At 51.3% G+C, this 53,138-nt stretch overlaps 1 protein-coding gene across 2 annotated transcripts; it reads left to right on the top strand.

The window, feature by feature from the left end:
• Positions 1–7,276: 7,276 nt before the first annotated feature.
• MPZL1 (myelin protein zero like 1) lies at positions 7,277–52,749 on the top strand. 2 transcript variants are annotated; one of them, XR_014022494.1, is made up of 7 exons: positions 7,277–7,486; positions 34,873–35,039; positions 40,135–40,348; positions 41,008–41,140; positions 42,283–42,371; positions 43,634–43,736; positions 50,252–50,287. XR_014022494.1 is itself a non-coding variant. In XM_081297871.1 (6 exons), the coding sequence occupies exons 1-6, from the start codon at positions 7,402–7,404 to the stop codon at positions 50,351–50,353; spliced, it is 804 nt and encodes a 267-aa protein (XP_081153997.1). In that variant the 5' UTR covers positions 7,278–7,401; the 3' UTR covers positions 50,354–52,749. The 2 variants fall into 2 exon arrangements, 1 of the variants encoding a protein (XP_081153997.1); XM_081297871.1 differs by lacking the exon at positions 42,283–42,371 and having other exon boundaries at positions 7,278–7,486; positions 50,252–52,749.
• The last annotated feature ends 389 nt before the right edge of the window (positions 52,750–53,138 follow it).

Genomic DNA, 53,138 nt, shown 5'->3' with positions numbered 1-53,138 from the left:
AGTTATAAAGTTCACTAATTCCCCCAAACAAATGATTTAACATTCTGAGTTTCAGTACACCATCCAGAGTCATTCTTATCACCCTCCCCTCCTGCCTGTACTGGGGGTTAAACTGGCGTCCACCACTGGGCTCTATCCCCATCCATTCTCTCTGTTGGTTTTTGAGAGTCTTGCTAAATTTCAAAGGCTGGCTTCTACCTTGTCACCCTCCTGCCGCGACTCTTTCCTAACTTCATCTGCTCCCTCTCATACATTTGACCCCAAGTCAGCATTATCTTCAATAATTCTTTTTACAATATCACCATTCTCGAAAACTTGTTTGCCACCCAAACCCTTAAGTGGAATTAGAAGACTGGATCATGGGTCTCAATGAATGGCGGAGTTACTTATCGGGCAAGGGCCTCTGCTTCTCTTCTTCCTGTTTTTGCCTTACTTGCTAAGCAGCCAAGTCAAGCTCCTTGGTGATGAGTTGCATCAAGAGCCAGGACAAAAACAAAAGCTCACAAAAGCAGTCAAGGTGTAAAATGTTCATCCCTCTGACCCTGCCAACTTGGAGAGTATACCCTTTGGAAATAATCCAGAAAATGGGAAAAGTTTACACCCAAATAGGCTAATTGGGCAAAATTTATCTCAGTGCAACTTTGGACACCAGTTTTTTACCATACAATAGAAGAATAAAGAAAAGGGCGCTCATTGTCTTGCTGGAAGAGTTGGAAGCCATTACAAATGGCCGTAAAGGGATGGGAAAGCCACCACCACCAAAAAACATGGAGAGTGCCGCTCTGCAAAGGTGGGAAAGGCCTCAGCTTTGCCGACTCCGTGCACCCTGGTGAGTGGAAGGGGAGGATCAGGCAGGGCGGAGGCACCACCTCCCGGGGAAGGCGAAACGTGGCTTGCCCTGACGACATCTCCTCCTCTCCCACACTCACGCATCCCTGAATCAGTGGGGACAATACCCAGCTCTCACACCTTAGTCCAGCAGGAGGAGGAAAAGTGGTGTCAAAAAGGAGAGCGGTCAGAGTTGACAGCGTCCAGAGCCTAAGGAGGGCATAGACGACGCTGCCCTCCAAACAGACGAGTCCCTGCACCAGGACCGTCAGGTCTCTGCCTCACCTTTTGGTCTTTATTTCCAGTGTCCCCACTTGTATTTCTCCTTTCACACCGCCCAAGGGCTTGAGCCCTGGTTCTGACCTCCTGATTAAGTGGCGCCCCAAGAGCCCTCGGCATCAAGAGAGGGAGGGAGAAGGAGGAAAGGAAGAGGAAGGGAGCTCCCGGTCAAAAGGTGAGAGGGCAGCGATTCCGGAGGCTGAAGCAGGAGGATGGCAAATTGGAGGCCAGCCAGCCAGCAGCTAAGTAAGGCCTAAGCCACTTACAAGACCCTGCCTCAAAATAAAATAGGGCTGGGGTTGTGGCTCAGTGATAAAGTGGCCCTGGGTTCAATCCCAAGTACCCCACCCCCACAGAAGTGACAGGGCAAACACACCATCTGGACCCTCAGGCGACAGGGCAATGGATCCCATACCTGAATGAAAGGTAGTCCACGGTGGAAGAGGGCTTCAGAAATGAGGGGCCTCTGCCACGCGGCCGCGGAGCGCAGGAGCAGAAAGCCGGGAGCAGGACGCAGCCAAAGGCTCAGATTTGTGCGCAGGGGGAGAAAAGACCCGGCCCCTGTGCTCCCCTCCTTCAAGCCACCAGTCCCTCTCCCCAGCCGCCTGTCCCCTTAACCGCCACCCTGCCCACGTTCGCGCACCTCCCCGGGTCTCAGGAGCTCACCGCTGCCGCTGCTGCTTCTTAGCTCTGTGTCCTAAGTGACCGACTGAACACCCCGGGCCTCGATTTCTTGATCTGCAAAATGGGGCAATCACAGCAGAGCCGACGGGGTTGACCGAGCTGGCCGAGTGCGGGAGCGCGCAGGAACCCGAGTGGCCCTCGGGAGGCCGGGCTGTGCGGTTCTTCCCCGACGCTTCCTTCGTCTCCGTCCCTTCCGAGCCAGGCACGGTGCTCTCCCACCCTCCCCGACACGCGCCCTGCGGCACTGGCTCACGCCCGGGTCACCTGGCTGCAGCGGCAGTGGAGCCCCTCGGCGAGTCGCCGCCAGGGCTGCACAGCTCCGCTCGGGAGCCCGGCTCCTCCCCGTGGTGCAGTGCGCAGCGCGGAGCCCCGCTCCAGAGGTCCCGGCTCCTCCCGGGGTGCAGCCCGCAGCCCGGCTCGGGAGCCCGGCTCCTCCCCGGGGTGCAGCGCGCAGCGCAGAGCCCGGCTCCAGAGGTCCCGGCTCCTCCCCGGGTTGCTGCGCGGTGCCCCGCTCGAGAGCCCCGGCTCCTCCCCGGGGTGCAGCGCGCAGTGCAGAGTCCGGCTCCAGAGGTCCTGGCCCCTTTCCGGGGTGCAGCGCAGAGCCCCGCTCGGGAGCCCCGGCTCCTCCCCGGGTTGCAGCTCAGAGCCCCGCTCGGGAGCCCCAGCTCCTCCCCGGGTTGCAGCGCGGTGCCCCGCTCGAGAGCCCCGGCTCTTCCCCAGTGCGGCGCGGAGCCCGGGGCAGTTCAGGCCCCTGGGCTGCAACCCCGCGCGGTGCGAAGGCTCCAGGCCCAGAGCCGAGAGCCTCCGCGAGCCGCGTATCGCGGACCAAGAAGCGCGGCGAGGCGGTAAGGCTGAAGGGCGGCGCCGGGAGCGCTGCTGCGGAGAGCGGCTCGTTGGTCTAGGGGTATGATTCTCGCTTCGGGTGCGAGAGGTCCCGGGTTCAAATCCCGGACGAGCCCAGGCTTTTTCTCGAGCCACACCTGCATCGGAGGAGGATTTTTTTTCCTGGCACAGCCCATTCCGGCGACTGTTCCTGTCCCCCGAGCTCCGGTGTCCGTCCCCGGTCTTCGAAGTCAGATCGAGCGAGCTCAGTTCCTACGGTAGCCCGAACCGTGCGGCCGAGCGCAGGGCCCTAGAGCCCCGGGGCCTCGCTCGTCTCCGCTGCCCGCGGCCCTCCTGCGGACCTGGAAGGCCTCGGGGCCGCGGCAGCTCCGGAGCCCGCGAGCCAGGGGCGGCCCCTCAGGGAGCACGAACCCCGCGGGCCGAGGACCCCCGGGGGGCGCCGCGCACCCGCGGGCCGGGGCCAGGTTTGTGTCCCTCACACACTGTGTAGGTCTTCGCGCCACTCCTCGTAGAGTGTTGGAGAGTGAAGCGTGCTGTAAGTTCCAGTGCGTCCCTCTAGAGTTTCCTAGTCACCGCGTTGATTTACCCGTGTCCCCAAAAGTCAATTAAACTGCGGCGTGCAAAAAGGGGGCTCGTCCGGGATTTGAACCCGGGACCTCTCGCACCCTAAGCGAGAATCATACCCCTAGACCAACGAGCCGCTGGGGTTGTGCGCTTTCAGTCATCATAAAGGAAGGTGGAGCCGTTTAGTTAATGCGCCCCCAAGCGGTTGTTCGTGTTTATATTCTCTGGTTTTTTTTTCTTGCTTTAAACAGCCCTCTGGTTTTTTAATTTTCCTTTTACTCTTTGAAAATAAGCGACACAGAAGAAAGCAACGATGTCATCACCAACGTAATACTGACCTCTTATTTCAAAACTATAATTCTATTTATATCCATGGCTAATAAATTGCACGGAGCAGGTAGCAATGTCCCGGTGGCAAATTCCAGACTCTCCCCTTTACTGAGTTTCGCAGGTCGCACTCGTTCTCTGTCCCTTTATGGTAAGATTGTTGGTTTCTTGCGGATACTTTTTAATGCCAGAGTTCTAAGTCCCACCCTGCCGTCCCTGTGTTTTTACTGGGACTGTTCTCTTCAGCTGGAGAACCTATCTGCTTGTGTCTCAGACTCTGACCTTGCCACAAAAATATCTTTCAGCATATCAAATACAATTTATGTGGCATATGATTGGGTTGAATCTTGTCTGCTTTGATTTATCAGAGGGCGGGATAGGCACCATCACTGAATTCTACTGTATAATTGCCAACCAATTGTATAATTGCTGCCTATTGTCCCAATATCTTTCATTAAATGTATAAGGAATGGCTTCTTATCTATATTTTAAATTTTTAAATACTTTGCATTGAGGTAGAACATCTTTAGCAAAGCTGGGACTCAGTGAATAATTCTGAATGACTGCAATTTGTCTCAAAATCCTTATCAATACAAATTTTGGAACTTGACAAACTGTAACTGAATTCTCAATCTAGCAAATCACTAACCAGATAGGAAACAACAAGTAGGTGACTATCCAAGAAGTACACTCGTTTGATTGTTTCACAATTCATTCATTCACTCATTGTCAGTTTGTTCATTGTTAATTCATTCAACAAGCATTTGGTATATTTTGTGCTGGACAGTGAATTGTTAACTTTCTTCCAAAGGTTTGACATCAGAAAATTGCAGGCCTGGAGTTCTAACTTTCAGTCTCCACCCTTCTTTGTTTTATTTGAAACTGCCCTGGCTTCAATTCTTAGGGCTCAAGGCAAGAAGGATAAAAATATCCTTTAAAATGTTAATGAGTTCTAGATGCCAGGACAGTTTATTCACCAAAATCTAACTGGGGGGAAAAATGTGCTCTGGTAACCTAAAGGAGCTTATCCTTCTCCCTGAATCGAGGAAGCCACGGTTTGCAACTCTTTAGGCAAAGTAACCAGTGATCACAAGCAAGGAGGGCTCGATGCTCTCCTTCCCCACGGGAATCTAGAACAGTTATTATCCTTGTAGGTTTTTTTCCCCCTTTGTTCTTCTCTCTTGTGATTGAAAGGAGTTTGTCTTTTACTCCACAGGCTAATACTAGTGTGTTCCATTTGTCCCCCCAAAGATGCAGGAAGCTGACTAACAAAACTCAGAATGTCCACTGCCCATTTACAGTGGGAAGTGTCCATCTCTGGGTGGGCAGAATGTCTGTAATGTCTGTAGGTGACTACAGAGTGTGTTCTTCCTGAGTCAGGTCTTGTGGCACAGGAAAGGGCATGTTGAGGAATGCTCTACCGGCTGCACTGAGGGAAAAGAAGTCTGGTGACACATAACAGTGGACAACCTCCTGTCTCTCGCCCTGTTCTCTGAGTTTGCTTTCCCTGTTTCCCTGGTGAACCTCTATCTATTAGCACAAAAAGACCAGGATGAACGCAAACTTCACAAATCTGCTCAGCACTTCATTCAGAAAGGAAATTTCACACAGAAGCAGGGGATGCAGGAATGAAATGAGCTGTGGTGGGACCCACTTTCCTGGTGGAAAATGAGCCCCCAAACAAAGAAGGGGCCTGGGCCTATACAGGTTATTCTGAGAGGTGGTCTGGTGAGCATATCAATTTTCTCTGGGCACCCAGAAATTTGGAGCTTGCTCTATCAATCAGTGAAGGAGTCAGTTTTAGTGCTTAGGAATTTAGGGTTTGTTTGAAATGGGAGGGAGTCTAGGGTCAGTAGTCAGTTTCTGGAATTTATTGTACTGGACCTGAAGGAGGGCCTGGGGTCAGTGATTATTATCTGGAAAGGATTTATTTTTAGAAGGGTTAATGCTTCCGCCTCTTCCCAGACGCTGCTTTCTAGGGTTGATGGGCACCTCTTCCTCAGGGTTTGTTCTATCCCTGGGAAAGGATCAGTGCTCTCAAAGTTCAGCTTTCCTTCTCACTCTCTCATCCCAGGGCCCCCTACTTTTGGGGGTTGTCATTTTCCATGTCTAATACTCTCATTAAATGTCACCTCAAATGTGACACTGCTGTGAGTCTTCCCCAGACTCCTCTTGGGCCAGCTTCCCAAGCAGAGGGAGGTCTGGGCATGTTAGAGTTCACCACAGCCTGCGCACAGCTCCCACAGCACTGGGTCCTGGAGGACCGTGTGGGTCCTTGGAGGGCCTTTGGCCTTGCTTTCCCCCTTTATTTCTCCTTCTCTTTGAGCATTTTAAGGAAACCAAGGGCACTGGTAGACTGCACACTGGTCAGAGCCATGACCAGGCGTTCCACGTCCTCTGTTGAATTCATGCGTTTGTGTTCTTTCTGCTTCACTCCAGACACACTTCAGAAGGACCTTGCTGAGAAACTGGACAGAATGGTTGGGTTGAGGTCTTAGTTTTCTCTCATTAATGATAAGAAATTATGAGTTTGCTGGAGTAGGAAAACCAGCAGAGACTGACTCTAGACAAAACTCCCAAGTGAGAGGTCGCATTTGGGGTCTTTCGCCACTCCTCCCCTGCTCTTTCCTAGCCCCCTGAGGCCTCCCAGAGGGTCCATTCTCCACCTTCAAGGGCGGTTCAGACAGAGCCCCCTCTGAAGCCAGGCAGATAGGCAAGGGTGGGGATCGGAGAATGGGGAGGACTGAGATGTTAATTCCCTCAGAGCCCTTCTTGCCACCTTAACAAGAAAACCTGCCTCGGGTCCGACCAGCGGCTAAGATGACCTGTCCTGGGGATTGTCCCCTCCTACAGGAAGTTGTTAATTACCCGCCTTCCGGCCCAGATCACTCCACCAGGCCCCTCCAGCCCCTCTCTTCTCACCTTGGGGCCCTCCCTGCGAGCATCTCCTGGCCCAGTCACTAGCAGGAAGGAGAGAGACAGGGAAGAACAGGGGAACAAAGGAAGCCTGTGGCACCTAGAGGCGCACGCTCTCACTTCCTGGGAGACAGGGATAGCTACGGCCCCCTGCTCCCTCCCCCCTTTTTAAATAGGCCCTGCACACCCCAGCGAGTGGGGGACAGGCTCGGTGTCACTGGGAGTAGACGTGCACAAGTACAGCAAACACAAGGCACGGCCCGCGTGGTCCGGGAGGTGGGAGAGTCCCAGTTCCCACCCTGCCCGGCCACCAAAGGGCCGAGGACAGGCTCCAGGGAGGTGGGACAAGATGGGGACTTCTTTCCAAGCTGGCAGATCTCTCAAGTGCAGCACATAAATCATCCAGTCCAGGCAAAGGACAGCCTGGGGACAGGGCTGGGGAGGGCAGATCAGGAGCGCCCGGTCCAGGCCTGGACCTGGAGTCTCTCCCCACCGCGCTCTCAGCTCATCCTTTCTCTCTTTCCCTTTTTTTTAGCTAGATGAACTCCTTCCTTCTCCCGAGCGAGGCCAGGAAAAGCCGAGCAGGGCTGAAACGGCGCGGTCGGCCCGGGCGAAGCTCCACGGCGCCGGGGACAATGGGGCGCTGGGCCGGCCACGCAGGCAGGGGAACGCTCGGCGGCGGCGCTGCACCCGGGCCTGGCTCCGGGCCCAGGCGCCTGGGTGGGACGGGGGCGGGGCCTCCCGGCGGGAGGGGATGACGGGCGGGCGGGTTGCCCAATCGCGAGCCGCGAGGGGCGCCGGCGGGCCAGTGAGCGGGCGGCGGGGCGGGGCCTGCGCGGGGAGGCTGGCAGCCGCCCGGGCCGCGGCGGGAGCGGCGGCGTGGAGGCACCGTGCGGCGGCTGCGAGTCAGCCGCAGTGGGAGTGGGTCCAGCGCGCGGCGACGGCTGCAGCAGCAGGACCATGGCAGCGCCCGCCGGGGCAGGGAAGGCAGCCGCAGGCCACAGGCTCTGGCCGTGGCCGGTGCTGGCCGCGGCGCTCGTGCTGTGTGAGTGGTGCCGCGGACCGGGGTGCGGGCCGGCACGCGCGGGTCACGGGGGTTACGGGGGTCGCCGGCCCTGTGCGCGCTCCGGGCGCCGAGGCCGGAGGGGGCGCAGCCGGAGGGCTGCGGGGCGGCGCGGAGCCCCTCTCCGCAGGGCCTGGGGGCGCAGGAGGGTCGCTGCCCACCTTGCAGCCTCCGGGGTCGAGGGTCCTGGTGCCCGCGCCACAGGGCCTCCACCTAAGTCCGGACTCTCCATACCAGGCCCTCCCGGGAGCGCGCTCGGGAACCCGGCTCCTGGCCGGCTCCACCTTTGGGAGGTGGCGGAAGGTGGCAGGTTTTCCATCTGTGGGGCCTTTTGTTGGTTCGCTTCCTTGTTTTGAGCCAGTGTTTTGTTTTACCTCGTAAGGTCTATTTCCAGGGCACTCAGATCCACTCTTAAGACTCAGTGGTAGAAGAGCCCTCTATGCGCATTGTCTCATCTGCAAAGCAGAAGAAGAAATTTACATTACTTCTGGACTTGAATGCAAAGGGCCCTAAATACCAGTGAGATGACCTGGCTTAAAACAATTTGGTCAAATCCACAATAATTCCAGAAATAGTCACCATAATTTGAGCAGTTAAAAATGCGTACTTTTTTTTTTAAGCTCTTTTTAATGGCGAGGTGCTAAGCAACTCAGTGAAACCCTGTCTCTAAATAAAATACAAAACAGGGCTAGGGATGTGGCTCAGTGGGCGAGTTCCCCTAAGTTCAATCCCCAGTACCAAAACAAAACAAAAAACTTTTTTGTGTCACTAAATATCCTGACTCAGGTTTAGGGTTAGCCTCAGTCTCAATTTAAGTGAACTGGATGAGTTGTTTTATGGATATCTTAAGTAGTGTCTGCCACAGGACTTTTCCTGTGTTGTTGTTCAAAGCAAAGTACTTGTTGCTGTCTCATAATTTGGTGAAGTAATGTTTATGAAGACGGCCAACTGCTAAGAAACCACAGATCTTTTCGTTTCTTCTGTTTTGTAAAATATCAGTTGCATCACAAAATCTGAATATCAGAGCTTACCAGTGATGTGTCTCATGAAAGAGTCCTTAGTGGAATCTTTGGAACCTGGGAAAATAGATGGAATTCTTCTGGATTGCCAAATGTTCCTTTTAACCACTGTCTCCAGGGGCTGTAAAGTGTAAATGTGAAAGCCTCTACCCAGCAGGGATTGACAGGTGAAGATGCCTGTTGTATATAGAAGACATGAGTCTTCTGTGTTATCTCTTCTGATGAAAAAGGAAAGATTAAAGTTTGGTGTGTGAGAGATGTATGTGATGGTGGTGGTTAATCAAGTAGACTAGTAGAAAGTAGCTTAAGACTGAGGCCTATCAGAAATCTGTGTGTTTCAGACAGAATCATTTTGCATGAGAAATCAGACAACATGGAAGCACTTACCGCAATCTCTGTTAAATGCAGGGTAATGAAAATAGCAGAACTGGAGAACACCTGGAATGAAGTGTTGCCCAATTCTAGAGTAAGACATAAAGCCAATTAAGAGTTTTTTTGTTTTTTTTTTTTTTTTAAGGCACAACTGGAAAACAGAGTGTTGAAAAGATCACCAGAATAATAGCCATCTATACACTGGACATACCTCTTAAGTTATGAGAGATGAATGCCAGTATGTGGAAAGCAGCTACTGTTGCTGGTTAATTTTAGAAAATGTTGAATGTTTCTTCTTGCCAAATCATTTATTTTATTTTATTTTACTTATTTTGGTTGTGGATGTTGCACAAAACAGTTCCTCTCTCACTGGAAGGCTAATATTCTTTTTTCCCCTTCGGAGCTAGATTCTCACTAGGTTGCCCTGGCTGGCCTTGAACCCTGGGCTCAAGTGATCCTTTTGCCTCAGCCTGTCCAGTAGCTGGGGGGACAGGCATGCGTCCCTGAGGTTGGCCAGAAGATGTTTCTTTTTTTTTTTTTTTTTTTTTTTTTTTTTTTTTTTTTTTAAAGAGAGAGTGAGAGAGGAGAGAGTTAGGAGAGAAAGAGAATTTTTAATATTTATTTTTTAGTTCTCGGCGGACACAACATCTTTGTTGGTATGTGGTGCTGAGGATCGAACCCGGGCTGCACGCATGCCAGGCGAGCGCGCTACCGCTTGAGCCACATCCCCAGCCCCAGAAGATGTTTCTTAAGTTTGATCTATAGAGTTCCTCAGCAAACATTTTATTAAGCAGCTTTTCATTGTTAAGGACCTAACTATTCAAGGAAGGACCGTCTGGTTGTAGTAACGCACAGTTCTGTGGGAGAAATACTGTATAGGTACTGTAAGACGTCTTTTGAAACAGGTGTGCAGTGGGAACTTGAAGGAGGGCCATTACTTCAGACTGAAATTCAGACTGGAGGAAGAGTTCTTTAAACTGCGTAGGCTTCTGAGGAAACTGCACCTGAATAGTGAGTTAACCTGTGGGTAGTTCAGTGTGCTGGGAGGCTGAGGTGGGAGACCCAGCCAGAGGCCCAGCTCACCAGGAACCTCACCTGCCACTCCCAAATCCATGAAGGACCATTAGATGGTGTGAGGCAGAGAAACCAGAGGGCTGGCCTAATAACCCAGGGGAGGAGGATGGAGACCCAGATGAAAGGCAGGGGATATGAGGAGAGGACACACGGATGAGCTAGTGAGGAAGTGAATTTGATAGGACATTGATTTGGTGTGGACTTGAATTGGGAGGTGGATAACATGAACCATAGGTTTTGGGCTTGGAGGCTGGATCTGATTTAGGAAGGGATACTTTTCACAAATGAAGGATATGAGATAGAAAAATAGGAATGTTGGGAGAAGGCAGCCCTGGGGGTACATGGGTATGTTCAGTCTGAAATGCTGGTGAATTGTCCAAGTGTGGATGTGGGAGACAGTAGGGTAGATGGTTCCGGAAGTGAGGAGAAAGCTCAGGTTGGAACTACAGATTTGCAAGGTTTGTGTGACCAACAGTTAAAACTTGGGTTGATTGGACAAGGTCATCCAGGGAGAATGCACTGAAGGAGATAGGGAGGCCCAAGAGTAGTCCAGGGCTCAGGAGAACCTGGGAAAGAGGCTCTGAGGAAGAGGAGCACTGAAGGAGCTGGTGTCAGACACCAGGAGAGAAAGCAGCATTGAGGGTAGGGCACTGGCCGGAGGAGGAGAGTGGATGTGACATGGACTCACCGGATTTGGCATTTGGGTAATCACCAGGTAGGAATGAGCGCACAGTAGGTGAAGAATCTGTCTGTTTTTGCACCACCCATTTCAGTAAATAGCTCTGCTCTCCATCCAGTTGCTCAAGCCCAGAAACCCAGGCTCCACCTTGATTCTTTCCACCTTTCCTTTCCCCACATCCAGTCAGTTCTCCCATCTCCAAAGGGCATCTGGAGTTACTCCCACCCCCAACTCCTGGCACTCCAAGCAAAGTCACTGTTTCTTACCTGTTTCACTGGGATAACCTGGGCCTCCCCAGTTCCTCCTCAATCCACTTTTGTCCAGTTACAAAAATGAATTTTATTAAAATGCAAATCAGATCATTGCTTGCTTATTTAAAATTCCAAATGGCTCCCCATTGCCCGTGGATGAAATTCAGACGTTCCTACATGGCCCTCAGAGATCTGTGAGATCTAGTTTCTGCCACTTTGTGACTTCAGCTTGTGCCACTTGCCCCTTGGTTCACTGTACTCAAGCCGTTTTGCCATCTTAGTGCTCCTTGACTTTCCCCAACTGCCCCGGGCTAGCTCCTTTTCACATGGAGGTCACCGGGTATCACTTCAGGACCACCTATCCCAGGAGCGTACTATTTGCTAGCCCTTTTAGTTTACTGTTTTATTATGATGTTTAACTATTGACTTCTAACTATTTGATTTTTCTCCTTTTTTTTCCATCAGAAGTTGATATGTTTTTTTTTATTTATAGACAATATCCTTATCATAGTGGGTATAATAAATGGTAATAAGTGTAAAATGTCTGTGAGGCATAGACATGGCCTGACAGATTGTCAGTTGTTTGCAACGCGGTTAGAATTGGTTTGGCACATAGTAAGTCCTCAGCAAATGTTTGTTGGAAGAGTTTTTTCCAAGTGTGATTTCATGCAGAGTCTTTTTTCTTTTTGTACCAGGGATTGGACCCAGGAATGCTCTGCCACTGAGCCACATCTCCAGCCTTTTAAATTTTGAGACAGGGTCTCATGAAGTTGCCCAGGCTGGTGTTGAAACTGCCATCTTCCGGCCTAGCCACCTGAGTCACTGGGATTACAGGCATAATTTATTTTCACTCTTTAATTACCATTTTATATTTCTTCAGAGATTTAAGAACAAGTTGACATTCATAGACTAACTGCCATGATTTTGAAATTAATATATATTAAAAGTAATGTTTTTTGTTGTTGTTGTACTTGTTTTATATTTTTGTTTTTTGATGCTTCTTAACCAAATTTAGACTTCGACTGTACCTCTGCAGTTGAAAGGCTCCAAATCTTGTAACCATTTCCTTAGCCTTTTACTTATTTACTGATTGTGATAGTAAAATAAAGACTTGAAGGGGCTGAGGTAGTGCCCCTCAATGGTAGGGCACTTGCCTATCATGCAAGAGATACTGGGCTGACTCTCCAGCACTGCCCAAAAGAAAAACTTGTCAAAGAGTGTAAAAACATTCACATACACACTCTCACACACAGTCTCTCTCTTTCTCTTTCTCTCTCTCTCTCTATATATATATACACATATATACAATACATATATATATACACATACATATATCACATTTTATATGTGCATATATATTTGTGAGATATATGTGTGTGTGTGTGTGTGTGTGTGTGTGTGTGTGTGTGTATATATATATATATACTTTTATTTTTTTTTTTTTTTACTACTAGTATTTTACTTCAACTCCTGGATATTCACTAAGCTCAAATGCTGCCAGAAAAGAGGAACTAAAGACAAATAAAGACAGCTACATGTAGAAGTTCATAAAATGTAAATTAAAAAAATAATTTACTTTTTAGGTGTAGATGGACACAACACAATGCCTTTATTTTTTTATGTGGTGTTGAGGATCAAACCGGGTCTCGCCCATGCTGGGCGAGTGCTAGGCGAGTGCTGTGCTAGGTGATCACTCTACCGCTGAGCCACAATCCCAGCCCCATAAAATGTAAATTTATTTTCACAACCTCTTTATTTACTTATTCAACTAAATAAGTAGCTACTGGGCACAGAATACTAGGGAGCCTATGTTCTAGTGGTGGCCTCAGATAGGATACCTGTACTCAAGTAAATAATGACTCTAAGTCAAGAATATTAAAGGACAGTACATCACTTTTAAGGAAATGATCCATCTACTATGAAAATTTGTAGTACTTTTAAAAAATGGAGAGCACTTATGTGGCTTAAAATGGTTTCTTTGTTTTTGTATCAGAGATTGAACCCAGGGGCACTTAACCACTGAGCCATATCCCCAGCCCTTTTTTAATTTTTTTTTTTTTTTTTTTTTTTAAATTTTGAGACAGGGTCTTGCTTAGTTGCTGAGGCTGACCTTGAACTGGCAATCCTCCTGCCTCAGCCTCCTGAGCAACTGGGATTATAGGCCCGCCGCACCACACCCTGTGTTTCTGATCTTTCCATCCTCACTGAGGCTAGTTTAGTTCAGCCACCAGATACATCTGGGTGGTTAGAGCCTTCGAACTGGAGCCCAAGAGTTTTTATTAAGTTGTGTCTGTTACCTATGAATTTGAATTCTCTACGTAGGACATGCATTTCACCTGTGTTTCAGTCTTGGAAATATTTTAATCTTGCTAAGACCCTTGATGTCATTTTAAAAGTGAGAATAAAATGCCTTGCTCTGGTATAGAATTCTTTATAGATTCGTTTATTCTTCACCTCCCACACCTCCTTGTTGGTTCTTGGGAAAATGGGAAGCATCTCCCTGTGTGCTCAAGCATCGTATGGCTCTGACTCTTGATCCTTAAGGCTGATGAGAAATTACTTTGCCAAATGCTTGGCATGAACAATGCTCCTGAGTCTAGAAAAAAGTCCTTGGAATTTTGAGCATATGAGCGGCAGAGGTCAACTGGTTGTGAGGCCACATGCCTAAATTGAGGGGCGATGATTTCCTCCTGGTACTTTTATGTTTTTGCCTCTAAACCTTTTTTTTTTTTTTTTTTTTTTTGTCTTTTTAGATCTATGTGACTGCTGTGGTTTTTTATTCACTTAAACATTTCCCTTGGCCCTGTTAGACCTTTATCCAAGATGATTTCATTAATAAATTCTCCTTCAGTAATGTGTTCTTTTTTTTTAGCCAAACTCAGAAGCACTTCCAAAATTGTTACATTATGACAATAGATCAATATTCTGATCTGTTGTCAGGCTTGTAGTTTGAGAGATTTTTAGCAATGGTGATACATTGTACCCAGTCCTAGGTTTAACTGACTGGTTAGAAGCTCTATCTGCATTCTCTCTCTCTTTCTCTTTTTTTTTTTTTTTTTTTTTTTTAGAGAGAGAGAGAATTTTTAAATATTTACTTTTTAGTTTTTGGTGGACACATCTTTATTTAGTTTTTATGTGGTGCTGAGGACCGAACCCAGTGCCCCGCGCATGCCAGGCGAGCGCGCTACCACTTAAGCCACATCCCCAGCCCTCCATCTGCATTCTTTATCCTGTGCCTTGTGCCTGGTAAAATTCTGGGGCAGTGTGAAATCCACAGCTTAAAGTGTCAGTGTCCTGCTGCAACCAGCAGAACAGTTTTGAACTTGCAATACTAGGAGTCTGATATTCCACATAGGAATCTGGGGATTTGTTATATGTAATTGGAATCATTTAAAAGATAGTTTTATCATAATTAATAGTGTGATTTTTTTTCTCCCAACATTAAGGACGACACACAGGATAGAGATTTCCAGTCAGTATTGTAGGGCTAGAGCTGGGAAATTGGAATCTCTGAGGTTCCCCTCCCCACATGCCATTGTCCAGTGACAGGAGGAGTGGTCAGCCAGTTCCTCACAAATGTCCAAGGTGGTCTGGGGGTGTAGGGCAACGTCAGTGCTTGTTTACATGCACAAGACATTAATCCCCAGTAAGATGAGGGAGAGCTTTTGAGGAATTGGTTCATATGACTTGGTAAGTCTGAAATCTGAGGGGTAGGCTGGCCACCTGAAGACCCAGGGACGAGCTGCAGTAGAGGCCAAAGACAGTCCTGCAGCAGAAGTACTCGGGGAGGTCACACTGTTAGATTAAGTGACTGTGTGAGGCCTACCACCCACAGTATGGAGAATAATCTGCTAAATCTCATTCAAAACTCACCTCTGGGGCTGGGGCTCAGTGGTAGCACACTTTCCTGGCACGTGTGAGGCACTGGGTTCGATTCTCAGCACCGCATATAAATACATACATAAATAAATAAATGTCTATCAACAACTGAAAAACAAACAAACAAACCCTCACCCCTGCAGAAACATTGAGAAGGATGTGTAGCTAGCTGTCTGGGCGCTGTGACCTGGCCGCGTTGGACATAAAATTAACCACCATACCAGAAATGGGTGATGGAAGTCAGGCCATTCGTGGAGCTGTCCATTGTTGGTTTCTGGTGATCTCTGCTGTCTGTTTGAGCACCTCCTGTTTACCTCTTGTGTTATTAACAGCCTTCTGTCAGTCACTGGGGCAAGATGCCCCACATGATCAGCTTAATGGGGGAAGGGGTTTGTTTGGGCTCAGGGTTTCAGAGGTTGCAGTCCAGGGTGCTTGGCTCTGCTGTTCTGGGTCTGCGGCAGCACCGTGACTCATGGTGGGACACAAGGAGGAGTGAGGCCCTCACCCCCAGATGGCCAGGAAGCCAGGGGAGGGAGCAGACTGGGGCTGAGTCCCCCTCTCCTCCAAGGGCACCCCTCCTCCCACTAACTAGGCCCTGCTGCTTGACAGTCCCACCACCTCCCGTGGTACCAAGGGCTGGGACCAGGCTGTCAACACACAGGCCTCGGGACAGCTCCACTAAGTGTGGCCTGACTCCTGCCCCCCTCACCTGCTTCTCACTCTGCCAGAGGCAGCCTGGTGGTGCCAACCCACCTGCTCCAGGCCACGGTTTCTGGATTGTTTTCCTTGGCCTCATTGACCCCGGATCCTGTTCCCTTGCCTTGCCAAGTGCTCCCCGCCTGTGCCCCAGCATTGGCTTTCCTGGAGCCGGTCCTCTCCAGTCTCTGGCCGGGCTCGCTGATCCCATCCAGGTTTGTCTTAGAGGCACATCTGGCAGAGACAGACGTCCAGGTACTGTTTGTTGAATAAATGGTGACTCCTTCATGTATCCTTGGTGCAGGTTCTCAGCCAGCTGACATCACTCCACAGTCACAAATCTGCTCGAGTGTCCAGGAGCAGCTAGAGCTCTGTGTTCAAACTCAGCTGCACATCTCCCCCATCCCCAGCTGTCCTCTGGTCCCCTCCCGGGTACCCTTCTCCTGTCCTGCTGTCTGTCTGCCTCCCCTCCTCCCCCCGCTCACCTGAGCCCCAGACTGTGTTGGTTCATCCTAGGATCCTTTCCTTCACCCTGCCTCCCCACCAAACATGCCTCTACTTCTCAGCCCACCCTTCCTTTCCACTGGGCTGCGACAACTGTCAATCATTTTAAGTTCAGATTACTGCAGGACCCCCCCTCCTAAATGGCTTCCCTAAAGCTGATTGTGTGCCCTTCGAATCTGCCCTTCCACCTCTGTTGTGGGCAGCCTTCATTGGGCTGCTCCTCTGAGCTCCACATTCGTCCCTATTCCTCCAGGAAAGACTGGGACCCTCAGCTTGGCTCACCTCCTCCCTGTGTCTGCCGGCCTCCCTCGCACACACTGCCTTTTGCCCCTTCTCATGTCTCCTTGGTTTTGTGTACAGTAGCGCACTCTCTCCTGGTTTTCCTCCCCCCTCAGGTGTAGACTCAAGTGTTCTTGGCCTTGGAAGTCAGAGTGCACAAAGATGAGTGTGAGCACAGCCCATGGGCATGTCCTCCACTAACAATAGCAGAAAGTGAAAGGGCCACGATTCTCATTATTTGCTCACTTACATTGCTTTCTGCTATTTATAGCTGGGAATTTATTAATTTTTCTTATATTTATTCTTCTGTGGCTTTCCCACTAGAATATGAACCTCCAGTGATCCCTAGGAAAGTGTCTGGGACATAGTAGGAATTCTGTAGATATTTATTGAGTGTATTTATTGGTGGTATTCATAGTGTTCCATACAAATTTTTAAGTGGCAAAAAAAAAAAAAAAAACCAAGTCAGGCACGGTGGCACACGCCTGTAATCCCAGTGGCTTGGGAGGCAGAGGCAAGAGATGGTAAGTTCAAAGCCAGCCTCAGCAATTTAGCAAGGTGCTAAGCAACTCAGTGAGACCCTGTCTCTAAATAAAATACAGAAATAACAGGGCTGAGGATGTGGCTCAGTGGCTGAGTGCCCCTGAGTTCAATCCCTGGTACCAAAAAAAAAAAGGAAAAAGTTTTTAAGTGGAGAAGTTTTTGAATTTGTCATCGTTTAAGCTGCCTAAGGTTGTAAGGTGGGTAGTTTACCTTGTGTAGATGTAACACTGAGTTCTCCGTAGGCTGTGCTGTGGTACCCCAGGAAGCCCAGGGAGCCTGGCAAGCAGCGTGGCCTGGGGACCACAGCCAGGGCACTGGTTGGTACCTCACTTAGTCTGGCTTTACCCCTCATTTGTCACTTCCCCTTGACCACAGTCACACACAGGCAGTCCTGACCCCAGCACCTGCCTGTTTCTGTGGTCCTCTCTGACCCTGCTTATCTTCTCTGATCTGCGTCAATTACCAGAAAGTGCACTAACCTCAAAATCTCGTCCCACTCTTAAGTGCCACTTCCTCTCAGTCTCACTGCAGCGGTTCCTGGAGCTCTTGTGACTTCCAGTCCTTCCCCACTTTCTTGTTTGCATTAGTCACTCCTGGCTGGTTGCCTCCTGCCTGGTTCCTAGGCGTGTTCTGTGTTCCGATCACTGCCAGGCACTCCTGTCCCCTTGCTGTGCTCTCTGGTTACGGGAGGCCTGTCGCCCTCCTCAGGGCTCTGCATGGCCTGTCCTCTGGTTGCCCTGGTGTGGCAGGGGCTTGCGCTGGAGCTTCCAGTGTTAAGAAGCCCTCCTTTGGTCCCACAGTCCACCTTAGCTACATTTCTAGGCTTTAGACCTCAGCAGAATTCCCTAGGTGGTGTCTGCACTCCAGCCTGGCATGCACCTCTCCTTCCTGCTCTCAGTTCAGTCCAGCCCCCCAGCTGCCCCCGCCACTCCATTGAAGCTCCTCCTATCAGGGTCACTCACCTGTGGACTTCAAGTTGCCCAACCCTGTCGGTCCTTCTGTGTAGTTACTTGGTGTGACCTCTCAGCCCCTTCAGCCCACTTGGCCATGATCCCCCAGCCCTGACCTCTACAGGTGGATGTGCCTCCAGCCTAGTCCCCGCTCCCAGTGGGGGCACCTGCCCCTGTGGTTTTCTGTACCACCCATGCTGGTAGCCTCCAGGGTTTGAGCCCCAGACCTCCGCACCCGCACATCCCCTACTGCTTGACTCATTTGGATGTCCCAAAGTGCCACGGACATTTCAAACCGAGCACTTCCCAAAACTGCAGATGGCTTTCCTTCTCTCCAGTTAAGTCTCTGGCCCTGTGATCACCTTAATTTATCCAGTCGCTCAGGCTGGAAGCCCAGGGGCTCTTCTTCCGTCCGCCTGTGATACCCCTGCCTCGCCAGTTCTCTTGCCACTTCTTCCCCTCAGTGAGATCACCACTGCACTGCTCAGCGCTGGACCTTGGTAGTAGCTTCTTCTCCGGCTTCTTCTAATTTTATCTCTTGAAACAGGTCTGTGTTGCCTAGACTGGCCACACACTCCTCAGCTCAGGCGATCCTCCTGCCTGGCCCCTGCTTCTGTTCACATCTCCTCCCTTCCTTTTTCAGCATAGCAGTAGGAACTATTTATAGTCAGATCCCCCCGCCCCCCCTTTTTTTTTTTGTTTAAAACCCTGCAGTCCTCAAAATAAATGAATAAAATCCTTCAGTTGTATCAGATTATCCTTGTCTTTCATACTATCAGAGCCCAACATAAGCATATGTATACATTGTTTAAATGCAAGATTATACACAGCTTGTTTGTTTCTTAGTACCAGGGATTGAACTCAGGGCCACTTTACCACTGAGCCCTTTTTATTTTGAAACAGGGTCTTGCTAAGATGCTCAGAGTCTCTCTCATTAAGTTGCTAAGGCTGGCTTTGAACTTGCAGTCCTCCTGCCTCAGCCCTCCGGAGTCACTGGGATTACAGGCACGACTGCCATTCCTGGCTGTTTCTTCTTTTCAGTCTCTAGCTGTAGTGCTTCTAGTCTTTGGTATATGTTCACTCCAGCAAATGACAGGCAGAGAATTAATGTTTTCACTGCCAGGGTGCATACTAGCTTGGGCCCATGTTCAAGAACTTCCCAGTTCTTGGTGGGTTTGCTGTGCGTTCCCTGCTGATGAATGGAACTCCCCTTGCACCCCAGACAAGTGCATGAGAAGAGGGCACTGGAAAGTCTCAGTTCCTGGTAGTGATGGAGGCTCCGGCCAGGGGCCAGCACACAAACCTGGACCCCTTTTGCTGAGTTTTCTGTTGCTTCAAAAGCATGCAACTAGAGAAGTCACACAGAGCCTCACACTCAAAAGGGTCCTGCAGTGAACTTGGAGTTGTCTTAGAATTCTGCATAATTTTATCTCTCAATTTGTATTTTGCACGTGAAGTCTATGACAGGACCGTGGAGTATGTGCGGGAACTTGGAGTGGCAGCTCAGATAAAGTTGTGACCCCTGCCAAGCCCATGCATCCCAGGACAGGTTTTGGCCTGGCACTCTTTACCCCTTGGTTCTCTGGGCCTTCCCACCTGTGAGTGCTGCCCTTCCCCTAGTGAGCAATCAGGTCCATGGGGAGGGAAAACAACCGTCTGCCCTTGCCCTTTGCCCCTCTGGATTTAGCACAGGCCCAGCAGGGGCTTGGGAAGGTCAGGGTCAGGGTGTGCCCTGGAGTACACAGCAAGTCAGTGGCCAACTCTGCAGGATCCTCTTACCCTCCTCACTGGGGTACCAAGTACTTTTCCCCTTGTGGCTTGGGCTCTGCAAATTATGTGGCAATAGACTGGTTGGGTGATCCGTAGCAAGTGCCTTGGGAAATGTTAGGGCTAAAGTCATATTGTCTTGCTCTGTGTTCCAGAGTTTGGGTATGACCCGTCCTTTGTACTTTATTCTAGAGCAAGCCCCAAATCACTCTCTAAGAAAAGTGTTGTTCCTGCTATCAAGGGACATCCTGTGGCTCACCTCCCAACTCTTGTGAGGCCATAGATGAGGGAGGTGTGACTAGGCACCTCAGTTTTTACAACTGTTAAAATGTCGTGTCAGGATGTCGGCCTACCTTGGTAAGCCACACACACCACATTGGCAGAGAACATTACTGAAAATGTTTGCAAACCAGTGTTTATCAGTGCAGCTGAGGGCGGGGTTATTTGTGAAAGGTGGTTTCAGTGACGTGTCTGTGATGTGTCCCCTGAGCTTTGCCCTGTTTTGCCCTTGATTCAGCTTTGCACTTGGATCATCAGCTGGGTTCCTTACACAGTGTCTCCTTTGCACTCTTCTGCTGGGTCCTGTCAGCACTGGACAGTGTTGAACAGTTTTCCTTACAGATTGCCTGACAGCCTCTCCTTTCCAAGGAAGGCAGACCTCACTGAGCGCTTACACTCGGCCCCAGTGCAGCAGCCTGGCAGAAGGCAGATGAGGTGCTCCTCCTGAGTCCCTTTGGACATGCAGTGAACAGAACCAAAACTGCTGGGCTCATCCCGGGTGCAGTAGTGGCTACAAGGAAGGAGAAACCAACATCTGATTCCATAGACATTTTAATTTTTGTCCAGAACCACTCTGGCTCACAAGTAGACCTAAATGTTGTTACAGCTGCTTATTTATCAAATGTATATGGAGGAGTGCTTGCCTCGCAAGGGCAAGCCCTGGGTTCCATCCCCAGCACTGGAAAAAAAAATGTATATAGAGCTCATACTTGACCAGCTACTATGCTGAGTCCTTTGTGAATATTAACTCCTTTTGGTCCTGTAATTAGCTCATGGATTAAGTACTAGAGGTGGTGTATCCCTGATTTGACATGCTTGGGACCAGAAATGTTTCAGATTTCATGTTTCTTTTTTTTTAATTTTATTTGGAGATATTTGCATGTGCATGATGAGGTATCTTGGGGTGTGCTCCAAGTTGGACATGAAATTCACTCATGTTTCATACCCACCTTGTACACAGAGCTTGAAGCCTTCTTATATAGTTTTGTTTTGGGACTGGGTATTGAACTTGGAGACATTCAACCACTGAGCCATATTCCAGCCCTGTTTTGTATTTTATTTAGAGTTGCTTAGTGCCTTGCCATTGCTGAGGGTGGCTTTGAACTCACGTCCTCTTGCCTCAGCCTCCCGAGCCACTGGGATTATAGGTGTGCATCTCTGGGCCCGGCCTTATATAGTATTTTTGATCTCCTGTGTTTTGACTGTGATCTGTCACTGAGGTTTGATATACAATTTTCCATTTGTATTGTCATTTTTGTGCTCAACAAAACTTCGCATTTTGGGCATTTTGAATTTTCCCAAAGTTACACGTCATTTTTGTTGTCTCAGGCAGTGAGACAGTCTGTGTCTTCCATAGTTCAGGAAAAACTTTGAGATGTTTTTAAAACAACTTACCTTACCAGTGGGGCAACTTTTGATGTGCAAAACAAATAATATTCATTAGAAGGTATATCGACACACAAACACACTCCCCTTCCACCGTACTTGGGTTAAATCCAGGGGCTCTTTACCACTGAGCTACGTCCCCAGCCCTTTTTATTTTCTAATTTACTTAGTGACTGTGTCCTGCTCAATTGCAAAGGCAAGAGCCCCTGCCCTGGCTCTTCCTTATATATTTGGATACAAGTGACTTATCAGACTTTTTATTTATTTGCAAATAAATATTTCCACTGTTTTATGGAAATTTTCTCCCGTTTTGTTGATATTTTGAAGCATGGAAGTGTTCAATTTAGGTTTTAATTTCTGTTGATCTGTTTTTTTTCTTTCTTGCTCAGCTTTTGGTATTGTATCTAAGAAGTCATTGCCCAATATTACAAAATCTTGCTCCTATGTCTTCTAGTTATGGCTCTTAACAGTAGCATCTATGATCCATGGGAGTTAATTTTTGTTTTGTTTAATATAGTTTTGTTTTGGTACCTTATTTGGTGTCTACAGTTTGCTTTTTTCACTTAATAGTATGCCTTGGAGATCATTCCATGCCTCCACTAAACTTCCTGATTCCTTCTTCCTTCTTTGGGTGCTGTGGCATTCTCTTGAGGGCATATACCCTTAAGTTCCTTAAACAGGCTGGGCGAGGTAGCACATACCTGTAATCCCAGTGGCTCGGGAGGCTAAGGAAGGAGGTTGAGGAAGGAGGTTCAGGAGTTCAGAGCCAGCCTCAGCAACTTAGTGAGGCCCTTAGCATCTCAGTAACATTCAGTCACTAGAATAAAATATATATTTTTTAAAAGGGGTGAGGCTGGGGATATAGCTCAATGGTTAAACGTCCCTGGGTTCAATTCCTGGTACCCCCCCCCCAAAAAAAAAAAATAAAGTTGCTTGAGCAGCCCTTGTTGCTGGAAATTTTTGTAAATATTTGGGTTTTTGAAAATTATTTCAAAATGTCAACGTGACGTGAAAAGTTATTCCATGGGGCTGGGGTTGTGGCTCAGCAACAGAGTGCTTGTTTAGCACATGCAGGCCCTGGGTTTGATCCTCAATACCACATATAAATAAATAAAGTAAAGGTATTGTGTTCAACTTTAACTAAAAAATAAATATTAAAAAAGAAAAGTTATTCCATAATAACTTCCTCAAAATACAGTTTAAACCATTTGGCAGACTTGGTTGTTGTAGACAGTTCTCCCATCCAGAGGCCTTTGGTAAGCCCCAGCCCTCTGGAGAATGGCCCTGAGGAATTCAAGAGGCTTCTTTTCTTTGAAGAATCCCGGGGAGTCAGGGGGCAGGACATCAGTTATCTGAAAGTGCCTGGGACTTGCCTCTAGGGGAAGCAGGTCCCTGCAGGGCTGTGGTGCTCCCTGATCTGGTTCCAGATGACTGACCCTGCACTGGCCTAGTTGTGTGTAAATCAAGTGATAGCCATCTCAACTTGGATCAATACCTCCAGCCACAGAGTAGGCCCTAAATACCCAGAGATTATGAAACCCGGGTTTCTGTTAAGAGGTTGGTTAGGGGGAAATCCTGAAATGGGCCAAAGTTGGACTGATCTGCGGAAACTTATCTGACCAGGAGAAAGTAAGCACAACAGGCCAGTGGGAAGCTGACATCACTGATGAAGTCCTCCCCCCAAGCCCCTGCTACTGCTAACAGTTCTTCACCGAGAGACTGGGAGCTCTTATTGTATGCCCAGGTCATATTAGCATGATAACATGAAAAAGAACTCTGGAATTATTCAAATCCTATTCCTGTTCAGTAAATTAACCTTTCTGGGCTAGAGTTTTTTCATTTGTAAAATGAACATGCACTGAATTTGTTTCTAAACCTGCAGTAGATTAGAGAATTTACTTAGGATGTCTGTGTGGTACACACCTGTAATCCCAGCTGCTTAGGAGGCTGAGGTTGGAAGATGGCAAGTTTGGGGCCAACCTAAGCAATTTAGCCAGACCTCATCAAAAAAAATAAAATACACTTTTTAAAATGTTTTACTTATTTATTTTGTGGTACTGGGGGTTGAATCCAGGGGCGCTTTACCACTGAGCTACATTCCCAGCTTTCTTATTTTTTATTTTGAGACAGGGTCTTTCTGAGCTGCCAGGCTGGCCTTGAACTTGTGATCTTCTTACCTCTGCTGTCTGAGTTTCTGGAGTTACAGGTGTGCACCACTGTGCCTGACTAAAAAAATAAATAACAGACAAATTTAAAAAGTGAAACTGACAGAGGTACCTCAGGGGCTGCTGAACAGCACAGCTGACCTGATCCAATGCTGCAGAGAGTAAGAAAGTTAAAAGCATTTCCACAAAGTTCAAGGCGCTCTCAGCCTTGCAGAGCCAAGCCGCCCCAGAAGGCATCACTAGGTTACAGCATGTTCCTGGTGGCCACCTAAGTTCCAGGTTACCAAGTAAAGGTTAAATGGAAAACTGCGTTATTTTTCTTATTTTTTATTTCAATTTAATTTCAGACTTACAGAAAAGTCGTGAAAGAGTGCAAAGAATACCATCTGTGCTTCACTTGGATTCTGCAGATTAACATTTTTCCCACTGGCTCAGTCTCTCCCTCCCTCTCTCCCCTTTCTCCTGGCTCAGGAGTAAAGGAGCCGTGTTCTTCCTGGACACTAAGGACATGGTCTTTGTAACCACAGGGTCATGATGGGAGTCAGGAAATGATCCTGGAGCGTGGTGCTGACTAACATGCCACTCAGCTCAGGTTGCCCTTTACGGCAGCAGCAAGTCCCGAGCACGTGCCTCCTCCTCCCCACCGCCACCCCCCCCAGCTCTTTGCTCACCCTTAGTCTGCGACGCTTCCTCCTTTTCTTTAGAATTTTTCATTGACTGTTATGTGGTAGGTGGACGCGGGGCGGGTGTGGACGCTCCGCGGGTCATCCACACTGGCAGGAGGCCACATGGTGAGTCCGGGGTGGTATGATCTGCGGAGCCGTGCTGCTGTTTGTGCCATTCCCGGGGCCCTTCTCTTCACTGTAAAGAACTGTTTTTTTCTCCTTTGGAATTCCTGACTATCTCGTGGGGAACGTTTTGAAACTATGTAAATGTCTTGGTTCTCCCCAAACATTGTACTCACACTGGATCACCTTTTTATGAAGACAGAAGAAAGCAAAACTCCTCAGCAAGATTCCCATCAAAATGATTGTGGTGTTGAAAAATGTAACTTGTAGAGCATTTGATAACTATCAGGTGGAATTCCTTAGTACTCACTATGTTAAAGACTTCAGGCCTCTGTGACACTTTCTTTTCAAAACATCTTCTATCTAAGGCGGACTCATGCGGTGTGATTTTGTGAGTGCTGTTGTCTTTGAGAGATGAGTTACTCCCACCACTTTGTATTTGTCTACTATCAAGGAGTGTAATAAAATAAACAAAAATGCTTTTAGAAAAGGTTGATTCCAGGTGCCTCTTCTTTCCTCCTTTTTCTGTGTATCTGCCAATCTCTCAACCAAAGACTCCACTTTTACTGTATTGCCCACCTAAAAATCCTCAGCGGTGTTTCGATTCCAACTCTTCATCCAATCTAAGCCTCCCCCTCAACTTAAGAACTTTTCTCTCTTCAGTCAAATTAACCTACATGATTTGCTTTTAAACACCAACTTTGTTTTTCTCTTTCTGCAAAGTGCCCTTCCAGTCTGGCTTGATTCTGTCCACATTCCAGATAGAATCAAGGGCATCTCCATAAAGGGAGCCTGACCTCTCCATTGAATGTGACTTCAACTGCACATGGTCTGTTTGGTGCTGTAGGGGAGATGGTGCAGGAGGGACTTACCCAGGGAAAACAGTGGTATAAACGACAGGTCAGATACAGACTGGGTGGTCCATAACCTCTCTCCCACAGGCCATTTTCCGGTGTTCTGCATTTGACTAGACCCTGCACACAGCACACACACAGCACTTTTCAGTACACGTTCCCATGTGTGTGTCCATGTGTGGTAGCTAATGAGGCTGCATCCCCATAGAACCCAGCATTATTAGCTATTCAATAAAGAGGTGTTTTATTGACTTCTTTTTTTCTTTAACCTTTTTTTTTTTTTTTTTGGTATTGAGGATGGAATTCAGGGATACTTTACCACTGAGCGACATTCCCAGCCCTTTTTTAAAAATTATTATTATTTTTTTTTAATTTTGAGGCAGGGTCTTGCTCAATTGCTGAAGCTGGCCTTGGAGTTGTGAGCCTCCTGCCTCAGCCTCCCCAGTTGCTGGGATGAGAGGCGTGTACCACACCCATTCATTATCCGTTTTGTTCTGGTGAAGCCTTCTCTCAACAGGATGGGGGACAGATGTTTCCATTCTTCATGTTTTAATTCATGTCCAAGTGTGAGTGTTTACACTTGGAGCCCTTTCTGGCAGTGAGAAATCGGTGCTGATTAGTCTGGATGCCTTTACTAGATTTCCCTAGGAGTGAAGGAGCCCATTTGAGGGCAAATTGTTTATTGTAGTAAAACATACATAGGTGCTTCTGTTTCATTAACCGAAGGTTCACGTTATAGGGATCCTCGTACCTGCCTGTCATCTGTTTTAAATGTTTGACAGCTGTCTGGTCATTCGCAGCTGGTGTGGGGGCACAGAGGCCGGGTCAGGCTCCTGCCTGGAGATGGGAGTCCCGCAGGAGTTAGGGTTAACTGTGGAGCTGGTAACTAAAGGGAGTTTGCTTCAGTGGATGGTAGCCATGGTGTGCGCAGGGAGTGCTGAGCGCTGAGGCCAAGGGGTGGCCCCTGGGGGCTTCAGCAGGCAGGCAGGCAGGCAGGGGTCCCAGAGGCAGGCCTGGCCTCGGGGTGGGTGGAAACCAGCGTCCTGCGGCCAGAGGAGCATGCACTGGGGGCTTGTTTGCCGGCTGAGGACTGCGGGCTCTGGGAGGCGTGCGGGAGCTTTTCACCTGGGTTTAAATAAGAAACGGGTACAGACAGGTTAGCAGTAAGCTGGGGTTCACCCAGAGCCCGCCCAAGGATAACCCAGCAACGGACCAGCTCCATTTGAGTCACTCCTCGTGTGGGGAGGGTGGCCGTCGGGCTAACTCTGCAGGCCAGTGCGGCTCTGAAATGGCAGGGTTTTGTTAGTTCTCTGGTCAATGGTCACTGATTCAGAAGGTCACAGAGCACTGCTTTCGTCTTGGAGAAGTTCAGGTCCAAGCCTGTCCTGCTCACCAGGCGCCGTCTTGTGCAGGAGCTTCGGGTCCCCACATCTCACTGGTGTGCTGGAGGGTGGTCCTGTGTTTCAGATCACCCCAAATGCCCAGGCCACACCCCATGCCAATTAAGTCAGAGTCGGGAGAGGTGGCAGGGACCCAGCAGGAGTGATCTTTTTAATAGACTTTATCTTCTAGAGCAGTTTTAAGTTTACAACAAAATTGAGAGGAAGGCACAGAGGTGACCCCTAGTTTCCTGCCCACAGGCCCCCCAGAGAACGTGGTGTCCCCATGGGGTCACGCTTGCTGCTGTGTGTTTCCTGGATGTGGGCCGTGGTGTCTCGATGCCTCTGCCAGTGGTTTCAGTTTGAAGGTTTTTCCTCTCTTTTGGGCGTATTTTGGGGTGAGGCATAACCCTGTTGCTGTCGGCCCAGGCGTCCTTCAGCCTCTTGTTCTGTCACTGCGGTGGTGTTTTGTGTTGCGCTCTCTAACACGCTGTGAACCACCCTCTGGGAGCTCAGGCATATAGGTTGAAGGTGCAGCGGTGGTTCTCGGCTTGAGAAATCTTTAAGTCCCTTGAGCCCTGGGAAGTGTGACCTATCAGACAAGCCCCAGAGCACTCAACACGGATGCTAAGACAGACTGCTGCAGCTTATTAGAAGTAAAGTTGTCTGACTTTGTACCCAAGATGTCTTATTTTCATCTGCTACGATGAGAAAATGTTGGGGTACTTGGTGCAGACCGTCGGGCCGCGCCACCAGCGACTCTGGCACTGATGTGTGGACTCTAGTCTTCCACGCAGCCCCACCCCACGTAACAGCCCCCAGTCGGGGCCAGGACCCAGCCGCTGCGGCTGCACTGGAGGTGTTTGTCCCCATGGGCTGTCAGGACCCAGGGGCTGAGGCTGAGTCCTAGCTGGTGTGGGAAGAATGAATGGCTGATTGAGGAAAGGGAATCAGTCACCGGAGAGAGCGGAGCAGATGTCGAGGGCCAGGAAGGAACACCAGGGCTTGCAGGGACCTTGATTAGTCCATGACTGGCCCCATTCAGGACCTTTTGGACATTGCTCATTTCAGAAACAGAAAGGTCTTTGAGGCTGGGGACGTGGCCTGCTGGCCATAGATCATGGGGAAGGCGTTGGCCTGGCGTGGTGACCCTGTCTGTGAGATTGCAGGCGGGAACTCCCCTTTGGGAACCTCCTGAGAGCACCCTCTGAGCCTCCCTGGACCCACAGCTGCACAGCTGTGAACGCTGTGCTGCTGGCACTGGCTGGAGCCACTCAGGGGCGGCAGCTTATCTTAGGGCTGAGCTTATCTTAGGGCTGAGCTTATCTGAGCTGTTTGATAGTTTTTATTCTCCTTAATTTTTTTTCATTCACTTTTCCCAAAATTCTGACAGATATTTGTTGAACACATTGCGAAAGTCCAGTGTTCATCCAGCGATAAGGGTGTACACACTGGTGAACGGGATCACTGTCCCTGCATTCTGATGGCCACAGACATTGGTCCTTCCAGCAGAGTGTGAGCCAACAGGGGAGGACAGGATGTGGGGGAGCTCAGGGCGGATGCTGGAGGAAGTCGCTTGGAGATTGGGCCTGCAGCATAATTTTAGACAGAGTGCAGCGGAGTGTGTTCCCGACAGTGAAAAGCTGGTTTATTAATGTGTAGGGCTCACGGGACGGAGTGTGTTTTTGTCGCCTCCCCTGCTTTGTGCCATTCACCTGGGGAGCTGGAAATAGCAGAGAGGAGCCTGCATCAGCCACAGGGTGGCCCAGCTCTGAGGAGCGTGGCTGCCGGATTCCATGCTTTCCCTGGGACGCCCTGGAATTTAAAGGGAGTTCCCTCCTCACCTTACTACAGTCTTCCTTCTCTTTTAAAAAGTTTTTATCCTAAAATGAATGTACACATGAGAGAGACCCACATCCAGGATGGATGTGAAGTGAGCCCGGGCACTCCCTCCCCGCCTGGGAGTTGAGCCTGTCAGGCTGGTCCCTCACACGGGCCCTCCCGGGGGCCATTCCTCCAGCTCTGTGCTCAGTGCGCTCCTCACTCCGCTCTTTTAGTGTCTTTTAAGAGGCCACATCTGTGCTTGTTAGGAGATGTCGCCGTGTCAGACTGTCTCGGCACAGCGAGAGAACAGAGACAGGCCACAGTCGCTCAGTGGCTCGGGGAGATATCCTGACCACATCAAAGTGCTTCAAACAATTTTTCAAACAAAACCCTCTTTCAGTTTCAAGGAAGTAGCAGGACCTGTTATACAGATAAGGATCTTACAAACCCGCTTGCTGCAGGTGGATGCTGCCACGAAGTGACCGGCCAGCTGGGCGCCAGCCCAGCCTCGACTGCCCCGTGATTTCTTCATGGCGATGCTGCTCAGTACATTTCCAGTGACCTCACTGGAAATGTGAGAGCTAGAATCGCTTGGAGGAAGCGCGTCCTGGCGGGGAGCTGGGCGCCACCATTGCTTTTGTGTTACTTTAATAATTCAGAATGTTGAAATGGGCCGCCTCGGGAAATAGCCTCTTGGGTGAACCATTCCCAAATTTGCTTTTGTCTTTGTTACGATGGGCGTTGTTTTGTATTCTGTCTTGTCTTCATTCTTTTTTCTAAAATGCCCCGTGTCTCCATCTACCGTGTAGGAACATCACACTCTGAATGTCAGTTGGTCATGGGAGGGATGACCCCGGCCAGCTGGCCCTGAGGACCTGTTGATTGCTTCTCAGATGGCTTTGCAGGTGTCGTTGGTTGGGCTGGGTCCGGGCTTGAGCGGCACTGTCACTTTTGACTACATGCTGCCTTTAGTGGTGAGGTGCATTGTTAGAAGCCCTGTTGTCTGGGCAACGCTAAGGGAAGGGTCCTTTTGGTTCTGATTTCGTTCCTACTCTTTAAACTCTGGCATGACTCAGCAGACTCCTGGGAGAAGGCCCAGGGAGAAAGCAGGCCTACCCACGTCACCACGCAGGGGCTCCGACCTACGGGGGCTTATGTGGAACGAGGAGGACCTAGAGCTGGCTGTCAGTTCTCATTTCACCTCGTTCCCTAGGCTGCTGGTTTTCCCAGAAGTCAGCAGGAAGCTTGCTTCTTCTCTCTGTGAGGTTCTGGGCCAAGGCTGGAATCATGTCACCGCCTACTTGGCCACTGTGCCATAACTGCAAATCCTAGGCTTGAAAAGAATCTGTTCTATGTCTTATTCAGACTGGGGTTCCAGTCTTCAGTGACATGGAATGTAGACTAGAACAGTGCTTTCTGTATATCTCAGTGTTCTTTATGTTTGCATTTCCACCATTTTAATGAGCCCGTAAAACCTCCCTTTTATGGCTCGGAGGGGAGCTGCCTGAATCCACAATACTTTCACTATGTATTTCCATAATACTCTCAGTCACTTAAGAAGGTGGGGGTGAGCTGGACAAAGTGCACCATTCCCAATTGTTTAAGAAACCAGTGAAATCGTCCCTGGCTTGAGCTGCATGGAATGCAGGCTGAGGGGGAAACCTGTGTGCAGTTTCTCTTTCCCACCTAGGAGAGCATCTCTAACAGATGCTGTTCACGGTCACATGCACTTGGTCAGGGACTGCTGCAGCGAGCTTGGCCAAAGTCCTTTGGATTCTAGGCAGTTGGTATAGCATGGTGGTGGAGTGCTTGCTAGCACGCACGAGGGTTCAATCCTGAGCACCACAAAGAGGGAGAGGAAAAGGCGTTTGGATTCTGCAGACAGTGAGGTGCATGGAAACCATGTGCACCTTGAAGCAAGCGTTCCCACTGAACCCTCCCTACCTGAGGCCTTCTCTTCCTTGTCCCCCATAGTGTCACAGTGTCCCAGGGCTCCCAGTCTCCCCGTCCACAGCATCCTCTGTCCTGAGGTACCTGAGTCCATGGTCACCTTCATCACAAGGTGACCAAGGTGGTTGCTGGAACCCGAGTAGGATGGTGGGAGATGAGGTCTGAGAGGTTTGCGAGACTTGGCCACAGAATCCAAGGACTGAGCCCATCCCGATGCGGGAGCCGTGGAGAGCTTGAGCAGAGACGGGATCTAACTTGGGTCTCTCACATCATTCCTCTGGCCCTGTGGACCACCGTGCCCAGTGGGGAAGACACCAGCGTGCCCAGTGGGGAAGGCCCTGCAGCAGTCCACGGAAAAACCACGACTGGGTGGGGCAGGGAGCTTCGTGCTCTAGGCACGGGTTTCAGTAGAGATCATCTGTTTTGCCCACAGCTTTGGAGGCCGTGGTGAGCAGGAGGAGTCAGGGAAGGGTCCCAGCCCCCGGAAGGCTGGTTGCCATGTGCTGAGGGAGAAGAGGGTGGGAAGGTACGTTGAGGGGCGGGACTCAGGAGCTGAGTTTGGGGCAGCGTCAGTTCAGCCAAGTGACGCTGGTACGTGGCGAAGCGTGTGCTTGGCATGTGGACCTGCTCCGAGTCTGAGCCTGGGTGAACCAGCAGAGGAGTGTTGACTAGTGCTCAGGGGGTGACGGGGACAGAAGAGGTCAGGGAGAGCAGGGAAGGAGCGGCAATAGGAGAGGAATAGAATCAAGGGGAGCGGGACAGAAGTAGGTCTGAAGACGAGCTGAGAAGGAACCCTGATCTAACCACCTGGAGGTCGCGGCAGCCCCTGAGGAGGACAGCGCCAGTGTAGTCGCCATGTGGTCGTGGGGGTGAAGGGTGGATATCCGCGTTCAGGAGAAAATGGGAGACTGGACACGGTGAGCAGGACACACAGTTCTTCTAAGATTTGTAAAGAGGGGACGAAAGGGCCACGGCTGCAGGGTTGAGCTTTGCCCCTAAGACTGGGATTGAGTGTGAATGTGGCACTTAGATGGCTGGCAGTGGTGATTTCACAGCCAAAGGAAAGGTCAGGGCCAAGACGGAGAACTGCCGGATCGGCGTCCTCGGGTGGCAGGGCAGAGGAGCTGCAGGTGGCTCTGCAGAGAACACCCGCTTGCCCCGGGGCGGGAAGGCAGGACCTGTGGGCAGATGCTGTGGGGGCAGAGGTGGCTTGGGGGTGTGAGAAGTTCCCTCCCGGTGTTCGGTTTCTCAGGGAAGCAGGAAGTCAGTCAGTAGTAAGAAGGAGAAGCTGGCAGAGGTGGAGATTTGGAGGAAAGTGGGCTGGGAAGGGCTTTTCTGCACCCCAGATGGCCTCATGCTGAGAATGAAAACGGGAAAAGTACCCTCTGGCCTGCCTGCTGCCAGGGAAGCTCAACTTGGTGTTCTCTGGCCAGCGCAGCCTGGTGAATCTCCACGTGGGTGCCACTGGCTTTTGTTGCAGTGAGACAGAACCGAATCTGTGGGACAGGCAGAGAAATTTAGCAGCTTCTCCTGGTTCGATCAAGCTGCGTGAAATTCGCTTTTCCTTTTTACATCCTTGGCTTGCTGATTAGGCTGGTGGGCAGCTGAGTCTGGCCAGCTAGATCCAGGACTTGTCCCTGGTCTGGCTGCAGTGATGGGTGGATGGGACATGTGGACGGACTGCTGGGCGCATTAGGAGCCTTCATGAGAGGCAGGGCTGTTGGGAGTGGCCGACGCACATTTGGTAGGCAGGGGTCGCAGGTTGTCCCCGCACCAGGTGGGAAAGGCAGGGTCTCCTGGAGGTCAGCAACCGCCTGTGGAGGGTGAAGCCCGCCCTGTGGCTGTGTGCTTTGGAGGCTGGGCAGGGAAGCAGTGCACACAGGAGGACTTGGGGAGCGTGTGCCATGCTGGGGTGGCTGGGGGATGGTGGGCTTTAGCTTCAGACCTGGCAGCAGGATCAGTGAACCAGGTGTCAGGGACACTGGGAAGCCAGGAGGAGACGTCGAGAAGCCTGACTGTGAGGACTGGCGAGGATGCAGGCCCTGACACAGAGTCTGGAGCACCGGGACCCAGCTGCGGCTGTCACAGCCTGGGGCAGAAGAAAGGCTACCGTCACATTCCCAACACTTGACTGTGCTCCACACACTCCCCTACAACACAGCACCGTCTGGCCCAGTTGTCAGCAATGCCGAGCCAGAAAAACCTGGGTTTAGGTGTGGCCATTGGGGTGACTGGCCGGGGTAGGCCCAGTCTTAGCCAGATCACCAGAAAAGGGAATGTAAACACGGAAACCAGGAGCTGACTAATGGCCAGGGATAATGGCCAGGGCAGCCAGAGCGCCCTGGGGAGGAGGATGGTCAGCAGGGGATGGGGGAAGTGGGCTCACTGGTCGGAGTCCCTTCCTCTTTCTGGAACCAGCCCATCGTCTAGATTTGGACTCAGTCCTGGCTCCAAGAGCTGCGTGTTCCCATTAGCCAGAGTGATGGGATGGTTCAAATGAAAGGCACGAACTAGTAACCAGCTTTGGTGCAACTAGGTCAGGCCTAGCCTCGAGTGCCTAAAGCCGGTTAGGCAAATTGGATAGTCTTTCTGCTCAAAATCATTAACTGTGAACGTGGCTGCTTGGCCTCGAGCCTACAGCTCTTCAGCCAGGCCTTGATCTGGCTCAAAAATCCCTAGGAAACTTGTTTGTGGACTTTAGAGCCTGGCTTTCCTTGTAGGGCTCTCTGTGGAGACAACTAGTCAACAGGGCAGAGTGAGTCAGGGCTGCTAACTAGCCCCTTCCTGCATGAACTGGTTAACCGGCTCTCCTGGCTTCCTGCTTGGTTCTGAACTCCAGTGCCTGGGGCTGCTTTTCTGCCTACCCACAATAGCAAGGGACTTCTTTTGTTTGCCTCTGGTCTGAAAGAAGGGCTTGTTTTGAGGTTTGGACCACAAATAATAATCTATTGTTCCCTATAATAATAATCCACCCTCTTTTAGCAGAAAAAAAATCTGCTTGATGTAGTGTGGCTATCAGTTTATTTAAAAGAATAGCCAAAAGTGCCCATTGTGTCCTGAGAATAAATATTTGGAAGATGGTTGGGAGGAATGGGGGCGTGCCCTCTTCTCCCTGGCCAGAATCATCCTTAAGGCCTCAATAAGATTCTGAAACTGACTGTCAGTGCTGGCGGCAGTACCGCTCCTTTTCTGCCTGTCACGTTTTAAGAATCATCAGAACACTGCACATATTCACTACCAACAGCTTGTTTTTAAATATCTTATTTTGAAGGGCTGGGTGAGTTTAAGCTAGGAATTTTAAAGAGCCTCCAGGAGCAGCCGAGCTCAGTGCGCCAGCATGTGTTTTGCCCACTGAAGCTTTTCCACTAGCTGAGCCCAGGACATGGCAAGGAAAACACCCATCGCTGGCTGCATGAACACAGCTCTGTTCTCAGGATCTGAAATCAGAGGCCACTGCAGGAACTATTATGGATTGCTGCTAAAATGGGAATCTTCACTCAAAAAAACAGACTCAAACTAAGTGAAGGTTAGAAAGAAATGTATATGGCCCTAAAATTCTTAGCTTAAAAACATAGAGTCCAATGCTTTAAATGTAGGCGAAGAAAGTTCCTGGGGTCACAGTGCAAATCTGAGAGCTGCTTAGAGGAGTAGGATGTGCCTCAGTTTGCCACAGACAGGCCACAGGGGCAGCTGCCGGCTCTCAGTGGGTGAAGGAGAATTCTGGAACTCCATGCGCCAGGGACACTGTGCCACAGAGGCCACGCAGGAGCGGAAGTGAACTCTGCTGGGAGGGTCCGTCTGAAAAGGCTACACGCTGGTTCCAGCTGTAGAGCGTCTGGCAAAAGTAGAAACAGGCCGAGAAAGGTCGCCAGGGATGGGGCAGTGAGCCAGGGCCCAGCTGTAGAGATGCTCTGTGTGGCACTGTGACAGCAGACACATGTCATCGTACCCAAAGAGTACACACAGAGTGGCCCTCACGTGAGCTGTGGGCCTTAGTCAGCAGTGCTGTGATGGGCTTGCTGACCAGCTGAGAACAACGTGACTAACGGGAGGGGGGTCATGGTGAGAATTCTCCACTTCCCATTTAGTCTGTAAACCTAAAACTGCTTTTAAAACGTCTGTTAGTTCTGAAAACATACATGTTAGATTTAGTAAAACTGATAAAACTTACACAGAGATGAAAAATTGGGCTCTATATGTGTAATAGGAATTGTAATGCATTCTGCTGTCAAAAAATTTTTAAAAAGAGAGTACCAAAAAAAAAAAAAACCTTTAAAAACTTAAGACCATCAGCAGTTACTCTGTAGGAAATCTTTAGAATATCCTGCCAGAAACGAATAGTTCTGTTTTGCTTTTTTGCTTTTTTTTTTTTTTAATCTTCTTATTTTTTGGTGGGATTTTTTTTTTTTTTTTTTTTTTTTGGAACTGGCGGTCAAACCCAGGGTTTTGTGAATGCAAGGCAGACGCTTTGCCACTGAGCTACATTCCAGCCCCTGTTTTACTTTTTTAGTATTAGTTTGAGACAGGTTCCATAGGTGTGTGGAGCTTGCTCGCCCTGCCCCGGCCTCCTGAGTCGCTGGGCGTAGGGGCGCACACCACCCTGCTTGGTGTGTGGTGTGACAGCAGTGAGTTCCTGTGTGTGCCGACCTCCTTGTGTCTTCTGTGTCACCTGGTGAGTGTGCGCGTGGTAGTCACACCCAGCCTCACTCCTGTGCTTTCCTTCTCTCCAGGGACAGCGGGTGTGTCGGCCTTGGAGGTGTACACACCCAAAGAAATCTTTGTGGCCAACGGGACACAAGGGAAGCTGCCGTGCAAGTTCAAGTCCACTAACGTGACTGGCGGGTTGACGTCCGTCTCCTGGAGCTTCCAGCCCGAGGGGGCTGACACCACAGTGTCGGTAGGAGTGCCCTCTGCCCCACCAGGCCTGACACAGGCTTCTGTCCTGTGAGGACAGCCCATTCTTCGATTGTCCTTTTCCAGGATGAGTGTGGTCCTGGTCTGCTGTAGGCTGCAGGCTCTACTCCAGGAGAACATGAGCAGCGTCTGTCCTGCTCCTGGCGCCCACTTGCCACGCCCCTCCACGGTCAAGCCCTGTGGTGAAGTCCTCTTCCCTGCAGGGTGGCCTGAGCTGACTGCGGTTCCTGGTTGTGGTGCGCCTGAAGCCCACTTGCCCGGTTTCCATTTCTGCTGTTTTAGGCGTTCGCCTTGCTCCCCTCCCACCTCCTCCTGAGCCCACAGGCTGACCGTGCGACAGGCGTGTAGGGTCTTCAGGAAAGGTCCCAGCACGGCTTTCCTCTCACCTGTGGACGCCTGGAGAGGCAGCTGAGGGCGGAACAGGCAGGGCCTGGGTGGGGGGTTAGTTAGAAACTGGGCGGGTGCAGGTGGGTGCTTATTAGACCTGGGCTCGTGGTCTGTAAAGCGGAGGTGATGCCCCAACGTGGGGCGCTGGAGGAGGAAGGTCGTCAGGAGGACCTGGGGAGCGGGCCCTCGAGGCACCACCCCCATGCACCTTGTTGTGTTGCTGTTTTCCTGTTGTCCTGTCACACGTCCTTGGAACTTCGCCCCTACTTCAGCAGTGCCACACATTTTGGGTTGTGAGCACTTTGCAGGGACAGAGTCTGTCGTCCACCTTAAGTAAGAACACCCAGAGAAGCACTGTGGTTTGAACATCGCAAAGTCCACGTGCTGGGAATGTGACCCGTGTTCCCGCGTCAGTGGAGTGAGGGGAGCTTGGGTGCTGTCACAAGGTGGAGCTCTGCATGGAAGGCCCTAGGGCTCCAGAGAAGAGGAAGAGGGAAGATCTGGCACTGGTCCATCTTGCCGGGCAGTGCCCCCAGCCGTGCCCTGACATAGCCAGAAGTGCCCACACCTCCCCCTGGAGCTCAGATGGAAAGGCCCGCAGCAGTGACCGCCTGCTGCTGTTGGGGTGGCTGAAGGCCGTGGTCTTGGGACTTAACTTCTGGTGTTGAGAATGTGCCGTCTGCCATTGCTGAAGGGACAGAGGATTGCCAGTCCCTTGTCTATAGACCACAAGCTGCTCAGGGTCTCCTCTGGGGAAACTTCAAGTACATACAAGATAATCCTAGCGAGTGGAAGAAAGCACCATTCTGTCTGGCCAATTGGCTTAATTTTTGCATGTGGTATTGCCAAAGCTATGACCTCTGTCCCCCAGGTGAAAGCTGTTGCCCTGCACTGGAACCTAAACCTGATTTGCAGATTCCAGGACTTAGAAGAGGAGGAGAGTAGCCTGTGTGGGAGGCGGGGAAGGGTGAGGTAGAGTCAGGGTGTCAGATTCATTCAGCTTCCTCACGGGGCCATGTGGGTGTGCTTCTGGGTGGGACAGAGTGCGGAAGGCATGGCCTAGAGGTGTCTGCAAGGAGCCTCCCCTCGGGTAGCTATCAGGGTGAGAGCAGACTCCATGTAGAGGTCTCAAGGACCAGGGACCGAGTCATTCAGCTGCTCTAGACAGGGCGAGGGGCGCACCCATCAGCATCGCAGGAGGGCAGACTCCATGCATGTGTTCTCTCAACAGACTGCAGCCAACTTGGGAGGCCTTCCCTCTGCTATCCCCTGAACAGGGGGTTGTTCAGTCCACAGACAATAAAGCAGGCCGGCCACACTGCATCCTGCCACTCAGGAGCTGCACAGGAGGATCACGAGTTCAAGGCCAGCCGCAGCAGTTTGGAGAGACCTATCTCAAAATAAAATAAAAAGGGCTGGGCATGCAGCGTAGTGGTTGAATGCTCCTGAGTTCAACACACAGTGCTACAAAAGAGAGGAGAGGGGGACGGAGGAGGAGAAAGGGGAAGGAACCACCGAGCAGTACCCCAGTGCTGGAATTATCCCTGTTGTGTGGGTTGAAGAAGATCTGCATAATCCCAGGCGTAAGGTTAAGAGCATTGCTGGAGCCGGTGAGGTGCTGCACACCTGTCATGCCAGCAGCTTGGGAGGCTGAAGCAGGAGAATCACGAGTTCAAATCCAGCCTCAGCAACTTAGCAAGACCTGTCTCAAACTATAATAAAGCCTGGACTAGAGCTCAGTGGTAGAGCAGCCCTGGGTTCAATCCTCAGTACCCTCCACACACACAAATAAGAACGTGCTGTTTCTGGTTCACATTTTTACCTAATCAGTTTATACTCACAGTTAACTACAGAATGCAGTTACTGATTAAAGGATTCTTTTTTTTTTTTTTTTAAAGAGAGAGAGAGAACTGTTTTTAATATTTATTTTTTAGTTCTCGGCGGACACAACATCTTTGTTGGTATGTGGTGCTGAGGATCGAACCTGGGCCGCACACACTCCAGGCGAGCGCGCTACCAGTTGAGCCACATCCCCAGCCCAAAGGATTCTTTATTTCTAAAATATTAGGACACATTCAATCAGGGAGCCCTTGTTAGGGCCCAGCACATCTCGGACGGCTCTCCTGGTCTGTGGCTCTTCCCTGCCTCTCCTTCCCAGCTCATCCCTTCGTGCTCTGTTTCCCTCCTCCTGAGCTCCAGCCTTGTGCCGTCCTTCCCTCCAGAGGCCCCAGCTGAATACAGTGAAAACAGGTGTTTTGAGAGGAGATAGACCTGTCTTACAACCTGCAGCTTGAACTTTTTAAATACTGGTTGAAAATGAGGCCTGGTTTTTCTTGTGAATTTTTACTGTTTTCTTCCTGTCTTTCACTGGTTTGACCAAGGTCGTCTTCATCAATTCAGTCCACAAACGTGATTCCTGCTGTGTGCTAAGGAGTGCAGAGAGGCACATCTCGTCCCCTGTCTTCTAAGGTCACAGTCTAACACAGGACACCCGCCAAGAGAACCCACTCAGAAGGCAGCCGTGGGCAGCAGCGCAGAGCTGCTACCACTGCTGGCTCAGAAATGCCAGGCAAGGGCAGAGATGCTGTGGGGAGGGAGGCAGACTTCCTGCGGGAAGGGCTTGTTTCCTGGGTTGAGAGTTTGTTTATTTCCTGGCAAAGAAGAGAGTGAAGAGCTTTGAGCAGGCAAGACGTGACCAGACCTGAGAGGCATTCAGTAATGGAAGAGCACGAGCCTTGGCTAGGTTGAATTCCATCGGGAGGGCCTGTGACCTTGGGCAGGTTGCTGTGTTTCTGCTGAAGTTCCAAGGTGGCCATGGGAGTGTTTCTGCGTGGCTGGGAGCAGAGCACGGTGCCTTGTTCTGGAGTTTCTTGGTAGGTGACTGGCTTTGGAAGACCGACGCTGTTCCCCTCTGGGGAGAGGACACATTTGCCGACTGCCCAGTGTAGTAAAGACACTGTGTCCTTCTGGGTGAGAGCTGAAGATATGGACTTGAGGTTGGGTATGGCGGGGCACACCTGTAGTCCCAGCCGCTGGGGAGGCTAGGGAGGGGATCACTTGGCCAGTTCAGGACCAGCCTGGACCGCAGCAAGACCCTGTCTCAGACAACAGACAGATCTGGTCTCTGTCTTGGCTCTGCATGTGCAGCGTCTACCCAGGCCCCTCTGGGCCATCCCTGGGGTCTTGGAGACAAGGGGAGCAGATCAAAGCTTCTTGCTGCGTCCTACAGAATAAGAATAAGGCTCGTCTCCGAGTCTTCTTCATGGAATGAAGTCTTCGCTAGAACTGCCCTCCCATGTCCCACCAGGAAATTTGTTAGTTTGCAAGTAGGTTAAAACCTCAGACCCTTCACAGTTTCTGATGAGTATTTGGGTCAGCTTAAATGCAGGGTATATATTGGATAAATAGCAATACTAACAGTTATTTTATTTCTGCTTGTTGGTGATCATTTAGCCATTTTATTTTTTTTTATTTTTTTAGTTGTAGATGGGTACCATACCTTTAGTTATTATTTATTTTTAAGTGGTGCTGTGGTCGAACCCAGGATCCCACACCTGCAGGGCAGGTGCTCTCCCACTGAGCCCCAGCCCCAGCCCTCATTTAGCCTAGAAGGTAGATTAGCCTCCACTCAGACTGGAGTCGACCAGTTGCGAGGCCACTCTGATGAGCATGACTCAGGTGTTGCTATGGCAATGTGGAGACAGGACAGGGAACCGCAGATCTGGCAGCCGGGTGGGAGTCACCTGGGAAGAAGGCAGGGATCAAGGACCGCTCCAAGGCTGGTGGCTTGAGTGAGTCTTTCCTGTCTGAGCCCATTGTGTGCTGGATAACGTGTAAGGAACTAAGCTTATTTCCTATAGATGGAGGCTGGGCAGACCAAGACCAAGGGCCCAGCACCTGGCGAGGGCCTTCTTGCCGTCCAGCTCCATGGCAGAGGGCCGAGGGGCAGGAGCACGTGCTCTTTTGGTTGGGCCCCTTATCATGTCATGGGCCTGTCCCGAGGGTGGAGCCCGCACTTCCCAAGGCCTCCTGCTAGCCCCCTCCTGACACTTGCAGGGGGAATGGAGGCCCAGCAGGGTTCAGACAGCAGCCCCGGTCGAGATGAGATGAGTAGGCAGAAGTTCACAGCAGGTGACAAGCTTGGAGGGCAGGGCAGCCACCCGTGAAGTGGTGGGCCATCAGGTGAGATGTTGATGCCAGGCCAGGACATGGGCACTCACAGAGTAGAAGTGCTTATGAGGTCAGGAGGTGGTAGGGTTACCTGCCAAGTCACTGTCCCCAGCACCACGTCACCTGTCCAGGAGGAGTGAGAGCAGAGGCCCCCAGCACAGCTGCTTGCTTAGATCTGAGCACCGGGACGGTCGCCTTCCCCTGGTGCTGGGTCTGAAGGTCTTTGAGAAAGTTCTCTGCTAAAAGCAGGTCTGAGGAGAGCATGAGGCTGCTGGAGGAGAGGGCTGCAGCTCAGCCTCCAGAGGCAAGCAGGTGGGCACCTCTGGCTTAGGTTCCACGTCTGAGACCTGTTGTGGGCGTGGCATTTCTTTCGGTGTGGAGTCTTACGGGTGGTGAAGGGGATCAAACCAGGGCCTCGTGCCTGCCAGATAAGCACTACCACCGAGCCTCACCGCGGCCCGTCCAGGCTCCAGGGGTTCTGCCACTGAGCGTGGCTCACTGTGCTCTTGCTCCAATTACAGTTCTTCCACTACTCCCAAGGACAAGTGTACCTGGGCAACTACCCTCCGTTTAAGGACAGAATCAGCTGGGCTGGAGACCTGGACAAGAAAGATGCGTCCATCAACATAGAAAACATGCAGTTCATTCACAATGGCACCTACATCTGCGACGTCAAGAACCCTCCGGACATCGTTGTCCAGCCTGGGCACATCAGGCTGTACGTGGTGGAGAAAGGTACTCGGCCCTTCAGCGTCTCCACGGTGGTGGCCGTCCTCTATCCCAGGCTCCACTGGGACCAAGAGTGACCTGTGGGTTGTGTTTGGAGGGAGGGCTTTAGCCAGACACCTGTGCTGCCTGTGTCTGTGGACCTGTGGCCCATCCCCAGCCCTGGCTGCTGGGAACTGCCCGTTGTCTGGCTGTACCACTGATTCCCCCATCAGGAGCCTGTGGACCTGATCCTAGGGATATTGGCTTTTCAGTGTTGATTGTACAGAACCTGAATTGATGGTGGCTAGTTGTAGAGGACAGTGGGAAAGAAGAAAATCAATGCTGTTCTGATGTCTTCTAGGAAAAATTTGACATTTCTAAAAGCAGTACAAATATTTCCCCCCTTTTTTTTGAGAATAAGCAGGAAATTCATGTCTACTTTGAGTAGAATGATAAAGTCCACCTCTCAGTCTTGCTTTGGTCTTAGGACCAGGGATCAGAAGTGCTCAGCTCTGTAGTTGGTTCTTTATAGCCAACGTGTGCGACAGTGTCCTCAGTTGGGTACTGGTGTCTGGCTGGGTGACAGCTGAGCGGACAGGGAAGGTGGTCCCTGGCTCGTGGGCCGGGCCCATCTGCGTAGGGAGCTGCCTTCCTCCCTGCAGAGTCCTGTCGTCTTCTCTCTCCAGAGAGTCTGCCGCTGTTCCCGGTCTGGGTGGTGGTGGGCATCGTCACTGCTGTGGTTGTGGGTCTCACCCTGCTCGTCAGCATGATCCTGGCCGTCCTGTACCGAAGGAGGAACTCTAAGCGGGATTACACTGGGTAAGAGACTCTGACTGGGAGGTGGAGAGACAAGGCAGGATCTGTGTATGTGTGGAGAGAGCTTGTGAAGAGTGACCTCGTTGCCTCTGCCCCTCACTGGCCTTCTCCAGTCGGTGCCTCTCCCGGCTGTGGACAGGAGGCTGGCCCCTGCTCTGCAGGTCCCTTTTGGACAGGGTGGGCTGCACTGTTTGGGATGGTCCACTCTGCATTTGGGATTCTGAAGCTGCAGACTTCACTTGCCCTACCTGAGTTGAATTTCTTAGCATTAACCTAACGAGAGTCTGCTTTCTCACTGGGTCAATTCAAAACCCTGGTCTCACTGGGTCAATTCAAAACCCTGCTCAGAAAGTCCTAACGGTCCTAGCCTGGTGTGATGATGTGGGGCTCCTCCTCTTAGTAATTTCCCTCCCCACCCCAAACTGGGGCCGTAAGACAATAAAATCTACCAGCAAGGGCTGGGGATGTGGCTCAAGCGGTAGCGCGCTCGCCTGGCATGCATGAGGCACTGGGTTCGATTCTCAGCACCACATAAAAATAAAATGAGGATATTGTGTCCACCTGAAAACTAAAAAATAAATATTTAAAAAAAATCTAACAGCAAGGAAAAAAAGTTTCTGTTTGTGACTTCTCACAGGACACCTTTGAGCACGGTGTGTCTGATGGCAGGACCTTGCCTTTCCCGCCTGGGCTGGAGAGCTAACCCACATAAGCTACGTAGAGCTCGCGTGGGGAGGCTGGGGTGACGGGGGACTGGGGCCGTGTCACAGGCCCAGTGCTGCAGGTGCGGGACGTCCTGCAGGGCTGGCCGAGCCGTGCGCTCTCTTGCTGGTTGACAGCGGATCCTCGTCTGCTGGCGTGCAGCTTAGGAGTGCTGCGAGTGGACAGGCTTGAGTGCTCCGGTTCAGGCGCGGCCCGCGTGGAATGCTTCTCTGGGGCTGGCTTGGTTCGCTTGCATGGCGAGAGTTTTCCTGAGCAGGCAGAGGGTTGGGTCTCAGCACAGGACTAATCCAGGTGGTGGAGCTCTTGCTTTGGGGCTAATAAAGGCAGAGCGATGTTCTTTAGACCCTGCATGGCATTCCGAGCTGCTCTTCTCACTCTGGTTTTTTCCCTCCCCTGCCTCCCTCCCTTGGTGTGCTGGTCAGCTGCCTCTCCCCCACTCCTAAGGAGAGCTGACGTAGAAGACGCTTGGGACTGTGGCAGGGCTGGGCTCCTCCTCTCCAGTAGACACATGGTAACTAATCACACTGCCTGTTGCTGTTCACGTTCCGTGTCCGTTCAGCCGTCTCCCTGTGGCCACTAACCAGCTTGCTCCGCTAACCAGCAGCCCTCGAGGTCTGTCCACAAGTATGTCAGGCAGCTGCGCACAACGTCCAGATGAAGTTGGTTCCTGTGGCTGTGTGTGCTCTCATGGGAAATGCGCGCGTGCGTCTGTGAGTGTGTGTGTGCGCGCGCACGCTTGTGTGCACGGACGCGTCTTTGTTTTCTTTCTTCATACATGAGTTTTGTCATCGGTCACTGAGCCTTCTTAGTTCAGAGCAGTTACACGACCTTGGCTCAGCCAGGCAGCCTCCCGTCCCAATGGACGCAGTGTCTGTGGTGTGCTTCGGTCTGAGCACCGACACTTTAAATGTGCTCCTCCCCGAACTCCAAAGTTTTCACAGCACTGCCCTAGAGGATTTAAGCCGAGAGGCTGGGTTGTGGCTCAGTGGCAGGGCGCTCGCCTAGCATGCCCAAGGCACTGGGTTCGATCCTCAGCACCACATAAATGTAAAGTATTGTGTCCACCTAAAACTTAAGAATGAACATTTTAAAAAAAGGACTGAAGCTGTGCTGATGACACATCCCTGAGGGACCGCTGATGACCCCTTCCAGGAGCTCCCGTCCCCTCTCTCAGGAGCCTTGCTGCTGAAGCCCTCTCACCGGGAGGGTTCACCTGCCGAGTGGCACCCCACACTTCCCACCCTCATGACTTCCTGGGTGGTCTCTTTGTCTGCTGTTTGTCTTTTTCTGTTGCTTTTGGTGTGGTTGTGTTACCAGTGGTGAAACAGAATATGGGGAACCAGAGGATGGGGGGAAGAAAAGCCAAGACTCACTCTGGATGTAGTTTTTAAATACATTCAGAAGACGTTTGCTTTTGACGATAGCAGAAGCAGATTGCATTAAGGTATAAGCTCACTCCTTTGGACCTTTGTCCCAAAGTAGGGTTTAAAAAGCAGCCCAGGCTGTGTTGTGATCAGAACCCCCTGTTTTCATTTGAAACGGGGCTGAAGGGGTGGCACCACACTGATTTCTGCAATTGATCCACCACTTAAGAGAACGAGTATCAGGTGGAAAACCGTCTTCAAGGCGGGTGACCCTCAGGTGCCCACTGTCCGCTGTCTGTTCACGTATCTGCGCTGCGTCTGGCCTCACTCACCGTTCTGTGTTTGTTTTCATTCATTTTAATTTTTAATTTTCTTTTTACATTTGTTTTCCAAATTGCCATTACATCAGCTGCAACACATCAGAGAGTTTGTCTCCGGTTAAGCAGGCTCCACGGAAGTCCTCCTCCGACACAGAGGGTCTGGTAAAGAGTCTGCCTTCCGGATCCCACCAGGTAATGGCCGACGGCAGTCCTGCCCCGGCACCGAGCTCCAAACTTTGGTCTCTGTCTCTTCTGGGTTCAGGAAGGAAGCAGAGCTGAGAGAGAAAGAGAGAGCAAGCGAGCGAGCAAGCATGAGCGTGCTCAAGGTCCACTCTCAAGAGACCACAGCCTCCGTGTGTGGAGGACAGTTCCCTGCTGAGGTTTCCACCCAGCCTCACTAACACATTATTTGCTCAGAATGTGACTCCTGTGGCCCAGGTAGAATTAAGAAATGGCTTTCTCAGCTGAGAGAGTCTTCAGTGAATTGCCCAAGGAAAATCGAGCAAATTGTGTTCTGTACTGAAGTCCTCTAAAAGAAACTCACAGGAAAAGCCATCTTCCTGGGGTTGAGTAAAACAAAAATGATTTTCATGTATTCTGTAGAAAAACATGGGAGGCTTTATCTGGATGATTGGCAGGCTCGGTTCCCACCTACTGCAGAGATGCAGGAGAAGTGACTTCACTTGGAATCTGGCACAGAGTGGCCTTGTGGCGTTGTGGGCAGTGCCGTCTGGCCATGCTGTGGCCTTGCCGGGCAGCTGCCTGGGTGCCTGAGACCACGTGGTGCTTCAGGGCGCGGAGCCGGCTGAGCTGGCCAGCTGCCTGCCCCACGGAGGTGCTAGTGGGACAGAGGCTTAGAGGCTGTGCTTGAGAGACCCTGTGGGTGAGGCCTGCACCTTGCTCCCTGGCGCGCTCCGTGGTGAGGAGACCTGGTGCTCTGCTGACAGATGACTGGGATGGGGTCAAACCTGGGGTGCGAGGCAGCATGGGCTCCTGGCCTGGTCCTGCTCTCCCTCTCCCTCCCTCTCTCTGTCCGCAGCCTCAGTCTCCTATTTGGACTGAGAGTGGCTCTGGGTGTGGCTCTCCTGCTGAAAGCATGTTAGGAAGGAAGAGAAGAAACAGGGCTTTAAGACATTTGGGAGTAGCTTGTACATCTCTGTGATCCGGGAGAAAGGACAACGAGCCCAGGCCCTGTGGCCACCAGCTGGCAGCCCTGCAGGGTGCTATTGCAGTGCAGGAGGGGAGTGGTTTGGGGAGGTAGGTGCAGTGTGAGGTGGCCGCAGAGTGCCAGAAACAGACACTCCAGACAAGGAAAAGGAATCTAGCACTCTAGAAGAACACAACAAACCCCATGGCCAACACTGTGCAATTCTCCATGTCTGGCACCCATCAGACTGACTAGGCATACAAAGAGGAGAAGAAAACTCGTAACCAGGAGGAGCCGGCCGAGAGGCCGTTGGTGAAATGTCAGAGGCAACAGTTCATAGACAGGGAACTTCAGACAGGTGTTGTAAATCCCACAGGTTCAAGGATATAAAGAAAACCCTGAACATAATGAGGGGAAAAGTAGATCTATAAAACAGAATCCCAGGGAACTCAGAACTGAACAGGCATGGGGTGCCATGCAAGACCCATCAGATACCATAGAAGAAAAGGTCAGTGAAGTGGAGGGCAGAAGTAGGAACATCCAAAATGAAGTATGGAGAGAAAGACTTGCCCATGTCTGTTTCTGAGCCGTGTTTGGCTGTGGGTAACTGAAACCACGGAAAGCAAAACCCAAATCAAGAGGGGTCTCCTGTGAAGCAGTAGGTCAATTCACCACACTGATGGTCACCTTACATTAATGCTCAGAGCACTCCAATTAAAAGATAGAGGGTTGGGGCTGGGGATGTGGCTCAAGCGGTAGCGCGCTCGCCTGGCATGCGTGCGGCCCGGGTTCAATCCTCAGCACCACATACCAACAAAGATGTTGTGTCCGCCGAGAACTAAAAAATAAATATTAAAAAATTCTCTCTCTCTCTCTCTCCTCTCTCACTCTCTCTTTAAAAAAAAAAAAAAAAGATAGAGGGTTGGGTTGAGGCCCAGGGGCAGCATGTGCGTAGCTCATGGGCCATGAGTTCAATCCCCGCCCCCCCCAAATAAGTGAAATAGCGATGGTCAGGTTGGGTAGAAGTCACTTTTGTCAGCAGAGTGGGGGCTCATACCTGGAATCCCAGGCACTCAGGAGGCTGGGGAAGGAGGATGGCAAGTTCAAGGCCAGCCTGGGTGCCTTCTTGGAGAGATACTGCCTCAAAATAAAAAATAAAGATTAAAAAAGAGGGCTGGGGTGCAGCTCGGACACAGCGCTGCGGGTTCAGTCTCTCATCCCTGGGGAGGAAAGCAGAGCGCCAGCCTTCCTTGCTGTCTTCCAGGTCCTGTTTGTACCCTTTCTGTTAGACTTACCAAGGGTAAATGACTTGGGTGTGCAATCCACGTGTCCTTGGCCCGTGGTGAGAGACGGAGGTGGCCCTCTCACTTCTGCAAGCGTTCCCTCGTGAAGTGTGCTGTGCTATCTGGCTTCAGTGTCACACTAACTGCCTTGGAGGACACTGTCCCGGGTCAGAACATTTGCCTCAGATACTCCAAGGCATTCTAAGCCCTCGGTGTGTCAGCGAGTGACCCTGCTGGCTGTGTCAGCGTCACCACGGTGTTGCTTTGCACGATCGGGGATGCTTCCCTTGCAGAGAGCCCAGGCCCTGTCCAGCGTAGCTCTCAGCAGAGGCCACAGGAGACGCACTGCCTTCAGTTTGAACTGATGTGTTATCTGACTATGTCCACTGTGTCCTCTTTCATCACTTCCGTGGGCATCTGAGTGCCTACATGAGCCATGCGGCTGGCTGCCACAGGACCAAGGCAGACATCAGCACCCGGCGCTGCTCTCAGGAGACTCCCGGGGTGTTCAGAGAACCCTGGGCTCTTCCACCAGGTAGAGAAAAGTGTTTGCGGATATTCTGGCAAACAACCTTGGGGAGATTTTCACATCTAGATAAGTCCTGTGTGGCGCTGTAGGGGTTAGTCGTGTGTTCCAGACCCAGGTCACCCTGGGTACCAGCTAATGGTGTTAGCTTGGAGAGACGTGTAACATGGGCATCCCTTCTCTTGTCTCTGAGGTGTGGTTCATCTGTTCCCCACTCCTAACCCTAGGCCTGTGTGATGTGCACACGGGTCTGTGACAGCCAGAGCTGGGAGTGGGAACATGGCAGGAATGTTGACAGACTCTCCCTTGAGTTCATCCCAAGGGTTCTCTCATCTTCCTGCGTTTCCATGTGTAGGCGCCACCTGAGAACTGAACGGTGTCAGCGGTCACTCTGTGGATGAGTAAGTAGCTCCCTGCTATTTCACCATAAGAAGAAAAGGATAATAGCTCCCCACAAAGGGGACTTTAAAAGGAGCACCCTGATTTCCAGGCGTGCGTCCTTGGTCACACCGTGACGAGTGGTGAAGACTGATCAACAGAAGCCCCCCAGCAAACATGTCCTCGATCCCATTGTCCAAGAATCAGGCACACGCTGTTACGTCTTCCAGTCACCTGCAAGGGGACAGGAATTTTGACTGGCTTAGATGTCACCCTGCTTCACCCCGAGGGGCAGAGGAGGCAAAGGGAGGGTGAACAGCAGAGCCAGAAGCCCTCCCCAGCACAAGGCGTGCGCTCAGGACGTGGGGGGTGGGAGTGGGGGCAGCACAGGGAGGAAATGAGCCAGAAATCCCTTATAAAGCTTAGTTTAAGATAATTTTTGTGTAAGTACTTGATGAGAATCGGTTTCCTGGGCATGGTTTTGCAAAAGGCAGCAATTTTGGAGAAAGGTGGTTGGGATATTTAAGAGTTTGCTGGCTCTAATACGCAGACACCGAGATGCATAAGATCGTGCGTGCATTCCCTCGGCAGCTGAATACGCTGTGTTCTTTGTGGCCCCTGTAGAAACGGAGCTGTGGCCGAGGCACTGAGCCGAGGGTAGTCGTCAGTGGCGGAGCTGGTGTCAGCCCTTCCGCCAGGTCCGGAGAAGGGTGCTCCTCCCGTCCTGCTCCAGTTCTGAGTTGATGGTCAGTGTTTGTCGCATTTGCCTCGAGAGCCACCGTACTTAGGTGCTGCCCTTTCACCTGGCTCTTCACACACTGGAGTGAGGACTGAGAGTGTCTTGTCAGCAGTCGTGAGCGTGTGCTCAGAGAGACCTCGGCGCAGTGACCCCTTCCGGGTGGGGAGACCTGCCCGGCTAGCCGCGGTGCCTGCTCAGGCACCCGTGTGTTTGCAGACAGGTCTCTTTGTTCTTCCAGAACCCTCTCTTCCTGGCCCACCTTCCAGTATGTTCTTACTTGGGAATAAATTTGATAAAGTAGAATTCAGAGGTACATTTCTCTCCAGTTATCACTAAAAGGATCGATCTACGTCGGGCCGTTTGTTTCTGGAAACATTTTCAGTACTTAAGGCCCTTTGTTGTAGTCAATATTTGAGGGAAAATATCAAAACAAAGCACATGAAGGAGAGTGTGGGGGAGGAGTGTCTGGGTGTGGCCACTCGGTGATGGCCCTGGGTGTGGCCCCTCAGTGGCGGCCCTGGGTGTGGCCCCTGGGTGAAGAAGAGATTTGCTGCAAAAAGGTAGGCTGGTGTGGTCTTGCCGTCCTTCTCCTTATTATTCCTGCTTACCCAAGTGACTGTCTCCGCAATGGCAGGGTCATCTCCAAGTTGAGCCTGTTTCATGGTGTCCTCTGCAGTCCTGAGTAGTCTCGTTGGCCCTCAAAATCCAGATCCGAGGGGACCCCGCGTACCTCAGCTTCTCAGCACCCTCTGGAGCAGGCTTCCCCCAGCTCTGAGGACCCGCTAGCAGGTCCGAGCTCAGGGCACCTCCTCCCTTCCTCTAGACCCTCCTCTGCCAAGGCCTCCACTCACAGGTCCCTGACCTGTGTCAGTCTGTCACATCCCAGGGGGCAGTGGGAGTGACCTCAGACAGCTGAGCAGCTTGAAGGAAAACCGCGCAGCGTCCTGGGTGGGAGTGGGGCCTTGTCTCTAGGAGGGGCTTCCCGGCCTCTGGGGCTTGCTGGCGGGTGCAGGTGCACTTGTGCCGCCTCTGTTCCCGGCTCCTCTGCATTTCCACTCGCAGGGTTTCTCGGTCACCTCCTGTGTAAGGGCTGCCGTGTGTTTGGCTCAGGCTCTCCTGTTGATGGGGCGAGCCGTTGACTTGTGCACCTGCATTGGCTGGAGGGATGACCAGCTGGGCGGCCTAGAGTGTGGTCTTACTCACGTCTGACAGTTGGGCCATGTGTCCCATGTCACCAGCAGGCTGGCCTGGGCTTGTTCGCAGAGTGTTGGGTGCGGGTCCCGAGACCTGTGGGGGCCTGGGTGTGACAGTGGTGATGTCCCTCGGGCCTTATTCCGTGGGTCAGAGCAGGTCAGAGACTGGCCCCGATTCCAGCAGTAGAGGGGTAGGTCCTGCTCAGTGGACGGCCCTGACTGCACTGCGGAGATGCTGCTGCACCCTGCGGACCCCTCCCCTCGGGGGTCATGGGCAGGGCTCTGTTATCAGCTGTGGGAACGCTGTCCTCTGAGCGTCTTCTGCGTCTTTGTGGATCAGCCTTCGGTTTTCCTGCAACTTTGGATGCAGGCAGGAGGTCTCTGTGATTCGTGTGGACGGTGTGGTCTGTTGATCTCACCCACGAGGGGCCTCAGGGAGAGCACTCCCACCCGGATGCCTGCACCTGGGCTTCGACCCCCGGTCACCCTGTCAGTTACTTCAGCCTGTTTCAAACTGTGTTGGTGTAATAAGATGCCCGGGTGACGGCAGCTCGATGATGACTAGTGTCTGTGTAGTCGGCCTGACAGGCAGACCTGGGTGCCTAAGGACCTCATTCAGCCTGTGGATTCAGGTGTGGATGCCGTTCTCAGGGCCGTGTTAGAGGTGAAGAAACTGATGCGCCAAGCCTCTCCTGCGCTGGAGCCACATGCGGTGCTGGGGGACTGTCCTGTGAGTCACACAGGCCCTGCTACGTTACAAGCCCGCAGCCCGTACCTGGGGCCTGGCCCTCCTGGGGAAGTCGGAGCACACTGTGGTGCACACTGTGATCCCAGCAACTTGGGAGGCTGAGGCAAGAGGATCCCAAGTTTGAGGCCAGCCTCAAGCAGTCTATCTAACAAGGCCCCAAGCAACCTAGCACCTTTTCTCAAAAGAAAGAATAAAAAGAAAAAAACTGGGGATATAGCTCAGGGGTAAAGCACCCTTGGGTTCAATCCCTAGTACCATACACACACAAAAAATAAAAGTACCTGTTTATCTAAAATGACCAGTTCAAATTGATGGTATCTTTGAGTGGCACCCAGTGTGTTTTCCATAGTTTCCACAGGTCTCAGGTTGACAGACGTGCCATCTGGTCCTGAAGACTGATCACTGTTGCTAAGGTTGCAGAGTTCTGTGGGATATTAGCAAGGGATATTCCTGAGGAGGAGTGTTATGTTGTCACGTAAGCTTCCAAACGTACAAGAGAAGTATAACAAAGTGCCCATGCTGGCTTTAGAGTCACCACCTGTGCCTAGCCTTGGTGGACAGGGGTCCAGGAGGTCCTACAGAGGAAATCTTCTTGTAGACACACAGAACCAGAGCCACAACCCGACCATGGTTGGGACACCTGTACCGTAGGCACGCGGTTGCCCAAGACCTCTAATTCTGCTTCTCTTCCAGGGCCCAGTCATATATGCGCAGTTAGACCACTCCGGCGGCCATCACAGTGACAAGATCAACAAGTCGGAATCCGTGGTGTATGCGGACATCCGGAAGAATTAAGACCCAGAGCATCCTGGACAAGAAACAAACCCAAACTGGACTCTTGTGCAGAAAATGTAGCCCATAACCCCGTGTGGCCTTGGGGACCCAGGCAAGGACACACACATGTGTAGACCCAGAAGGAGGAAGGATGTGGATGAAGGACATGTATATTCTATTTAATCTTCCTGCTGTGGGGCCAGCGTTGCATGTCGAGAAGATGGTGTGAGGGTGTGAATCTGCCTACGTATAAACGTCTTGCCGTTTTTGTACATGCTTTGGGGGTCATTAACAGTTGGGACATTTCAGAAACATTCCTGTCACCACCATTTAGATGTGGTTGCCTTTCAGAGACAGTAGCAGACTTCTGTGTTTCCAGTGGACGTGGCCTTTTAATCCAAGGGCTCAACCAGTCTTAGCATTTATTGTCATGGGAGGAAGGAGATCTGGTGGCGGACACGCAGCCAGGGGCCCCATCACTCGCGCCAGAACCATTCATTTGGTTGTAGCTTTTAGACAGCATCTGTTAACTATGCCGCTTACAGAAGATTCGAGAAATTGGTGTTGGTGCTTTTCTAAAACATGGGGCAAATTTTATGTGTTGTGTCGACTTACTTAAATGTCACATCCTTTATGTCCTGTCAGTGTGTGGGTTCATGACACCAGGTTAGCAAGGATAAGTGTGCCACTAGGTGCCACTGGTACCGCTCCCCTCCAGGAGCCTTCGATCAACACATGGGGGTGATCTGATGGAAGGCCAGGCTGAGCGCGGGAGTGTGACACCTGTGGAGGAGAAAGGTAGCAATCACATTCTTGGCCCTGGTCCTTCCTCCTTGGGCCAGAGTGGCCATAACACAGGAAGCCAGAGAGGCCTTGGCTCCCTCCCCACAGGGGATATGGGAAGGGATCTGGGCTGGCTGGATCACCCTGGTGGTCAGAGGGCCCTGGTGGTCAGAGGGCCCTGGCCTCGCACTGCACAGGATGACCTTCCTCCAGAAGCCTCAGGCCTCCAGCAGAGCAGGCCCAGGCAGTCGGCCTGGTCTCCCCAAAGCTTCCCACCTCCAAGACGATTGAGGTTCAAGGGGTCAAGACTTTTAGGAATCAGTGGGAGTAGAGTGCCCCGTGCGCTCTCTTCTCTTCCTGTGTTGGTGTTGTGGTTGGTTTGTCCCTCCTCACTTCGCCCCCCCACCACCACTTGAAACAGTGAACAGTGGTGGAGGAAGGAGAGGGATCTGTTTTCTCATTTTCCTCCACGGCCGACCTGCCACCTCTCTGCGTTTTCAGGTTTTCCTGGGCTGGCAAAGCTCCTGAGACCGCGGTGCAGGTTGCCTTCTCCCATCTCCCAGAGTGCTTTGTTTTAAAAGAAACATTTTCCCCTTTAGAACTGCCGGGAGCCCTGGCTATGGGAAGAGAGTCATCTAGAAGGTGGGGGCAGGGGCGTGGGCCCTTCCCCTGGAGTCCTGAGAGCTGCTCCCCCTCCCACCTCGGTCCCCTGTGGGAAGTGTGGGGAGCTGCGTCCTAAGAGCATTTTAAAGGGAAAAGGCACGACTTGGGTTAGAGGTGCTCCAAGGTGGTGAGTGGAGAAAGGGCTGCTGCAGAGCCCGCCGTCCACCCCTGAGCTCTGCTGCTCCCTGAGACCTGCTGCCACTCCCCCGGCTGCAGCTACACTGCTGCACTCGCCAGCCAACAGACGGGCTTGGTGGACACCTGCTGGCCGTAGCTGCCCTTCAGCGGGCTGCCATTTCCACCCAGCACTCTGGCCTTCGTCCCGAGATCTTTGCCTGTTTTCAAGATCTCGGGAACCCTCAGCAGGCTCCTGCGTGGGTGGCTGGCCGGGGTGTGGCGGGGAGGCCCAGTGCCAGAGCCCAGGTGTGAGCCTGCCTTCTCTCCTTCCTGTAGGACCATGCGAGTGGGAGGCCGGTGCCCTGTGGGCTCCACACACTTCTCTTTCCTCCTCTCCCCGACTCCTGGCCTCCCTGCCCAGTGGACACCTCACACTGTCTGCCTCTGCCTCATAGCAGAAGATCCCTCCTGACCCTTCCCCCAGGGCAGCGAGTGTCCAGAGCACTGGGCCTGTTCTGGCCAGCCTGCCTGCCCTGGAAGCCGCTTGGAAAAGCCTCTTACCAGAGGCTGGTATCCAGGAGCAGGGCCTCCACCCACTGGTCCACCACTTCCCTCTGGTTGTCTGGCCCTTGTGACCAGGGCCAGACTTGTAACCAGAGAAAGAGGCCAAATTTTTCATGAGTCTTGTGAAGGGACACCTAAAAGGGATCACCTAGGAAATTAAAAATCCTAACTGTCTAGTTGCTCAATGGAAATGTATCCAACTAGGGAAAAAATGTCAATTCATTATTATTTTTGATCTTTTTCAATTGTACTTCTGTGAATATTTTAATACATCATTTTTAATTTCTGAATGTTATTGTGTGGTCATTTTTTTTTAAAGAAAGAGAGAGAGAGAATTTTTTAATATTTATTTTTTTTTAGTTCTCGGCGGACACAACATCTTTGTTGGTATGTGGTGCTGAGGATCGAACCCGGGCCGCACGCATGCCAGGCAAGTGCGCTACCGCTTGAGCCACATCCCCAGCCCTGTGTGGTCATTTTTAATCAAACAGAAAAAAATATAAAACTTTTTCATTTCTTCCACCGCAGCCACAGCTGCCTCTTTATTCTTCAAACACACGTGCCTCTGGGCCTTTGCACAGCCACTCCCTCAGCTGTTCATGCTTGTTGACTGGGTGAGCAGATGGGTGGGTGGATGCATTTATCCATTCAACACTCTATACCGAGAGCTCTTCTGAGC

This window comes from Spermophilus citellus, assembly GCF_964194105.1.
Source record: "Spermophilus citellus genome assembly, chromosome: 6".
Taxonomy (NCBI): Eukaryota; Metazoa; Chordata; class Mammalia; order Rodentia; family Sciuridae; genus Spermophilus; species Spermophilus citellus.
Note: the sequence above shows the minus strand (reverse complement) of the source record. Positions and strands in the feature narration are given on the sequence as shown.

Excerpts from the sequence above, each read along its gene's own strand:
- MPZL1 (XM_081297871.1), top strand. The coding sequence starts at position 7,402 with ATGGCAGCGCCCGCCGGGGCAGGGAAGGCAGCCGCAGGCCACAGGCTC. Across the intron at positions 7,487-34,872 it reads GGCCGCGGCGCTCGTGCTGT|GGACAGCGGGTGTGTCGGCC; the intron begins GTGAGTGGTGCC and ends CCTTCTCTCCAG. Across the intron at positions 35,040-40,134 it reads GGGCTGACACCACAGTGTCG|TTCTTCCACTACTCCCAAGG; the intron begins GTAGGAGTGCCC and ends CTCCAATTACAG.